The sequence below is a fragment of the Coturnix japonica genome, chromosome Z, assembly GCF_054131305.1.
Source record: "Coturnix japonica strain WE chromosome Z, WE-NBRP24, whole genome shotgun sequence".
Lineage (NCBI taxonomy): Eukaryota > Metazoa > Chordata > Aves > Galliformes > Phasianidae > Coturnix > Coturnix japonica.
In genome coordinates, this window is record NC_140702.1 from 20,849,752 (window position 1) to 20,921,204 (window position 71,453).

The 71,453-nt window shown below is 46.4% G+C and overlaps 5 protein-coding genes across 5 annotated transcripts in view; all 5 read right to left on the reverse strand.

The window, feature by feature from the left end:
* Window positions 1–421, reverse strand: part of LOC146753797 (uncharacterized) — a 2,566-nt gene extending 2,145 nt beyond the window's left edge. The window contains exon 1 of the mRNA XM_085528870.1: window positions 1–421. This exon is cut by the window's left edge and continues 2,145 nt beyond it. The gene's annotated coding sequence lies outside the window, so the exon portion shown is untranslated.
* A 2,591-nt stretch (window positions 422–3,012) lies between these two features.
* LOC146753798 (uncharacterized) lies at window positions 3,013–5,171 on the reverse strand. Its single transcript, XM_085528638.1, has one exon. It carries the CDS (start codon window positions 4,064–4,066, stop codon window positions 3,056–3,058), a length of 1,011 nt encoding a protein of 336 aa, XP_085384764.1. The 5' UTR covers window positions 4,067–5,171; the 3' UTR covers window positions 3,013–3,055.
* Window positions 5,172–13,369: 8,198 nt separating this feature from the next.
* On the reverse strand, window positions 13,370–15,618 carry LOC146753799 (uncharacterized). Its single transcript, XM_085528785.1, has one exon. The coding sequence runs from the start codon at window positions 14,378–14,380 to the stop codon at window positions 13,370–13,372; it is 1,011 nt and encodes a 336-aa protein (XP_085384911.1). The 5' UTR covers window positions 14,381–15,618.
* Window positions 15,619–18,526: 2,908 nt separating this feature from the next.
* LOC146753800 (uncharacterized) lies at window positions 18,527–20,353 on the reverse strand. Its single transcript, XM_085528835.1, has one exon. The coding sequence runs from the start codon at window positions 19,535–19,537 to the stop codon at window positions 18,527–18,529; it is 1,011 nt and encodes a 336-aa protein (XP_085384961.1). The 5' UTR covers window positions 19,538–20,353.
* An 8,486-nt stretch (window positions 20,354–28,839) lies between these two features.
* LOC146753801 (uncharacterized) lies at window positions 28,840–31,362 on the reverse strand. The gene has a single exon (XM_085529156.1). The coding sequence runs from the start codon at window positions 29,848–29,850 to the stop codon at window positions 28,840–28,842; it is 1,011 nt and encodes a 336-aa protein (XP_085385282.1). The 5' UTR covers window positions 29,851–31,362.
* Between the last annotated feature and the right edge of the window lie 40,091 nt (window positions 31,363–71,453).

Below are 71,453 nucleotides of genomic sequence, written 5' to 3' on the forward strand. Positions count from 1 at the left end.
GTCTCACCTCCGTGCCTGGGAAGATTATGGAACAGATCCTCCTGGAGAACATGCTCGATCACATAAAGAATGAGCATGTGATCCGAGACAGCCAGCACGGCTTCACCAGGGGAAGGTCATGCTTAACTAATCTTGTGGCCTTCTATGATGGAGTCACGGCCTTGGTGGATGAAGGGAAGGTGACTGATGTAATTTACCTGGACCTGAGCAAGGCCTTTGACATGGGCCCCCATCACATCCTCATCTCCAAATTGGAGGGAGGTGGATTTGATGGGTGGACAACTCGATGGATAAGCAATTGGCTGAAAGGCCGCAAACAGAGCATGGTGGTCAATGGCTCTATGTCCAAATGGAGGCCAGTAACGAGCAGTGTCCCCCAATGGTCTGTCTTGGGACCGGTGCTCTTTAACATCTTTATTAATGACATCGATGAGGGAATTGAGTGCACCCTCAGCAAGTTTGCTGACGACACCAAGCTGAGTGGTGCAGTCGATACGGCGGAAGGAAGGGATGCCATTCAGAGGGACCTCGACAGGCTGGAAAGCTGGGCTCGGGTGAACCTAATGAGGTTCAACACGGCAAAGTGCAGGTTTTGCACTTGGGCTGGAAGAACCCCAGGCACCTGTACAGGCTGGGAGGAGTGGTCATTGAGAGCAGCTCAGCTGAGAAGGACCTGTGGGTCCTAATGGACGAAAGACTCAACATGAGCCAGCAGTGCACTCTGGCAGCCCGGAAAGCAAATGGGATCCTGGGCTCCATCAGGAGAGGGGTGGTCAGCAGGGATAGGGAGGTGATTGTCCCACTCTATTCGGCTCTTGAGAGGCCCCATCTGGAGTACTGTGTCCAGGTGTGGAGCCCTCAGTACAAAAAAGACATGGAGATTTTGGAAAGGGTCCAGAGGAGGGCCACGAAAATGATCAGGGGGCTGGAGCCCCTCCCCTGTTAGGACAGGCTGAGGGAGTTGGGCTTGTTCAGCCTAGAGAAGAGAAGGTTGAGGGGTGACCTCATTGCAGCCTTTCAGTACCTGAAGGGAACTTACTCTCAGGAGGGGAGTAAACTCCTCGAAAGTGCTGACAATAGCAGGACACGGGGAAATGGTTTTAAATTAAAAGAGGGAAGATTTAGGTTGGATGTTAGGGGGAAGTTCTTCTCTAGGAGAGTGGTTAGACCCTGGAACAGGCTGCCCAGGGAGGTTGTGGATGCCCCGTCCTTGGAGGTGTTCAAGACCAGGTTGGACGGGGCCCTGGGCAACCTGATCTCGTAAAGGCATATGTTTGGTGGCCCTGCCAGGCAGGGGGGTTGGAACTACATGATCCTTGAGGTCCCTTCCAACCCGGGTCATTCTGTGATTCTGTGATCCAGTAGTGTTGGGCCACTCAGAAGTATATCTATCTAAGCTATGCAGCTTTATGGGAAATCAAAGTAAATCCAGAGTTACTTAACAGCTTTTGGGAAGCCTTGCCTTAGCAACTTCAGGAGGAAAGAAAGAAAAACAGTTGGGTGAAGGCTGGGGGAGAGAATTCACCAGTTCTGGATCCAGCATCTGACCTGCCAGTGGGGGTGTCAGGTGTGGAGTGAAGGGGCCTCCCCTAGACTTGTGTGTACCCCTATTTATACGTCCCAGTGCCTGGACTTCTGGAGCCTTCTCTTGCCCCAGTTCCAGGACTGGGACACCTGTCAAATCAAGAGAAGTGACACCAGGTACTCTCCTGTGGCTTAAAAGTTTCTCAGGGTGTTATATAGACGCACAGTACACTTGGTCTAGTCCCTCACTCTGAGGTGACCAATTTTCACTGGCGTTCACCTGGGGAAACAAAGTGCCTCCCATCCTATGAAGATCAAGCATAAGGCCACTTTCAGAGCTTTGGACATATCCCCAAGACCTGAGAAGTTCCATCCCAGAGTCCATAAGGAATCAAAAGATGGAGTTGATAAGCCACTCTCTACCAGACTTAAAAAGCTGCCAAGAAGTCCCCACTGACAAGAAAATGGAACACTGCACCCATTTTTAAAAAGTTAATTAAGAAGGACAGTGACCGAGTCCTGACCCCTGGCAGTGTGTTTAGCATAGAATCATAGAACCATACAATCACAAGGTTGGAAAGGACCTACAAGATCAACCCAGTGATCCGGCTTATCCAGATCCCTCTGAAGGGCCTCCCTACCCTCAGGCAGATCAGAACTGCCTCCCAGCTTGGTGTCATCTGCAAACTTACTGAGGGTACACTCAGTCCCCTCATCTAGGTCATCAATGAAGATGTTAAACAAGATGGGCCCCAGTACTGATCCCCGGGGGACACCACTTGTAATGGGTCACCAGCTGGTCTTAACTCCATTAACCACTACCCACTGGGCACAGCCCTGTAGCCAATTCCTTGTCCAAAGAAAGGTAGACCTGTCCAGGTCATGGGCAGCCAGTTTCCCCAGGAGAACACCATGAGACACTGTGTCAAAGGCTTTGCTGAAATCTAGGTAGACTACACCAACAGCCTTCCCCTCATCTTCCAGTCTGGTCACCCAGTTGTCGAAGAGTGAGACATGAGAATGACGTAGATGACAGGGAATAAGGGGTGGACATTGGTTTTGACTGGGACAGAGTTAAACCACATCACTGTAGCTGGCGTGGTGCTGTGTTTTGGACATACTAGGAAAACAGTGTTCGTTACACACCAGTGTTTCAGTTGTTGCAGAGCAGTGCTTTACAGAGTCAAGCATGTTTCAGCTTCTCAGGCTGCCCAGTAAGTAAGGAGCTGGGGGTCCTGGGAAGAGACAGAACCAGGACAGCTGACCTAAAAAAAGCCAACGGGATATTCCATATCCTATGGGTATCAGTCAGTGGGTGGGGTGCCACACTTTTTTATTTTTTCCCTTTTCCTTTTCTTTCCTATTTTGCTGTTCTTATTTTAACCTAAGAGTTTTATCTCCTTTTCATCTTTTTCCCCTATTCTATTCCGTTCTTTCCCTCCCCTCCTCTCCTCTCCCCTCACGTGCAGACACTGGAACAACGCGTGCTTGTGTGTTTTTATCTTTTATTGTTAAGCCGTGTAAGCCCCATTTAGAGGCGCCGGTGGCGCCGCCTCTTGCAGGGCAGAGGAGCGCGCTGGGCGCTGCCGGCCCTCCTCTTGGTGGGGCGCCGGGATCCCCCAGCCGAGCGATTCCTGCCCCGGCCGCGAGAGGAGCCGCGGCTGCGGCCCTGCTCAGAGGGACCGGCTGCCTCGGAACCCGGCTCTCCGGGACCTCTGCCGAGGGCCCCGCTGGACGTGCCGGGGAGCTCCTCCGCGTCGGGACCCGCGGAGCTGCCGGAGGGAGAGGTGCTGGGGGCAACGGTCCCCTGAGGAGATGTGGAGGGACCAGACGGGGCTGGGGGGCCATCCTCGTGCTCCTGGGCAGCACTGGGCTCTTCGGGCCCGTCCTCGTGCTCCTGCTCCTGGGCAGCGCTGGCATCTTCGAGGCCCAGCAGCCTCCGGGCCTCCTGGCCGCACCGGCTCACGATGACTTCGATGAGCGCGTCCATGAATGCTGCCGTGATAGGTCCCAGGGTGGGCTGTGCGTGGTACACCAGGGCATCCCTGTTCAGCCCCACTCGGCACAGAAGAGCCAGGATCACGCTCTCCAGCCCACAGATCTGCCACCAGGGCAGCTCCTGGATCTGGGAGAAGATGTCCTGTATCCAGGGCTGCACTGGGAAGAGGAGGTCACGTCTCTCCCTGAAGAGTGCTGCCCACTCCTCGGGCAGGAGGCCACCCACTCTCGCTGCTCCCACATCCCTCTGCACAGCTGGCAATGGAGCAGATGCTGCAGCGCCTCTGCGGCCGGTGCTGGTGATGAAGCCGACGGGCACCGGCACTGCAGGTGGGGAGACGATGCAGTCCACGAACTGATTGTCTCCCCGCACGCAGACCCGGATGGTCCGCATGGCCGTCCTGCACAGCGGGCAGCTGTCCCTCATCTTCGCCCACCGATGGATGCAGCCCAGGCAAAACGTGTGATCACATGGAATCACACGGGCCATGTCCTGTCGCACATCGCGACAGATGGAACATGTCCACTCCTCTCCTGCAGACATGTTCCTCTCGCTGAAGCTGGCTGGGAGAACTGAGGATGACCAGTTGTTCTCCTTCACCAGAGCTGCAGCGGTGGTGTCTCACTGCAAGAGGAAGAGAGGCCACAGTCACTCGCTGTCCCAGGGTGTGAAAGTCCTCAGCAGGAAGCCCTGCCAAGCCCAGGACTGCCCTGAGGGACCCACATGTCCCCGCACCACTCACCTCCGCTGCTGCGGGTGCACTCAGTAGAGTCCCAGCTGCCTGCACTGGGCAGGGCCGGGGAAACAGAAGCGATGCTGTGGGTCAGGCACTGAGATGCTGCAAGCAGCCCCAGGCACGACCCAGCACAGCACAGCCAAAACCTTGCTCGAAGAACCTCCAAGCCTCGCAGAGCTGCTCAGCAGGGTCCAGGAACGAGCCAGACTGAGCCAGGCTCTGCCCGCACCCCACTATGAGCAGTGAGGGCTGAGCAGTCACAATCCGTCACCCGGTGATGTCACAGCCTGTTGCTCGGGGACATCACCATGGGCTGTCCGGCCTCACAGCACCCCAGTTTCAAGATGTTATTTTGTTTCCTGTTCCTAATTTGGTTCCTTTTCATTCCAGTCCACCTTTTATGCCTTACATTTGACATTGATACATAGAACTTTTATTTTCTTTGATTAAATCAACTGCTATTATATACATCCTCTGTTTCTTCACCAGTAAACTGTAGTGATTTTTCACTAGTGTGTTACACAGAAATTGGGTTTGGCATTCTCCTTGCTTCAGGAATGTTTGGTCCGTCTTTCCCATTCCTCTTCTGTAAGCATGATCCTGATGCTTTTCAGAAATATCGTCCATTCTGAATACATATTTCTTTCCGAGTGTCACACCCCACCTCTGGGATGGGGGAATTAGTCGAATTCATGAATCCCCTCAGACTGGATTGAGATGGAATAACATGGACCATGACTAACCATCAACTTTAAAGAGAAATCCTTATAGAGCCGTGATCCTGACGTGATCCTGTTGTGGCTGTCAGGTGAGGTCCAGGATGACTGGAGGAAGGGTCACGTCACTCCCATATACAAGAAGGGGAGCAGGGAGGACCCAGTGAACTACAGGCTGGTGAGTCTCACCTCCGTGCCTGGGAAGATTATGGAACAGATCCTCCTGGAGAACATGCTCGATCACATAAAGAATGTGCATGTGATCCGAGACAGCCAGCACGGCTTCACCAGGGGAAGGTCATGCTTAACTAATCTTGTGGCCTTCTATGATGGAGTCACGGCCTTGGTGGATGAAGGGAAGGTGACTGATGTAATTTACCTGGACCTGAGCAAGGCCTTTGACATGGGCCCCCATCACATCCTCATCTCCAAATTGGAGGGAGGTGGATTTGATGGGTGGACAACTCGATGGATAAGCAATTGGCTGAAAGGCCGCAAACAGAGCATGGTGGTCAATGGCTCTATGTCCAAATGGAGGCCAGTAACGAGCAGTGTCCCCCAATGGTCTGTCTTGGGACCGGTGCTCTTTAACATCTTTATTAATGACATCGATGAGGGAATTGAGTGCACCCTCAGCAAGTTTGCTGACGACACCAAGCTGAGTGGTGCAGTCGATATGGCGGAAGGAAGGGATGCCATTCAGAGGGACCTCGACAGGCTGGAAAGCTGGGCTCGGGTGAACCTAATGAGGTTCAACACGGCAAAGTGCAGGTTTTGCACTTGGGCTGGAAGAACCCCAGGCACCTGTACAGGCTGGGAGGAGTGGTCATTGAGAGCAGCTCAGCTGAGAAGGACCTGTGGGTCCTAATGGACGAAAGACTCAACATGAGCCAGCAGTGCACTCTGGCAGCCCGGAAAGCAAATGGGATCCTGGGCTCCATCAGGAGAGGGGTGGTCAGCAGGGATAGGGAGGTGATTGTCCCACTCTATTCGGCTCTTGAGAGGCCCCATCTGGAGTACTGTGTCCAGGTGTGGAGCCCTCAGTACAAAAAAGACATGGAGATTTTGGAAAGGGTCCAGAGGAGGGCCACGAAAATGATCAGGGGGCTGGAGCCCCTCCCCTGTTAGGACAGGCTGAGGGAGTTGGGTTTGTTCAGCCTAGAGAAGAGAAGGTTGAGGGGTGACCTCATTGCAGCCTTTCAGTACCTGAAGGGAACTTACTCTCAGGAGGGGAGTAAACTCCTCGAAAGTGCTGACAATAGCAGGACACGGGGAAATGGTTTTAAATTAAAAGAGGGAAGATTTAGGTTGGATGTTAGGGGGAAGTTCTTCTCTAGGAGAGTGGTTAGACCCTGGAACAGGCTGCCCAGGGAGGTTGTGGATGCCCCGTCCTTGGAGGTGTTCAAGACCAGGTTGGACGGGGCCCTGGGCAACCTGATCTCGTAAAGGCATATGTTTGGTGGCCCTGCCAGGCAGGGGGGTTGGAACTACATGATCCTTGAGGTCCCTTCCAACCCGGGTCATTCTGTGATTCTGTGATCCAGTAGTGTTGGGCCACTCAGAAGTATATCTATCTAAGCTATGCAGCTTTATGGGAAATCAAAGTAAATCCAGAGTTACTTAACAGCTTTTGGGAAGCCTTGCCTTAGCAACTTCAGGAGGAAAGAAAGAAAAACAGTTGGGTGAAGGCTGGGGGAGAGAATTCACCAGTTCTGGATCCAGCATCTGACCTGCCAGTGGGGGTGTCAGGTGTGGAGTGAAGGGGCCTCCCCTAGACTTGTGTGTACCCCTATTTATACGTCCCAGTGCCTGGACTTCTGGAGCCTTCTCTTGCCCCAGTTCCAGGACTGGGACACCTGTCAAATCAAGAGAAGTGACACCAGGCACTCTCCTGTGGCTTAAACGTTTCTCAGGGTGTTATATAGACGCACAGTACACTTGGTCTAGTCCCTCACTCTGAGGTGACCAATTTTCACTGGCGTTCACCTGGGGAAACAAAGTGCCTCCCATCCTATGAAGATCAAGCATAAGGCCACTTTCAGAGCTTTGGACATATCCCCAAGACCTGAGAAGTTCCATCCCAGAGTCCATAAGGAATCAAAAGATGGAGTTGATAAGCCACTCTCTACCAGACTTAAAAAGCTGCCAAGAAGTCCCCACTGACAAGAAAATGGAACACTGCACCCATTTTTAAAAAGTTAATTAAGAAGGACAGTGACCGAGTCCTGACCCCTGGCAGTGTGTTTAGCATAGAATCATAGAACCATACAATCACAAGGTTGGAAAGGACCTACAAGATCAACCCAGTGATCCGGCTTATCCAGATCCCTCTGAAGGGCCTCCCTACCCTCAGGCAGATCAGAACTGCCTCCCAGCTTGGTGTCATCTGCAAACTTACTGAGGGTACACTCAGGCCCCTCATCTAGGTCATCAATGAAGATGTTAAACAAGATGGGCCCCAGTACTGATCCCCGGGGGACACCACTTGTAATGGGTCACCAGCTGGTCTTAACTCCATTAACCACTACCCACTGGGCACAGCCCTGTAGCCAATTCCTTGTCCAAAGAAAGGTAGACCTGTCCAGGTCATGGGCAGCCAGTTTCCCTAGGAGAACACCATGAGACACTGTGTCAAAGGCTTTGCTGAAATCTAGGTAGACTACACCAACAGCCTTCCCCTCATCTTCCAGTCTGGTCACCCAGTTGTCGAAGAGTGAGACATGAGAATGACGTAGATGACAGGGAATAAGGGGTGGACATTGGTTTTGACTGGGACAGAGTTAAACCACATCACTGTAGCTGGCGTGGTGCTGTGTTTTGGACATACTAGGAAAACAGTGTTCGTTACACACCAGTGTTTCAGTTGTTGCAGAGCAGTGCTTTACAGAGTCAAGCATGTTTCAGCTTCTCAGGCTGCCCAGTAAGTAAGGAGCTGGGGGTCCTGGGAAGAGACAGAACCAGGACAGCTGACCTAAAAAAAGCCAACGGGATATTCCATATCCTATGGGTATCAGTCAGTGGGTGGGGTGCCACACTTTTTTATTTTTTCCCTTTTCCTTTTCTTTCCTATTTTGCTGTTCTTATTTTAACCTAAGAGTTTTATCTCCTTTTCATCTTTTTCCCCTATTCTATTCCGTTCTTTCCCTCCCCTCCTCTCCTCTCCCCTCACGTGCAGACACTGGAACAACGCGTGCTTGTGTGTTTTTATCTTTTATTGTTAAGCCGTGTAAGTCCCATTTAGAGGCGCCGGTGGCGCCGCCTCTTGCAGGGCAGAGGAGCGCGCTGGGCGCTGCCGGCCCTCCTCTTGGTGGGGCGCCGGGATCCCCCAGCCGAGCGATTCCTGCCCCGGCCGCGAGAGGAGCCGCGGCTGCAGCCCTGCTCAGAGGGACCGGCTGCCTCGGAACCCGGCTCTCCGGGACCTCTGCCGAGGGCCCCGCTGGACGTGCCGGGGAGCTCCTCCGCGTCGGGACCCGCGGAGCTGCCGGAGGGAGAGGTGCTGGGGGCAACGGTCCCCTGAGGAGATGTGGAGGGACCAGACGGGGCTGGGGGGCCATCCTCGTGCTCCTGGGCAGCACTGGGCTCTTCGGGCCCGTCCTCGTGCTCCTGCTCCTGGGCAGCGCTGGCATCTTCGAGGCCCAGCAGCCTCCGGGCCTCCTGGCCGCACCGGCTCACGATGACTTCAATGAGCGCGTCCATGAATGCTGCCGTGATAGGTCCCAGGGTGGGCTGTGCGTGGTACACCAGGGCATCCCTGTTCAGCCCCACTCGGCACAGAAGAGCCAGGATCACGCTCTCCAGCCCACAGATCTGCCACCAGGGCAGCTCCTGGATCTGGGAGAAGATGTCCTGTATCCAGGGCTGCACTGGGAAGAGGAGGTCACGTCTCTCCCTGAAGAGTGCTGCCCACTCCTCGGGCAGGAGGCCACCCACTCTCGCTGCTCCCACATCCCTCTGCACAGCTGGCAATGGAGCAGATGCTGCAGCGCCTCTGCGGCCGGTGCTGGTGATGAAGCCGACGGGCACCGGCACTGCAGGTGGGGAGACGATGCAGTCCACGAACTGATTGTCTCCCCGCACGCAGACCCGGATGGTCCGCATGGCCGTCCTGCACAGCGGGCAGCTGTCCCTCATCTTCGCCCACCGATGGATGCAGCCCAGGCAAAACGTGTGATCACATGGAATCACACGGGCCATGTCCTGTCGCACATCGCGACAGATGGAACATGTCCACTCCTCTCCTGCAGACATGTTCCTCTCGCTGAAGCTGGCTGGGAGAACTGAGGATGACCAGTTGTTCTCCTTCACCAGAGCTGCAGCGGTGGTGTCTCACTGCAAGAGGAAGAGAGGCCACAGTCACTCGCTGTCCCAGGGTGTGAAAGTCCTCAGCAGGAAGCCCTGCCAAGCCCAGGACTGCCCTGAGGGACCCACATGTCCCCGCACCACTCACCTCCGCTGCTGCGGGTGCACTCAGTAGAGTCCCAGCTGCCTGCACTGGGCAGGGCCGGGGAAACAGAAGCGATGCTGTGGGTCAGGCACTGAGATGCTGCAAGCAGCCCCAGGCACGACCCAGCACAGCACAGCCAAAACCTTGCTCGAAGAACCTCCAAGCCTCGCAGAGCTGCTCAGCAGGGTCCAGGAACGAGCCAGACTGAGCCAGGCTCTGCCCGCACCCCACTATGAGCAGTGAGGGCTGAGCAGTCACAATCCGTCACCCGGTGATGTCACAGCCTGTTGCTCGGGGACATCACCATGGGCTGTCCGGCCTCACAGCACCCCAGTTTCAAGATGTTATTTTGTTTCCTGTTCCTAATTTGGTTCCTTTTCATTCCAGTCCACCTTTTATGCCTTACATTTGACATTGATACATAGAACTTTTATTTTCTTTGATTAAATCAACTGCTATTATATACATCCTCTGTTTCTTCACCAGTAAACTGTAGTGATTTTTCACTAGTGTGTTACACAGAAATTGGGTTTGGCATTCTCCTTGCTTCAGGAATGTTTGGTCCGTCTTTCCCATTCCTCTTCTGTAAGCATGATCCTGATGCTTTTCAGAAATATCGTCCATTCTGAATATATATTTCTTTCCGAGTGTCACACCCCACCTCTGGGATGGGGGAATTAGTCGAATTCATGAATCCCCTCAGACTGGATTGAGATGGAATAACATGGACCATGACTAACCATCAACTTTAAAGAGAAATCCTTATAGAGCCGTGATCCTGACGTGATCCTGTTGTGGCTGTCAGGTGAGGTCCAGGATGACTGGAGGAAGGGTCACGTCACTCCCATATACAAGAAGGGGAGCAGGGAGGACCCAGTGAACTACAGGCTGGTGAGTCTCACCTCCGTGCCTGGGAAGATTATGGAACAGATCCTCCTGGAGAACATGCTCGATCACATAAAGAATGAGCATGTGATCCGAGACAGCCAGCACGGCTTCACCAGGGGAAGGTCATGCTTAACTAATCTTGTGGCCTTCTATGATGGAGTCACGGCCTTGGTGGATGAAGGGAAGGTGACTGATGTAATTTACCTGGACCTGAGCAAGGCCTTTGACATGGGCCCCCATCACATCCTCATCTCCAAATTGGAGGGAGGTGGATTTGATGGGTGGACAACTCGATGGATAAGCAATTGGCTGAAAGGCCGCAAACAGAGCATGGTGGTCAATGGCTCTATGTCCAAATGGAGGCCAGTAACGAGCAGTGTCCCCCAATGGTCTGTCTTGGGACCGGTGCTCTTTAACATCTTTATTAATGACATCGATGAGGGAATTGAGTGCACCCTCAGCAAGTTTGCTGACGACACCAAGCTGAGTGGTGCAGTCGATACGGCGGAAGGAAGGGATGCCATTCAGAGGGACCTCGACAGGCTGGAAAGCTGGGCTCGGGTGAACCTAATGAGGTTCAACACGGCAAAGTGCAGGTTTTGCACTTGGGCTGGAAGAACCCCAGGCACCTGTACAGGCTGGGAGGAGTGGTCATTGAGAGCAGCTCAGCTGAGAAGGACCTGTGGGTCCTAATGGACGAAAGACTCAACATGAGCCAGCAGTGCACTCTGGCAGCCCGGAAAGCAAATGGGATCCTGGGCTCCATCAGGAGAGGGGTGGTCAGCAGGGATAGGGAGGTGATTGTCCCACTCTATTCGGCTCTTGAGAGGCCCCATCTGGAGTACTGTGTCCAGGTGTGGAGCCCTCAGTACAAAAAAGACATGGAGATTTTGGAAAGGGTCCAGAGGAGGGCCACGAAAATGATCAGGGGGCTGGAGCCCCTCCCCTGTTAGGACAGGCTGAGGGAGTTGGGTTTGTTCAGCCTAGAGAAGAGAAGGTTGAGGGGTGACCTCATTGCAGCCTTTCAGTACCTGAAGGGAACTTACTCTCAGGAGGGGAGTAAACTCCTCGAAAGTGCTGACAATAGCAGGACACGGGGAAATGGTTTTAAATTAAAAGAGGGAAGATTTAGGTTGGATGTTAGGGGGAAGTTCTTCTCTAGGAGAGTGGTTAGACCCTGGAACAGGCTGCCCAGGGAGGTTGTGGATGCCCCGTCCTTGGAGGTGTTCAAGACCAGGTTGGACGGGGCCCTGGGCAACCTGATCTCGTAAAGGCATATGTTTGGTGGCCCTGCCAGGCAGGGGGATTGGAACTACATGATCCTTGAGGTCCCTTCCAACCCGGGTCATTCTGTGATTCTGTGATCCAGTAGTGTTGGGCCACTCAGAAGTATATCTATCTAAGCTATGCAGCTTTATGGGAAATCAAAGTAAATCCAGAGTTACTTAACAGCTTTTGGGAAGCCTTGCCTTAGCAACTTCAGGAGGAAAGAAAGAAAAACAGTTGGGTGAAGGCTGGGGGAGAGAATTCACCAGTTCTGGATCCAGCATCTGACCTGCCAGTGGGGGTGTCAGGTGTGGAGTGAAGGGGCCTCCCCTAGACTTGTGTGTACCCCTATTTATACGTCCCAGTGCCTGGACTTCTGGAGCCTTCTCTTGCCCCAGTTCCAGGACTGGGACACCTGTCAAATCAAGAGAAGTGACACCAGGTACTCTCCTGTGGCTTAAAAGTTTCTCAGGGTGTTATATAGACGCACAGTACACTTGGTCTAGTCCCTCACTCTGAGGTGACCAATTTTCACTGGCGTTCACCTGGGGAAACAAAGTGCCTCCCATCCTATGAAGATCAAGCATAAGGCCACTTTCAGAGCTTTGGACATATCCCCAAGACCTGAGAAGTTCCATCCCAGAGTCCATAAGGAATCAAAAGATGGAGTTGATAAGCCACTCTCTACCAGACTTAAAAAGCTGCCAAGAAGTCCCCACTGACAAGAAAATGGAACACTGCACCCATTTTTAAAAAGTTAATTAAGAAGGACAGTGACCGAGTCCTGACCCCTGGCAGTGTGTTTAGCATAGAATCATAGAACCATACAATCACAAGGTTGGAAAGGACCTACAAGATCAACCCAGTGATCCGGCTTATCCAGATCCCTCTGAAGGGCCTCCCTACCCTCAGGCAGATCAGAACTGCCTCCCAGCTTGGTGTCATCTGCAAACTTACTGAGGGTACACTCAGGCCCCTCATCTAGGTCATCAATGAAGATGTTAAACAAGATGGGCCCCAGTACTGATCCCCGGGGGACACCACTTGTAATGGGTCACCAGCTGGTCTTAACTCCATTAACCACTACCCACTGGGCACAGCCCTGTAGCCAATTCCTTGTCCAAAGAAAGGTAGACCTGTCCAGGTCATGGGCAGCCAGTTTCCCCAGGAGAACACCATGAGACACTGTGTCAAAGGCTTTGCTGAAATCTAGGTAGACTACACCAACAGCCTTCCCCTCATCTTCCAGTCTGGTCACCCAGTTGTCGAAGAGTGAGACATGAGAATGACGTAGATGACAGGGAATAAGGGGTGGACATTGGTTTTGACTGGGACAGAGTTAAACCACATCACTGTAGCTGGCGTGGTGCTGTGTTTTGGACATACTAGGAAAACAGTGTTCATTACACACCAGTGTTTCAGTTGTTGCAGAGCAGTGCTTTACAGAGTCAAGCATGTTTCAGCTTCTCAGGCTGCCCAGTAAGTAAGGAGCTGGGGGTCCTGGGAAGAGACAGAACCAGGACAGCTGACCTAAAAAAAGCCAACGGGATATTCCATATCCTATGGGTATCAGTCAGTGGGTGGGGTGCCACACTTTTTTATTTTTTCCCTTTTCCTTTTCTTTCCTATTTTGCTGTTCTTATTTTAACCTAAGAGTTTTATCTCCTTTTCATCTTTTTCCCCTATTCTATTCCGTTCTTTCCCTCCCCTCCTCTCCTCTCCCCTCACGTGCAGACACTGGAACAACGCGTGCTTGTGTGTTTTTATCTTTTATTGTTAAGCCGTGTAAGTCCCATTTAGAGGCGCCGGTGGCGCCGCCTCTTGCAGGGCAGAGGAGCGCGCTGGGCGCTGCCGGCCCTCCTCTTGGTGGGGCGCCGGGATCCCCCAGCCGAGCGATTCCTGCCCCGGCCGCGAGAGGAGCCGCGGCTGCGGCCCTGCTCAGAGGGACCGGCTGCCTCGGAACCCGGCTCTCCGGGACCTCTGCCGAGGGCCCCGCTGGACGTGCCGGGGAGCTCCTCCGCGTCGGGACCCGCGGAGCTGCCGGAGGGAGAGGTGCTGGGGGCAACGGTCCCCTGAGGAGATGTGGAGGGACCAGACGGGGCTGGGGGGCCATCCTCGTGCTCCTGGGCAGCACTGGGCTCTTCGGGCCCGTCCTCGTGCTCCTGCTCCTGGGCAGCGCTGGCATCTTCGAGGCCCAGCAGCCTCCGGGCCTCCTGGCCGCACCGGCTCACGATGACTTCAATGAGCGCGTCCATGAATGCTGCCGTGATAGGTCCCAGGGTGGGCTGTGCGTGGTACACCAGGGCATCCCTGTTCAGCCCCACTCGGCACAGAAGAGCCAGGATCACGCTCTCCAGCCCACAGATCTGCCACCAGGGCAGCTCCTGGATCTGGGAGAAGATGTCCTGTATCCAGGGCTGCACTGGGAAGAGGAGGTCACGTCTCTCCCTGAAGAGTGCTGCCCACTCCTCGGGCAGGAGGCCACCCACTCTCGCTGCTCCCACATCCCTCTGCACAGCTGGCAATGGAGCAGATGCTGCAGCGCCTCTGCGGCCGGTGCTGGTGATGAAGCCGACGGGCACCGGCACTGCAGGTGGGGAGACGATGCAGTCCACGAACTGATTGTCTCCCCGCACGCAGACCCGGATGGTCCGCATGGCCGTCCTGCACAGCGGGCAGCTGTCCCTCATCTTCGCCCACCGATGGATGCAGCCCAGGCAAAACGTGTGATCACATGGAATCACACGGGCCATGTCCTGTCGCACATCGCGACAGATGGAACATGTCCACTCCTCTCCTGCAGACATGTTCCTCTCGCTGAAGCTGGCTGGGAGAACTGAGGATGACCAGTTGTTCTCCTTCACCAGAGCTGCAGCGGTGGTGTCTCACTGCAAGAGGAAGAGAGGCCACAGTCACTCGCTGTCCCAGGGTGTGAAAGTCCTCAGCAGGAAGCCCTGCCAAGCCCAGGACTGCCCTGAGGGACCCACATGTCCCCGCACCACTCACCTCCGCTGCTGCGGGTGCACTCAGTAGAGTCCCAGCTGCCTGCACTGGGCAGGGCCGGGGAAACAGAAGCGATGCTGTGGGTCAGGCACTGAGATGCTGCAAGCAGCCCCAGGCACGACCCAGCACAGCACAGCCAAAACCTTGCTCGAAGAACCTCCAAGCCTCGCAGAGCTGCTCAGCAGGGTCCAGGAACGAGCCAGACTGAGCCAGGCTCTGCCCGCACCCCACTATGAGCAGTGAGGGCTGAGCAGTCACAATCCGTCACCCGGTGATGTCACAGCCTGTTGCTCGGGGACATCACCATGGGCTGTCCGGCCTCACAGCACCCCAGTTTCAAGATGTTATTTTGTTTCCTGTTCCTAATTTGGTTCCTTTTCATTCCAGTCCACCTTTTATGCCTTACATTTGACATTGATACATAGAACTTTTATTTTCTTTGATTAAATCAACTGCTATTATATACATCCTCTGTTTCTTCACCAGTAAACTGTAGTGATTTTTCACTAGTGTGTTACACAGAAATTGGGTTTGGCATTCTCCTTGCTTCAGGAATGTTTGGTCCGTCTTTCCCATTCCTCTTCTGTAAGCATGATCCTGATGCTTTTCAGAAATATCGTCCATTCTGAATATATATTTCTTTCCGAGTGTCACACCCCACCTCTGGGATGGGGGAATTAGTCGAATTCATGAATCCCCTCAGACTGGATTGAGATGGAATAACATGGACCATGACTAACCATCAACTTTAAAGAGAAATCCTTATAGAGCCGTGATCCTGACGTGATCCTGTTGTGGCTGTCAGGTGAGGTCCAGGATGACTGGAGGAAGGGTCACGTCACTCCCATATACAAGAAGGGGAGCAGGGAGGACCCAGTGAACTACAGGCTGGTGAGTCTCACCTCCGTGCCTGGGAAGATTATGGAACAGATCCTCCTGGAGAACATGCTCGATCACATAAAGAATGAGCATGTGATCCGAGACAGCCAGCACGGCTTCACCAGGGGAAGGTCATGCTTAACTAATCTTGTGGCCTTCTATGATGGAGTCACGGCCTTGGTGGATGAAGGGAAGGTGACTGATGTAATTTACGTGGACCTGAGCAAGGCCTTTGACATGGGCCCCCATCACATCCTCATCTCCAAATTGGAGGGAGGTGGATTTGATGGGTGGACAACTTGATGGATAAGCAATTGGCTGAAAGGCCGCAAACAGAGCATGGTGGTCAATGGCTCTATGTCCAAATGGAGGCCAGTAACGAGCAGTGTCCCCCAATGGTCTGTCTTGGGACCGGTGCTCTTTAACATCTTTATTAATGACATCGATGAGGGAATTGAGTGCACCCTCAGCAAGTTTGCTGACGACACCAAGCTGAGTGGTGCAGTCGATACGGCGGAAGGAAGGGATGCCATTCAGAGGGACCTCGACAGGCTGGAAAGCTGGGCTCGGGTGAACCTAATGAGGTTCAACACGGCAAAGTGCAGGTTTTGCACTTGGGCTGGAAGAACCCCAGGCACCTGTACAGGCTGGGAGGAGTGGTCATTGAGAGCAGCTCAGCTGAGAAGGACCTGTGGGTCCTAATGGACGAAAGACTCAACATGAGCCAGCAGTGCACTCTGGCAGCCCGGAAAGCAAATGGGATCCTGGGCTCCATCAGGAGAGGGGTGGTCAGCAGGGATAGGGAGGTGATTGTCCCACTCTATTCGGCTCTTGAGAGGCCCCATCTGGAGTACTGTGTCCAGGTGTGGAGCCCTCAGTACAAAAAAGACATGGAGATTTTGGAAAGGGTCCAGAGGAGGGCCACGAAAATGATCAGGGGGCTGGAGCCCCTCCCCTGTTAGGACAGGCTGAGGGAGTTGGGTTTGTTCAGCCTAGAGAAGAGAAGGTTGAGGGGTGACCTCATTGCAGCCTTTCAGTACCTGAAGGGAACTTACTCTCAGGAGGGGAGTAAACTCCTCGAAAGTGCTGACAATAGCAGGACACGGGGAAATGGTTTTAAATTAAAAGAGGGAAGATTTAGGTTGGATGTTAGGGGGAAGTTCTTCTCTAGGAGAGTGGTTAGACCCTGGAACAGGCTGCCCAGGGAGGTTGTGGATGCCCCGTCCTTGGAGGTGTTCAAGACCAGGTTGGACGGGGCCCTGGGCAACCTGATCTCGTAAAGGCATATGTTTGGTGGCCCTGCCAGGCAGGGGGGTTGGAACTACATGATCCTTGAGGTCCCTTCCAACCCGGGTCATTCTGTGATTCTGTGATCCAGTAGTGTTGGGCCACTCAGAAGTATATCTATCTAAGCTATGCAGCTTTATGGGAAATCAAAGTAAATCCAGAGTTACTTAACAGCTTTTGGGAAGCCTTGCCTTAGCAACTTCAGGAGGAAAGAAAGAAAAACAGTTGGGTGAAGGCTGGGGGAGAGAATTCACCAGTTCTGGATCCAGCATCTGACCTGCCAGTGGGGGTGTCAGGTGTGGAGTGAAGGGGCCTCCCCTAGACTTGTGTGTACCCCTATTTATACGTCCCAGTGCCTGGACTTCTGGAGCCTTCTCTTGCCCCAGTTCCAGGACTGGGACACCTGTCAAATCAAGAGAAGTGACACCAGGTACTCTCCTGTGGCTTAAAAGTTTCTCAGGGTGTTATATAGACGCACAGTACACTTGGTCTAGTCCCTCACTCTGAGGTGACCAATTTTCACTGGCGTTCACCTGGGGAAACAAAGTGCCTCCCATCCTATGAAGATCAAGCATAAGGCCACTTTCAGAGCTTTGGACATATCCCCAAGACCTGAGAAGTTCCATCCCAGAGTCCATAAGGAATCAAAAGATGGAGTTGATAAGCCACTCTCTACCAGACTTAAAAAGCTGCCAAGAAGTCCCCACTGACAAGAAAATGGAACACTGCACCCATTTTTAAAAAGTTAATTAAGAAGGACAGTGACCGAGTCCTGACCCCTGGCAGTGTGTTTAGCATAGAATCATAGAACCATACAATCACAAGGTTGGAAAGGACCTACAAGATCAACCCAGTGATCCGGCTTATCCAGATCCCTCTGAAGGGCCTCCCTACCCTCAGGCAGATCAGAACTGCCTCCCAGCTTGGTGTCATCTGCAAACTTACTGAGGGTACACTCAGTCCCCTCATCTAGGTCATCAATGAAGATGTTAAACAAGATGGGCCCCAGTACTGATCCCCGGGGGACACCACTTGTAATGGGTCACCAGCTGGTCTTAACTCCATTAACCACTACCCACTGGGCACAGCCCTGTAGCCAATTCCTTGTCCAAAGAAAGGTAGACCTGTCCAGGTCATGGGCAGCCAGTTTCCCCAGGAGAACACCATGAGACACTGTGTCAAAGGCTTTGCTGAAATCTAGGTAGACTACACCAACAGCCTTCCCCTCATCTTCCAGTCTGGTCACCCAGTTGTCGAAGAGTGAGACATGAGAATGACGTAGATGACAGGGAATAAGGGGTGGACATTGGTTTTGACTGGGACAGAGTTAAACCACATCACTGTAGCTGGCGTGGTGCTGTGTTTTGGACATACTAGGAAAACAGTGTTCGTTACACACCAGTGTTTCAGTTGTTGCAGAGCAGTGCTTTACAGAGTCAAGCATGTTTCAGCTTCTCAGGCTGCCCAGTAAGTAAGGAGCTGGGGGTCCTGGGAAGAGACAGAACCAGGACAGCTGACCTAAAAAAAGCCAACGGGATATTCCATATCCTATGGGTATCAGTCAGTGGGTGGGGTGCCACACTTTTTTATTTTTTCCCTTTTTCTTTTCTTTCCTATTTTGCTGTTCTTATTTTAACCTAAGAGTTTTATCTCCTTTTCATCTTTTTCCCCTATTCTATTCCGTTCTTTCCCTCCCCTCCTCTCCTCTCCCCTCACGTGCAGACACTGGAACAACGCGTGCTTGTGTGTTTTTATCTTTTATTGTTAAGCCGTGTAAGTCCCATTTAGAGGCGCCGGTGGCGCCGCCTCTTGCAGGGCAGAGGAGCGCGCTGGGCGCTGCCGGCCCTCCTCTTGGTGGGGCGCCGGGATCCCCCAGCCGAGCGATTCCTGCCCCGGCCGCGAGAGGAGCCGCGGCTGCGGCCCTGCTCAGAGGGACCGGCTGCCTCGGAACCCGGCTCTCCGGGACCTCTGCCGAGGGCCCCGCTGGACGTGCCGGGGAGCTCCTCCGCGTCGGGACCCGCGGAGCTGCCGGAGGGAGAGGTGCTGGGGGCAACGGTCCCCTGAGGAGATGTGGAGGGACCAGACGGGGCTGGGGGGCCATCCTCGTGCTCCTGGGCAGCACTGGGCTCTTCGGGCCCGTCCTCGTGCTCCTGCTCCTGGGCAGCGCTGGCATCTTCGAGGCCCAGCAGCCTCCGGGCCTCCTGGCCGCACCGGCTCACGATGACTTCAATGAGCGCGTCCATGAATGCTGCCGTGATAGGTCCCAGGGTGGGCTGTGCGTGGTACACCAGGGCATCCCTGTTCAGCCCCACTCGGCACAGAAGAGCCAGGATCACGCTCTCCAGCCCACAGATCTGCCACCAGGGCAGCTCCTGGATCTGGGAGAAGATGTCCTGTATCCAGGGCTGCACTGGGAAGAGGAGGTCACGTCTCTCCCTGAAGAGTGCTGCCCACTCCTCGGGCAGGAGGCCACCCACTCTCGCTGCTCCCACATCCCTCTGCACAGCTGGCAATGGAGCAGATGCTGCAGCGCCTCTGCGGCCGGTGCTGGTGATGAAGCCGACGGGCACCGGCACTGCAGGTGGGGAGACGATGCAGTCCACGAACTGATTGTCTCCCCGCACGCAGACCCGGATGGTCCGCATGGCCGTCCTGCACAGCGGGCAGCTGTCCCTCATCTTCGCCCACCGATGGATGCAGCCCAGGCAAAACGTGTGATCACATGGAATCACACGGGCCATGTCCTGTCGCACATCGCGACAGATGGAACATGTCCACTCCTCTCCTGCAGACATGTTCCTCTCGCTGAAGCTGGCTGGGAGAACTGAGGATGACCAGTTGTTCTCCTTCACCAGAGCTGCAGCGGTGGTGTCTCACTGCAAGAGGAAGAGAGGCCACAGTCACTCGCTGTCCCAGGGTGTGAAAGTCCTCAGCAGGAAGCCCTGCCAAGCCCAGGACTGCCCTGAGGGACCCACATGTCCCCGCACCACTCACCTCCGCTGCTGCGGGTGCACTCAGTAGAGTCCCAGCTGCCTGCACTGGGCAGGGCCGGGGAAACAGAAGCGATGCTGTGGGTCAGGCACTGAGATGCTGCAAGCAGCCCCAGGCACGACCCAGCACAGCACAGCCAAAACCTTGCTCGAAGAACCTCCAAGCCTCGCAGAGCTGCTCAGCAGGGTCCAGGAACGAGCCAGACTGAGCCAGGCTCTGCCCGCACCCCACTATGAGCAGTGAGGGCTGAGCAGTCACAATCCGTCACCCGGTGATGTCACAGCCTGTTGCTCGGGGACATCACCATGGGCTGTCCGGCCTCACAGCACCCCAGTTTCAAGATGTTATTTTGTTTCCTGTTCCTAATTTGGTTCCTTTTCATTCCAGTCCACCTTTTATGCCTTACATTTGACATTGATACATAGAACTTTTATTTTCTTTGATTAAATCAACTGCTATTATATACATCCTCTGTTTCTTCACCAGTAAACTGTAGTGATTTTTCACTAGTGTGTTACACAGAAATTGGGTTTGGCATTCTCCTTGCTTCAGGAATGTTTGGTCCGTCTTTCCCATTCCTCTTCTGTAAGCATGATCCTGATGCTTTTCAGAAATATCGTCCATTCTGAATACATATTTCTTTCCGAGTGTCACACCCCACCTCTGGGATGGGGGAATTAGTCGAATTCATGAATCCCCTCAGACTGGATTGAGATGGAATAACATGGACCATGACTAACCATCAACTTTAAAGAGAAATCCTTATAGAGCCGTGATCCTGATGTGATCCTGTTGTGGCTGTCAGGTGAGGTCCAGGATGACTGGAGGAAGGGTCACGTCACTCCCATATACAAGAAGGGGAGCAGGGAGGACCCAGTGAACTACAGGCTGGTGAGTCTCACCTCCGTGCCTGGGAAGATTATGGAACAGATCCTCCTGGAGAACATGCTCGATCACATAAAGAATGTGCATGTGATCCGAGACAGCCAGCACGGCTTCACCAGGGGAAGGTCATGCTTAACTAATCTTGTGGCCTTCTATGATGGAGTCACGGCCTTGGTGGATGAAGGGAAGGTGACTGATGTAATTTACCTGGACCTGAGCAAGGCCTTTGACATGGGCCCCCATCACATCCTCATCTCCAAATTGGAGGGAGGTGGATTTGATGGGTGGACAACTCGATGGATAAGCAATTGGCTGAAAGGCCGCAAACAGAGCATGGTGGTCAATGGCTCTATGTCCAAATGGAGGCCAGTAACGAGCAGTGTCCCCCAATGGTCTGTCTTGGGACCGGTGCTCTTTAACATCTTTATTAATGACATCGATGAGGGAATTGAGTGCACCCTCAGCAAGTTTGCTGACGACACCAAGCTGAGTGGTGCAGTCGATATGGCGGAAGGAAGGGATGCCATTCAGAGGGACCTCGACAGGCTGGAAAGCTGGGCTCGGGTGAACCTAATGAGGTTCAACACGGCAAAGTGCAGGTTTTGCACTTGGGCTGGAAGAACCCCAGGCACCTGTACAGGCTGGGAGGAGTGGTCATTGAGAGCAGCTCAGCTGAGAAGGACCTGTGGGTCCTGATGGACGAAAGACTCAACATGAGCCAGCAGTCCACTCTGGCAGCCCGGAAAGCAAATGGGATCCTGGGCTCCATCAGGAGAGGGGTGGTCAGCAGGGATAGGGAGGTGATTGTCCCACTCTATTCGGCTCTTGAGAGGCCCCATCTGGAGTACTGTGTCCAGGTGTGGAGCCCTCAGTACAAAAAAGACATGGAGATTTTGGAAAGGGTCCAGAGGAGGGCCACGAAAATGATCAGGGGGCTGGAGCCCCTCCCCTGTTAGGACAGGCTGAGGGAGTTGGGTTTGTTCAGCCTAGAGAAGAGAAGGTTGAGGGGTGACCTCATTGCAGCCTTTCAGTACCTGAAGGGAACTTACTCTCAGGAGGGGAGTAAACTCCTCGAAAGTGCTGACAATAGCAGGACACGGGGAAATGGTTTTAAATTAAAAGAGGGAAGATTTAGGTTGGATGTTAGGGGGAAGTTCTTCTCTAGGAGAGTGGTTAGACCCTGGAACAGGCTGCCCAGGGAGGTTGTGGATGCCCCGTCCTTGGAGGTGTTCAAGACCAGGTTGGACGGGGCCCTGGGCAACCTGATCTCGTAAAGGCATATGTTTGGTGGCCCTGCCAGGCAGGGGTTTGGAACTACATGATCCTTGAGGTCCCTTCCAACCCGGGTCATTCTGTGATTCTGTGATCCAGTAGTGTTGGGCCACTCAGAAGTATATCTATCTAAGCTATGCAGCTTTATGGGAAATCAAAGTAAATCCAGAGTTACTTAACAGCTTTTGGGAAGCCTTGCCTTAGCAACTTCAGGAGGAAAGAAAGAAAAACAGTTGGGTGAAGGCTGGGGGAGAGAATTCACCAGTTCTGGATCCAGCATCTGACCTGCCAGTGGGGGTGTCAGGTGTGGAGTGAAGGGGCCTCCCCTAGACTTGTGTGTACCCCTATTTATACGTCCCAGTGCCTGGACTTCTGGAGCCTTCTCTTGCCCCAGTTCCAGGACTGGGACACCTGTCAAATCAAGAGAAGTGACACCAGGCACTCTCCTGTGGCTTAAACGTTTCTCAGGGTGTTATATAGACGCACAGTACACTTGGTCTAGTCCCTCACTCTGAGGTGACCAATTTTCACTGGCGTTCACCTGGGGAAACAAAGTGCCTCCCATCCTATGAAGATCAAGCATAAGGCCACTTTCAGAGCTTTGGACATATCCCCAAGACCTGAGAAGTTCCATCCCAGAGTCCATAAGGAATCAAAAGATGGAGTTGATAAGCCACTCTCTACCAGACTTAAAAAGCTGCCAAGAAGTCCCCACTGACAAGAAAATGGAACACTGCACCCATTTTTAAAAAGTTAATTAAGAAGGACAGTGACCGAGTCCTGACCCCTGGCAGTGTGTTTAGCATAGAATCATAGAACCATACAATCACAAGGTTGGAAAGGACCTACAAGATCAACCCAGTGATCCGGCTTATCCAGATCCCTCTGAAGGGCCTCCCTACCCTCAGGCAGATCAGAACTGCCTCCCAGCTTGGTGTCATCTGCAAACTTACTGAGGGTACACTCAGTCCCCTCATCTAGGTCATCAATGAAGATGTTAAACAAGATGGGCCCCAGTACTGATCCCCGGGGGACACCACTTGTAATGGGTCACCAGCTGGTCTTAACTCCATTAACCACTACCCACTGGGCACAGCCCTGTAGCCAATTCCTTGTCCAAAGAAAGGTAGACCTGTCCAGGTCATGGGCAGCCAGTTTCCCTAGGAGAACACCATGAGACACTGTGTCAAAGGCTTTGCTGAAATCTAGGTAGACTACACCAACAGCCTTCCCCTCATCTTCCAGTCTGGTCACCCAGTTGTCGAAGAGTGAGACATGAGAATGACGTAGATGACAGGGAATAAGGGGTGGACATTGGTTTTGACTGGGACAGAGTTAAACCACATCACTGTAGCTGGCGTGGTGCTGTGTTTTGGACATACTAGGAAAACAGTGTTCGTTACACACCAGTGTTTCAGTTGTTGCAGAGCAGTGCTTTACAGAGTCAAGCATGTTTCAGCTTCTCAGGCTGCCCAGTAAGTAAGGAGCTGGGGGTCCTGGGAAGAGACAGAACCAGGACAGCTGACCTAAAAAAAGCCAACGGGATATTCCATATCCTATGGGTATCAGTCAGTGGGTGGGGTGCCACACTTTTTTATTTTTTCCCTTTTCCTTTTCTTTCCTATTTTGCTGTTCTTATTTTAACCTAAGAGTTTTATCTCCTTTTCATCTTTTTCCCCTATTCTATTCCGTTCTTTCCCTCCCCTCCTCTCCTCTCCCCTCACGTGCAGACACTGGAACAACGCGTGCTTGTGTGTTTTTATCTTTTATTGTTAAGCCGTGTAAGTCCCATTTAGAGGCGCCGGTGGCGCCGCCTCTTGCAGGGCAGAGGAGCGCGCTGGGCGCTGCCGGCCCTCCTCTTGGTGGGGCGCCGGGATCCCCCAGCCGAGCGATTCCTGCCCCGGCCGCGAGAGGAGCCGCGGCTGCAGCCCTGCTCAGAGGGACCGGCTGCCTCGGAACCCGGCTCTCCGGGACCTCTGCCGAGGGCCCCGCTGGACGTGCCGGGGAGCTCCTCCGCGTCGGGACCCGCGGAGCTGCCGGAGGGAGAGGTGCTGGGGGCAACGGTCCCCTGAGGAGATGTGGAGGGACCAGACGGGGCTGGGGGGCCATCCTCGTGCTCCTGGGCAGCACTGGGCTCTTCGGGCCCGTCCTCGTGCTCCTGCTCCTGGGCAGCGCTGGCATCTTCGAGGCCCAGCAGCCTCCGGGCCTCCTGGCCGCACCGGCTCACGATGACTTCAATGAGCGCGTCCATGAATGCTGCCGTGATAGGTCCCAGGGTGGGCTGTGCGTGGTACACCAGGGCATCCCTGTTCAGCCCCACTCGGCACAGAAGAGCCAGGATCACGCTCTCCAGCCCACAGATCTGCCACCAGGGCAGCTCCTGGATCTGGGAGAAGATGTCCTGTATCCAGGGCTGCACTGGGAAGAGGAGGTCACGTCTCTCCCTGAAGAGTGCTGCCCACTCCTCGGGCAGGAGGCCACCCACTCTCGCTGCTCCCACATCCCTCTGCACAGCTGGCAATGGAGCAGATGCTGCAGCGCCTCTGCGGCCGGTGCTGGTGATGAAGCCGACGGGCACCGGCACTGCAGGTGGGGAGACGATGCAGTCCACGAACTGATTGTCTCCCCGCACGCAGACCCGGATGGTCCGCATGGCCGTCCTGCACAGCGGGCAGCTGTCCCTCATCTTCGCCCACCGATGGATGCAGCCCAGGCAAAACGTGTGATCACATGGAATCACACGGGCCATGTCCTGTCGCACATCGCGACAGATGGAACATGTCCACTCCTCTCCTGCAGACATGTTCCTCTCGCTGAAGCTGGCTGGGAGAACTGAGGATGACCAGTTGTTCTCCTTCACCAGAGCTGCAGCGGTGGTGTCTCACTGCAAGAGGAAGAGAGGCCACAGTCACTCGCTGTCCCAGGGTGTGAAAGTCCTCAGCAGGAAGCCCTGCCAAGCCCAGGACTGCCCTGAGGGACCCACATGTCCCCGCACCACTCACCTCCGCTGCTGCGGGTGCACTCAGTAGAGTCCCAGCTGCCTGCACTGGGCAGGGCCGGGGAAACAGAAGCGATGCTGTGGGTCAGGCACTGAGATGCTGCAAGCAGCCCCAGGCACGACCCAGCACAGCACAGCCAAAACCTTGCTCGAAGAACCTCCAAGCCTCGCAGAGCTGCTCAGCAGGGTCCAGGAACGAGCCAGACTGAGCCAGGCTCTGCCCGCACCCCACTATGAGCAGTGAGGGCTGAGCAGTCACAATCCGTCACCCGGTGATGTCACAGCCTGTTGCTCGGGGACATCACCATGGGCTGTCCGGCCTCACAGCACCCCAGTTTCAAGATGTTATTTTGTTTCCTGTTCCTAATTTGGTTCCTTTTCATTCCAGTCCACCTTTTATGCCTTACATTTGACATTGATACATAGAACTTTTATTTTCTTTGATTAAATCAACTGCTATTATATACATCCTCTGTTTCTTCACCAGTAAACTGTAGTGATTTTTCACTAGTGTGTTACACAGAAATTGGGTTTGGCATTCTCCTTGCTTCAGGAATGTTTGGTCCGTCTTTCCCATTCCTCTTCTGTAAGCATGATCCTGATGCTTTTCAGAAATATCGTCCATTCTGAATATATATTTCTTTCCGAGTGTCACACCCCACCTCTGGGATGGGGGAATTAGTCGAATTCATGAATCCCCTCAGACTGGATTGAGATGGAATAACATGGACCATGACTAACCATCAACTTTAAAGAGAAATCCTTATAGAGCCGTGATCCTGACGTGATCCTGTTGTGGCTGTCAGGTGAGGTCCAGGATGACTGGAGGAAGGGTCACGTCACTCCCATATACAAGAAGGGGAGCAGGGAGGACCCAGTGAACTACAGGCTGGTGAGTCTCACCTCCGTGCCTGGGAAGATTATGGAACAGATCCTCCTGGAGAACATGCTCGATCACATAAAGAATGAGCATGTGATCCGAGACAGCCAGCACGGCTTCACCAGGGGAAGGTCATGCTTAACTAATCTTGTGGCCTTCTATGATGGAGTCACGGCCTTGGTGGATGAAGGGAAGGTGACTGATGTAATTTACCTGGACCTGAGCAAGGCCTTTGACATGGGCCCCCATCACATCCTCATCTCCAAATTGGAGGGAGGTGGATTTGATGGGTGGACAACTCGATGGATAAGCAATTGGCTGAAAGGCCGCAAACAGAGCATGGTGGTCAATGGCTCTATGTCCAAATGGAGGCCAGTAACGAGCAGTGTCCCCCAATGGTCTGTCTTGGGACCGGTGCTCTTTAACATCTTTATTAATGACATCGATGAGGGAATTGAGTGCACCCTCAGCAAGTTTGCTGACGACACCAAGCTGAGTGGTGCAGTCGATACGGCGGAAGGAAGGGATGCCATTCAGAGGGACCTCGACAGGCTGGAAAGCTGGGCTCGGGTGAACCTAATGAGGTTCAACACGGCAAAGTGCAGGTTTTGCACTTGGGCTGGAAGAACCCCAGGCACCTGTACAGGCTGGGAGGAGTGGTCATTGAGAGCAGCTCAGCTGAGAAGGACCTGTGGGTCCTAATGGACGAAAGACTCAACATGAGCCAGCAGTGCACTCTGGCAGCCCGGAAAGCAAATGGGATCCTGGGCTCCATCAGGAGAGGGGTGGTCAGCAGGGATAGGGAGGTGATTGTCCCACTCTATTCGGCTCTTGAGAGGCCCCATCTGGAGTACTGTGTCCAGGTGTGGAGCCCTCAGTACAAAAAAGACATGGAGATTTTGGAAAGGGTCCAGAGGAGGGCCACGAAAATGATCAGGGGGCTGGAGCCCCTCCCCTGTTAGGACAGGCTGAGGGAGTTGGGTTTGTTCAGCCTAGAGAAGAGAAGGTTGAGGGGTGACCTCATTGCAGCCTTTCAGTACCTGAAGGGAACTTACTCTCAGGAGGGGAGTAAACTCCTCGAAAGTGCTGACAATAGCAGGACACGGGGAAATGGTTTTAAATTAAAAGAGGGAAGATTTAGGTTGGATGTTAGGGGGAAGTTCTTCTCTAGGAGAGTGGTTAGACCCTGGAACAGGCTGCCCAGGGAGGTTGTGGATGCCCCGTCCTTGGAGGTGTTCAAGACCAGGTTGGACGGGGCCCTGGGCAACCTGATCTCGTAAAGGCATATGTTTGGTGGCCCTGCCAGGCAGGGGGGTTGGAACTACATGATCCTTGAGGTCCCTTCCAACCCAGGTCATTCTGTGATTCTGTGATCCAGTAGTGTTGGGCCACTCAGAAGTATATCTATCTAAGCTATGCAGCTTTATGGGAAATCAAAGTAAATCCAGAGTTACTTAACAGCTTTTGGGAAGCCTTGCCTTAGCAACTTCAGGAGGAAAGAAAGAAAAACAGTTGGGTGAAGGCTGGGGGAGAGAATTCACCAGTTCTGGATCCAGCATCTGACCTGCCAGTGGGGGTGTCAGGTGTGGAGTGAAGGGGCCTCCCCTAGACTTGTGTGTACCCCTATTTATACGTCCCAGTGCCTGGACTTCTGGAGCCTTCTCTTGCCCCAGTTCCAGGACTGGGACACCTGTCAAATCAAGAGAAGTGACACCAGGTACTCTCCTGTGGCTTAAAAGTTTCTCAGGGTGTTATATAGACGCACAGTACACTTGGTCTAGTCCCTCACTCTGAGGTGACCAATTTTCACTGGCGTTCACCTGGGGAAACAAAGTGCCTCCCATCCTATGAAGATCAAGCATAAGGCCACTTTCAGAGCTTTGGACATATCCCCAAGACCTGAGAAGTTCCATCCCAGAGTCCATAAGGAATCAAAAGATGGAGTTGATAAGCCACTCTCTACCAGACTTAAAAAGCTGCCAAGAAGTCCCCACTGACAAGAAAATGGAACACTGCACCCATTTTTAAAAAGTTAATTAAGAAGGACAGTGACCGAGTCCTGACCCCTGGCAGTGTGTTTAGCATAGAATCATAGAACCATACAATCACAAGGTTGGAAAGGACCTACAAGATCAACCCAGTGATCCAGCTTATCCAGATCCCTCTGAAGGGCCTCCCTACCCTCAGGCAGATCAGAACTGCCTCCCAGCTTGGTGTCATCTGCAAACTTACTGAGGGTACACTCAGTCCCCTCATCTAGGTCATCAATGAAGATGTTAAACAAGATGGGCCCCAGTACTGATCCCCGGGGGACACCACTTGTAATGGGTCACCAGCTGGTCTTAACTCCATTAACCACTACCCACTGGGCACAGCCCTGTAGCCAATTCCTTGTCCAAAGAAAGGTAGACCTGTCCAGGTCATGGGCAGCCAGTTTCCCCAGGAGAACACCATGAGACACTGTGTCAAAGGCTTTGCTGAAATCTAGGTAGACTACACCAACAGCCTTCCCCTCATCTTCCAGTCTGGTCACCCAGTTGTCGAAGAGTGAGACATGAGAATGACGTAGATGACAGGGAATAAGGGGTGGACATTGGTTTTGACTGGGACAGAGTTAAACCACATCACTGTAGCTGGCGTGGTGCTGTGTTTTGGACATACTAGGAAAACAGTGTTCGTTACACACCAGTGTTTCAGTTGTTGCAGAGCAGTGCTTTACAGAGTCAAGCATGTTTCAGCTTCTCAGGCTGCCCAGTAAGTAAGGAGCTGGGGGTCCTGGGAAGAGACAGAACCAGGACAGCTGACCTAAAAAAAGCCAACGGGATATTCCATATCCTATGGGTATCAGTCAGTGGGTGGGGTGCCACACTTTTTTATTTTTTCCCTTTTCCTTTTCTTTCCTATTTTGCTGTTCTTATTTTAACCTAAGAGTTTTATCTCCTTTTCATCTTTTTCCCCTATTCTATTCCGTTCTTTCCCTCCCCTCCTCTCCTCTCCCCTCACGTGCAGACACTGGAACAACGCGTGCTTGTGTGTTTTTATCTTTTATTGTTAAGCCGTGTAAGTCCCATTTAGAGGCGCCGGTGGCGCCGCCTCTTGCAGGGCAGAGGAGCGCGCTGGGCGCTGCCGGCCCTCCTCTTGGTGGGGCGCCGGGATCCCCCAGCCGAGCGATTCCTGCCCCGGCCGCGAGAGGAGCCGCGGCTGCGGCCCTGCTCAGAGGGACCGGCTGCCTCGGAACCCGGCTCTCCGGGACCTCTGCCGAGGGCCCCGCTGGACGTGCCGGGGAGCTCCTCCGCGTCGGGACCCGCGGAGCTGCCGGAGGGAGAGGTGCTGGGGGCAACGGTCCCCTGAGGAGATGTGGAGGGACCAGACGGGGCTGGGGGGCCATCCTCGTGCTCCTGGGCAGCACTGGGCTCTTCGGGCCCGTCCTCGTGCTCCTGCTCCTGGGCAGCGCTGGCATCTTCGAGGCCCAGCAGCCTCCGGGCCTCCTGGCCGCACCGGCTCACGATGACTTCAATGAGCGCGTCCATGAATGCTGCCGTGATAGGTCCCAGGGTGGGCTGTGCGTGGTACACCAGGGCATCCCTGTTCAGCCCCACTCGGCACAGAAGAGCCAGGATCACGCTCTCCAGCCCACAGATCTGCCACCAGGGCAGCTCCTGGATCTGGGAGAAGATGTCCTGTATCCAGGGCTGCACTGGGAAGAGGAGGTCACGTCTCTCCCTGAAGAGTGCTGCCCACTCCTCGGGCAGGAGGCCACCCACTCTCGCTGCTCCCACATCCCTCTGCACAGCTGGCAATGGAGCAGATGCTGCAGCGCCTCTGCGGCCGGTGCTGGTGATGAAGCCGACGGGCACCGGCACTGCAGGTGGGGAGACGATGCAGTCCACGAACTGATTGTCTCCCCGCACGCAGACCCGGATGGTCCGCATGGCCGTCCTGCACAGCGGGCAGCTGTCCCTCATCTTCGCCCACCGATGGATGCAGCCCAGGCAAAACGTGTGATCACATGGAATCACACGGGCCATGTCCTGTCGCACATCGCGACAGATGGAACATGTCCACTCCTCTCCTGCAGACATGTTCCTCTCGCTGAAGCTGGCTGGGAGAACTGAGGATGACCAGTTGTTCTCCTTCACCAGAGCTGCAGCGGTGGTGTCTCACTGCAAGAGGAAGAGAGGCCACAGTCACTCGCTGTCCCAGGGTGTGAAAGTCCTCAGCAGGAAGCCCTGCCAAGCCCAGGACTGCCCTGAGGGACCCACATGTCCCCGCACCACTCACCTCCGCTGCTGCGGGTGCACTCAGTAGAGTCCCAGCTGCCTGCACTGGGCAGGGCCGGGGAAACAGAAGCGATGCTGTGGGTCAGGCACTGAGATGCTGCAAGCAGCCCCAGGCACGACCCAGCACAGCACAGCCAAAACCTTGCTCGAAGAACCTCCAAGCCTCGCAGAGCTGCTCAGCAGGGTCCAGGAACGAGCCAGACTGAGCCAGGCTCTGCCCGCACCCCACTATGAGCAGTGAGGGCTGAGCAGTCACAATCCGTCACCCGGTGATGTCACAGCCTGTTGCTCGGGGACATCACCATGGGCTGTCCGGCCTCACAGCACCCCAGTTTCAAGATGTTATTTTGTTTCCTGTTCCTAATTTGGTTCCTTTTCATTCCAGTCCACCTTTTATGCCTTACATTTGACATTGATACATAGAACTTTTATTTTCTTTGATTAAATCAACTGCTATTATATACATCCTCTGTTTCTTCACCAGTAAACTGTAGTGATTTTTCACTAGTGTGTTACACAGAAATTGGGTTTGGCATTCTCCTTGCTTCAGGAATGTTTGGTCCGTCTTTCCCATTCCTCTTCTGTAAGCATGATCCTGATGCTTTTCAGAAATATCGTCCATTCTGAATATATATTTCTTTCCGAGTGTCACACCCCACCTCTGGGATGGGGGAATTAGTCGAATTCATGAATCCCCTCAGACTGGATTGAGATGGAATAACATGGACCATGACTAACCATCAACTTTAAAGAGAAATCCTTATAGAGCCGTGATCCTGACGTGATCCTGTTGTGGCTGTCAGGTGAGGTCCAGGATGACTGGAGGAAGGGTCACGTCACTCCCATATACAAGAAGGGGAGCAGGGAGGACCCAGTGAACTACAGGCTGGTGAGTCTCACCTCCGTGCCTGGGAAGATTATGGAACAGATCCTCCTGGAGAACATGCTCGATCACATAAAGAATGAGCATGTGATCCGAGACAGCCAGCACGGCTTCACCAGGGGAAGGTCATGCTTAACTAATCTTGTGGCCTTCTATGATGGAGTCACGGCCTTGGTGGATGAAGGGAAGGTGACTGATGTAATTTACCTGGACCTGAGCAAGGCCTTTGACATGGGCCCCCATCACATCCTCATCTCCAAATTGGAGGGAGGTGGATTTGATGGGTGGACAACTCGATGGATAAGCAATTGGCTGAAAGGCCGCAAACAGAGCATGGTGGTCAATGGCTCTATGTCCAAATGGAGGCCAGTAACGAGCAGTGTCCCCCAATGGTCTGTCTTGGGACCGGTGCTCTTTAACATCTTTATTAATGACATCGATGAGGGAATTGAGTGCACCCTCAGCAAGTTTGCTGACGACACCAAGCTGAGTGGTGCAGTCGATACGGCGGAAGGAAGGGATGCCATTCAGAGGGACCTCGACAGGCTGGAAAGCTGGGCTCGGGTGAACCTAATGAGGTTCAACACGGCAAAGTGCAGGTTTTGCACTTGGGCTGGAAGAACCCCAGGCACCTGTACAGGCTGGGAGGAGTGGTCATTGAGAGCAGCTCAGCTGAGAAGGACCTGTGGGTCCTAATGGACGAAAGACTCAACATGAGCCAGCAGTGCACTCTGGCAGCCCGGAAAGCAAATGGGATCCTGGGCTCCATCAGGAGAGGGGTGGTCAGCAGGGATAGGGAGGTGATTGTCCCACTCTATTCGGCTCTTGAGAGGCCCCATCTGGAGTACTGTGTCCAGGTGTGGAGCCCTCAGTACAAAAAAGACATGGAGATTTTGGAAAGGGTCCAGAGGAGGGCCACGAAAATGATCAGGGGGCTGGAGCCCCTCCCCTGTTAGGACAGGCTGAGGGAGTTGGGTTTGTTCAGCCTAGAGAAGAGAAGGTTGAGGGGTGACCTCATTGCAGCCTTTCAGTACCTGAAGGGAACTTACTCTCAGGAGGGGAGTAAACTCCTCGAAAGTGCTGACAATAGCAGGACACGGGGAAATGGTTTTAAATTAAAAGAGGGAAGATTTAGGTTGGATGTTAGGGGGAAGTTCTTCTCTAGGAGAGTGGTTAGACCCTGGAACAGGCTGCCCAGGGAGGTTGTGGATGCCCCGTCCTTGGAGGTGTTCAAGACCAGGTTGGACGGGGCCCTGGGCAACCTGATCTCGTAAAGGCATATGTTTGGTGGCCCTGCCAGGCAGGGGGATTGGAACTACATGATCCTTGAGGTCCCTTCCAACCCGGGTCATTCTGTGATTCTGTGATCCAGTAGTGTTGGGCCACTCAGAAGTATATCTATCTAAGCTATGCAGCTTTATGGGAAATCAAAGTAAATCCAGAGTTACTTAACAGCTTTTGGGAAGCCTTGCCTTAGCAACTTCAGGAGGAAAGAAAGAAAAACAGTTGGGTGAAGGCTGGGGGAGAGAATTCACCAGTTCTGGATCCAGCATCTGACCTGCCAGTGGGGGTGTCAGGTGTGGAGTGAAGGGGCCTCCCCTAGACTTGTGTGTACCCCTATTTATACGTCCCAGTGCCTGGACTTCTGGAGCCTTCTCTTGCCCCAGTTCCAGGACTGGGACACCTGTCAAATCAAGAGAAGTGACACCAGGTACTCTCCTGTGGCTTAAAAGTTTCTCAGGGTGTTATATAGACGCACAGTACACTTGGTCTAGTCCCTCACTCTGAGGTGACCAATTTTCACTGGCGTTCACCTGGGGAAACAAAGTGCCTCCCATCCTATGAAGATCAAGCATAAGGCCACTTTCAGAGCTTTGGACATATCCCCAAGACCTGAGAAGTTCCATCCCAGAGTCCATAAGGAATCAAAAGATGGAGTTGATAAGCCACTCTCTACCAGACTTAAAAAGCTGCCAAGAAGTCCCCACTGACAAGAAAATGGAACACTGCACCCATTTTTAAAAAGTTAATTAAGAAGGACAGTGACCGAGTCCTGACCCCTGGCAGTGTGTTTAGCATAGAATCATAGAACCATACAATCACAAGGTTGGAAAGGACCTACAAGATCAACCCAGTGATCCGGCTTATCCAGATCCCTCTGAAGGGCCTCCCTACCCTCAGGCAGATCAGAACTGCCTCCCAGCTTGGTGTCATCTGCAAACTTACTGAGGGTACACTCAGGCCCCTCATCTAGGTCATCAATGAAGATGTTAAACAAGATGGGCCCCAGTACTGATCCCCGGGGGACACCACTTGTAATGGGTCACCAGCTGGTCTTAACTCCATTAACCACTACCCACTGGGCACAGCCCTGTAGCCAATTCCTTGTCCAAAGAAAGGTAGACCTGTCCAGGTCATGGGCAGCCAGTTTCCCCAGGAGAACACCATGAGACACTGTGTCAAAGGCTTTGCTGAAATCTAGGTAGACTACACCAACAGCCTTCCCCTCATCTTCCAGTCTGGTCACCCAGTTGTCGAAGAGTGAGACATGAGAATGACGTAGATGACAGGGAATAAGGGGTGGACATTGGTTTTGACTGGGACAGAGTTAAACCACATCACTGTAGCTGGCGTGGTGCTGTGTTTTGGACATACTAGGAAAACAGTGTTCGTTACACACCAGTGTTTCAGTTGTTGCAGAGCAGTGCTTTACAGAGTCAAGCATGTTTCAGCTTCTCAGGCTGCCCAGTAAGTAAGGAGCTGGGGGTCCTGGGAAGAGACAGAACCAGGACAGCTGACCTAAAAAAAGCCAACGGGATATTCCATATCCTATGGGTATCAGTCAGTGGGTGGGGTGCCACACTTTTTTATTTTTTCCCTTTTCCTTTTCTTTCCTATTTTGCTGTTCTTATTTTAACCTAAGAGTTTTATCTCCTTTTCATCTTTTTCCCCTATTCTATTCCGTTCTTTCCCTCCCCTCCTCTCCTCTCCCCTCACGTGCAGACACTGGAACAACGCGTGCTTGTGTGTTTTTATCTTTTATTGTTAAGCCGTGTAAGTCCCATTTAGAGGCGCCGGTGGCGCCGCCTCTTGCAGGGCAGAGGAGCGCGCTGGGCGCTGCCGGCCCTCCTCTTGGTGGGGCGCCGGGATCCCCCAGCCGAGCGATTCCTGCCCCGGCCGCGAGAGGAGCCGCGGCTGCAGCCCTGCTCAGAGGGACCGGCTGCCTCGGAACCCGGCTCTCCGGGACCTCTGCCGAGGGCCCCGCTGGACGTGCCGGGGAGCTCCTCCGCGTCGGGACCCGCGGAGCTGCCGGAGGGAGAGGTGCTGGGGGCAACGGTCCCCTGAGGAGATGTGGAGGGACCAGACGGGGCTGGGGGGCCATCCTCGTGCTCCTGGGCAGCACTGGGCTCTTCGGGCCCGTCCTCGTGCTCCTGCTCCTGGGCAGCGCTGGCATCTTCGAGGCCCAGCAGCCTCCGGGCCTCCTGGCCGCACCGGCTCACGATGACTTCAATGAGCGCGTCCATGAATGCTGCCGTGATAGGTCCCAGGGTGGGCTGTGCGTGGTACACCAGGGCATCCCTGTTCAGCCCCACTCGGCACAGAAGAGCCAGGATCACGCTCTCCAGCCCACAGATCTGCCACCAGGGCAGCTCCTGGATCTGGGAGAAGATGTCCTGTATCCAGGGCTGCACTGGGAAGAGGAGGTCACGTCTCTCCCTGAAGAGTGCTGCCCACTCCTCGGGCAGGAGGCCACCCACTCTCGCTGCTCCCACATCCCTCTGCACAGCTGGCAATGGAGCAGATGCTGCAGCGCCTCTGCGGCCGGTGCTGGTGATGAAGCCGACGGGCACCGGCACTGCAGGTGGGGAGACGATGCAGTCCACGAACTGATTGTCTCCCCGCACGCAGACCCGGATGGTCCGCATGGCCGTCCTGCACAGCGGGCAGCTGTCCCTCATCTTCGCCCACCGATGGATGCAGCCCAGGCAAAACGTGTGATCACATGGAATCACACGGGCCATGTCCTGTCGCACATCGCGACAGATGGAACATGTCCACTCCTCTCCTGCAGACATGTTCCTCTCGCTGAAGCTGGCTGGGAGAACTGAGGATGACCAGTTGTTCTCCTTCACCAGAGCTGCAGCGGTGGTGTCTCACTGCAAGAGGAAGAGAGGCCACAGTCACTCGCTGTCCCAGGGTGTGAAAGTCCTCAGCAGGAAGCCCTGCCAAGCCCAGGACTGCCCTGAGGGACCCACATGTCCCCGCACCACTCACCTCCGCTGCTGCGGGTGCACTCAGTAGAGTCCCAGCTGCCTGCACTGGGCAGGGCCGGGGAAACAGAAGCGATGCTGTGGGTCAGGCACTGAGATGCTGCAAGCAGCCCCAGGCACGACCCAGCACAGCACAGCCAAAACCTTGCTCGAAGAACCTCCAAGCCTCGCAGAGCTGCTCAGCAGGGTCCAGGAACGAGCCAGACTGAGCCAGGCTCTGCCCGCACCCCACTATGAGCAGTGAGGGCTGAGCAGTCACAATCCGTCACCCGGTGATGTCACAGCCTGTTGCTCGGGGACATCACCATGGGCTGTCCGGCCTCACAGCACCCCAGTTTCAAGATGTTATTTTGTTTCCTGTTCCTAATTTGGTTCCTTTTCATTCCAGTCCACCTTTTATGCCTTACATTTGACATTGATACATAGAACTTTTATTTTCTTTGATTAAATCAACTGCTATTATATACATCCTCTGTTTCTTCACCAGTAAACTGTAGTGATTTTTCACTAGTGTGTTACACAGAAATTGGGTTTGGCATTCTCCTTGCTTCAGGAATGTTTGGTCCGTCTTTCCCATTCCTCTTCTGTAAGCATGATCCTGATGCTTTTCAGAAATATCGTCCATTCTGAATATATATTTCTTTCCGAGTGTCACACCCCACCTCTGGGATGGGGGAATTAGTCGAATTCATGAATCCCCTCAGACTGGATTGAGATGGAATAACATGGACCATGACTAACCATCAACTTTAAAGAGAAATCCTTATAGAGCCGTGATCCTGACGTGATCCTGTTGTGGCTGTCAGGTGAGGTCCAGGATGACTGGAGGAAGGGTCACGTCACTCCCATATACAAGAAGGGGAGCAGGGAGGACCCAGTGAACTACAGGCTGGTGAGTCTCACCTCCGTGCCTGGGAAGATTATGGAACAGATCCTCCTGGAGAACATGCTCGATCACATAAAGAATGAGCATGTGATCCGAGACAGCCAGCACGGCTTCACCAGGGGAAGGTCATGCTTAACTAATCTTGTGGCCTTCTATGATGGAGTCACGGCCTTGGTGGATGAAGGGAAGGTGACTGATGTAATTTACCTGGACCTGAGCAAGGCCTTTGACATGGGCCCCCATCACATCCTCATCTCCAAATTGGAGGGAGGTGGATTTGATGGGTGGACAACTCGATGGATAAGCAATTGGCTGAAAGGCCGCAAACAGAGCATGGTGGTCAATGGCTCTATGTCCAAATGGAGGCCAGTAACGAGCAGTGTCCCCCAATGGTCTGTCTTGGGACCGGTGCTCTTTAACATCTTTATTAATGACATCGATGAGGGAATTGAGTGCACCCTCAGCAAGTTTGCTGACGACACCAAGCTGAGTGGTGCAGTCGATACGGCGGAAGGAAGGGATGCCATTCAGAGGGACCTCGACAGGCTGGAAAGCTGGGCTCGGGTGAACCTAATGAGGTTCAACACGGCAAAGTGCAGGTTTTGCACTTGGGCTGGAAGAACCCCAGGCACCTGTACAGGCTGGGAGGAGTGGTCATTGAGAGCAGCTCAGCTGAGAAGGACCTGTGGGTCCTGATGGACGAAAGACTCAACATGAGCCAGCAGTCCACTCTGGCAGCCTGGAAAGCAAATGGGATCCTGGGCTCCATCAGGAGAGGGGTGGTCAGCAGGGATAGGGAGGTGATTGTCCCACTCTATTCGGCTCTTGAGAGGCCCCATCTGGAGTACTGTGTCCAGGTGTGGAGCCCTCAGTACAAAAAAGACATGGAGATTTTGGAAAGGGTCCAGAGGAGGGCCACGAAAATGATCAGGGGGCTGGAGCCCCTCCCCTGTTAGGACAGGCTGAGGGAGTTGGGCTTGTTCAGCCTAGAGAAGAGAAGGTTGAGGGGTGACCTCATTGCAGCCTTTCAGTACCTGAAGGGAACTTACTCTCAGGAGGGGAGTAAACTCCTCGAAAGTGCTGACAATAGCAGGACACGGGGAAATGGTTTTAAATTAAAAGAGGGAAGATTTAGGTTGGATGTTAGGGGGAAGTTCTTCACTAGGAGAGTGGTTAGGCCCTGGAACAGGCTTCCCAGGGAGGTTGTGGATGCCCCGTCCTTGGAGGTGTTCAAGACCAGGTTGGACGGGGCCCTGGGCAACCTGATCTCGTAAAGGTGTATGTTTGGTGGCCCTGCCAGGCAGGGGGGTTGGAACTACATGATCCTTGAGGTCCATTCCAACCCGGGTCATTCTGTGATTCTGTGATTCTGTGATTCTGTGATTCTGTGATTCTGTGATTCTGTGATTCTGTGGATGAAGTCATAAAAATAATTTGGAGATTGAGGAAAGTAAGTATGTAGTTTTCTGATTAATGTACATGTATGGCAGAATTTTTTTATAACAATGAAATAAAGATAGCTTGCTACTGGAGAGGGGCAAGAAAGAAGAATCTGCTTTATCCCGACAGATTATTCCTCTACTTATCATTAACCTAATTGTTATATTAACATTTGTTTTTTTACCCTAGGCTTTCAGAGAGGCTTTCTTCTAAGAAAAAATAAATTACAGCATTTAATGTTTCAAGTTGTAGTACAAACATAGGGCAAAAACATCTATGAAAACCATTCAGATGCACAAAACACAGAAGCAATGGGACTAGGAAAATGTAAAATTAGGTCTTGATCTTACAGCATCACTTTGAACATTCATGTCCAGAAATAAATCACCTAATATATCCAAACCATATTAAAACTAGGGCACAGTGCAAAACAAATCCAAACAGTGACTGAGGTTAATGATCTTAATCATTAAATACTTTTATTTCATTTCTGATAGGGCATAGTAAAACTGAAGCTGATGCTGATAATGAACACTGATGTGAAAACCACAGGTAAATTATTCAAGTAGTTAGACACACAGACAGCATAGCTAGTAGAAATAGCTCTGAGCAGTTATTCAAAGCATAAAGCTCCATGTAATTGCTGCCCTACTGTCCAACTCACACTCAAAGATCTTTTGGTAGTCGGATGGTCTGATTATCTATTACAGATATGACGATAGAGGAGAAGAGACATTTCTAAGGAAGGAGAATGACCCTATTTGGTAAAAAATTATTTTGTTGGAGCCTTCAAGTTTCCACATTTGGAATTTTCTCATGTTGTTTTGTGGCTTTAAAGTACTCTAAGTCAGTGGGATTGGAGATGAGCACTGTTCTGGAGAGGGAGCCAAGAAAAATTTTGTTGCTGTAAGGAGTAAGGGTAGCAGAACATTTTTTTCTTATGATTTTGTTTTTAATGCTAAAATCTAGTGGTAGGGAAGGACATATGGTATTAGAAGTTTCGTCTTACACATGGCATCTAAATCTAAGGTCTTAACCACAGGTGGTTACCAAATGACTTACATATCTTTATGCAGGAGCTGAAATATTAAACTGTCTTGATCTATTCCATTCACAAATAATTAAAAAGCACCAAATCCTTGATGTTGTACTTCTTTGCCTCTTCTGTTAAAGAATACTTGAACAATTCCTGCCATGACCCAGCACACACCCTGGAGCTGTGTTAGCAGAGCAAGATGCCCTGTAGGCTCAGCCATAGTGCATGACCATGGCCTCAGTCCATCACAAGCATAGCATACGTGGGCTGTCACATTCCTTACTCAGGTAGCCTATTGGTACTTGAGGTAGCCCATTGCCTAGCTGTGGGACATTTTAGACTGTGATAAGTCAAGCAGGCTTCTGTGTAAACCCTGACACAGGACCTCTCCTTGTTGATGTTTCATGAAGATCTCTGTGAGAACTTCTCATTCCTCAGTAATGATTTTCAATTCTCTCAATATATGTTTTTTTTTTGTTGTTTTTTTTTTTAATAACCATAATTGGAAAACAGTGAAGAAGGGGGGAAAAAAAGCATCAACTTGGAAAATACATGGTAAATCTGAATGTAACATTCTGAAACCATAGACACATGTAAAAGCATTTACACAATGCCCATGAACCTTTGATGACAATGTCCATGATATATGGCATCTACATTACATGTTTATTCCCAGTTTGCATTTTACTCACATCCTTGAGTAGGAGCAAGTGGAAGCTCCATGCCTCAGGGTCCTCTGAGTACAGCTGGTGGGAAGGAGATTCCCCAGGCTGCAGCAAAGAGCAGCACAGAACCCATTTCCAACAGCTCAGAGGATGGAGACTGCTGGGAGCAGAGGAAGCAGACCAGTGAGGCTTCAGTGGGATGGAGAGTCCTAGAGGCCAACAGCAATTTCTTGGAGTGCCATGGATCTGGCTAGGAGACGAGGCTTGCCTATAGACTGAGAGTAACGGCAGCTTTATTTGCAAACACTTTTGCTTCTGTGCTGTCTTCCCCATCTTGTTTAAATTGCTTGAGAGGTAGGTTTTAACATTTTTTTCCTCTTTCTTTTTACATTAAAATAAACTTTGTCTTCTTGTACTTAGAAGTCTTTTTAAAGGAGCTTAATACAAGGGAATGTCCTAAGGAAAGCCATCTCAAACCAGAGATACAATTGTCATATGGCACCAAGCAAGGAACAAAGAATCTTAAATCTAACTCAAAGTGGATTGAAATTAGTTAAAAAAAAAAAAAAGTCCCTCTTTTTATTTGATCTGATTAAATCTATGGCTCAAGGAAATAAAAAAAAAAGAAATCTGTTCATAAAACATTATAAATAGGAGTTGCATATAGCTTCACTCATAATATGAGTCAGTAGCTAGAACACTTAGACAAAATAATGAAACATGAACCTTCTCCTTTCACAGTCCCTTGCTGACCAATCCATGCCCATATCATTCAATTTGTTTGACATCTCTTCATTATGCTAATAGTCTTGGACTGCAGCTCCTCTGGTTTCTTAAAATCCAGCTTAAACTGAAAAATCTTTAGATCTTTTCCAGTTTGAAGAATCTATTTTTGCTATGGAAAGAATTCAGAACAGACATTTGATTACTTTAGTATAAACATTTCCACTTTTACATCTTTCCTTTTTGCTTCTTGTATGAATACTCACAGCTGTAGTCCAGGGTTGCAATTGTGTGGTTATGATGAGAACACTTTGATCCCACTCAGGCATCTCTAAAGTAACAGTTTTCACTGGGAGATAAGTACTTAAAGTCTGTGTCTGTAGGACAACTGCAATAGGGTGTCCACTCAGGCGGTACGGGCCAGTTGGTTATTGGATTTTGAGCCACACAAGAATGGAGATCCTGACATGAGAACTTAAGTCCTTCAGGTGACTTGTCAGATCATCTCAATCCTTCCCCAAGCATTATTTCACAACTCTGAATTAAAGTCCTCTTGAGTGATGTCAATGGATTTATATGCATATTCTGAAAAAATAAAGTCTTACTGTGCTGGGAGTGGAGTCGAAAAGAAATTAAAAAACTGCTTACAGAATTTTCCAAAATAATAATGAGAGGTAGAATAGGAGGTAGCACAATTCTGGGAGAGAACTTTGGACTCCCCAGCAGTTTTCTCAATATCAGTGGTGAACGTAGAATAAGTCGTTAGCCTGCGCCAGAGAAGGACCCTAACTTCAGGCCTGCAAACCTTCACTCCCTTTTTGCCCCAACATGCATCGTGTGCAGTCAGTCACAGTTACCAAAATGTTTCAGTCCCATTCTGCATATTCACGTTTCTAAAGCCCTTGACTTTGTGTTTTCTGATCTCCAGCCCAGGACTGCAAAATATAGTAAGTTATGCCAGGATTCACCTTATTTGTCATTCATAAATAACACTCCCGGACTGACTGATGCAATGTTCATATTTAGATATTTACATTATTTCACCTTCAAGAGGGAGCTAATGAAGGAAGTTTTCTCATCCTCATTCACAAGCATGCTCTATTTGGATGAGGAAACAAGACCTGAACACTGCATTATCCCAGCTCACTCTGAACAGCCAATGGTAATTGCGCACTACATGATGTTGCAAGTAAGTTAGCTTGTGCAAATATGAGATTTCAGGAGCTCGAGTAGTTTTACCTCAAGATACGTATTTAAAGAACAATAACAACAAGAGTATAACATAAATCACATCAACCAAATTCCAGTCTCTGGGCTGATATTTATGAATGGGGACATGTTCCTGAATTAGGTATTAATTAGACACCAAGAGACAGCACAGATTTGCTAAGGGCTGAATAACAGTACAGGTTAAACAACTACTATGAGCTGTATTCAAGAAAAGGTACCTCCCAGCAATACCAGACTATAGTAATAAATGACTTGGAAGACTAAAGCAGGTTACAAGAACCACTCAGTAAGTATTTCCCAGACCACTGAAGTTGTTATAAGTGAAAGTTTCTTGACACTAGAAGTTTAACCTAAGGAAAGAACAGATCTATTGGAGCAGATTCATGAGATGACCCATTCTGTAGAGAGCTGTTGGGCAATGACTATGCACAGAGATAAGAAGACATAAAAAAGAAATGTTGGAGAAGAAATTGTAATGCTGGGGTATAAAGATGATATCAACCAGACATTTAGCATTGGAGCTCACTCCTCAACCTCTGGTAATGCATCTACAACTCTTGTAGGGTGTCACCAGAACAGCAATTAGTGTTTCACAATCAGTTGTGCTGTACACATGCATTGGCACACAGATCTATCTCCACTATTCCTTGCTTCCTTGAAAGAAAACACAGTTAGTCACAATAAAGCAAATAGAAGAAATCACTGTCAGTCACATAAGCTATCTGACTATATCAGCTCTGTAGTCACTGATGAATTTCTTAAGCTGATTGCTTACATTACCTTCAATCTGCACCAATAACAGGGCTCATAATTCCATTGTCTGCCACTGAGGAAATATAATCTGGCTAAGAAAGTACCAAAAGATTCTCAACTTTTCAAAGCAATTGTAATTGTTGCATAAAGGAGATAAGGTACTTTGAGTATCAATAGGCAGAACAAGTTGAATGGGACGCTTTTTGGAATTAAATTTGGAGCAGAATTATATCAGTGCTGCCAGAAGAGACTTCACAGACTCATCAGTCAGTAGCATCTTGTGGCTGAGGTGTGAAATTGGCATAACTGAGCTCCCACACATCCCAGTCTGTCTGAAGGGTGTAGAAAAAGAAACAAACATTTAGTGAAAACAAATTAGTGTTAAAAAATGTTGGCTACATAAGGGTACTCCAGCAGTGAATTTTTGAGGACACTCACTTTTGGGCATTGCCTATGGATATATAAAGCAGGCTAATGAGGAAGATGAGAAAAAAAATCAACAGGCAGAAACTAGTAGATTAGTGTGAACTTTGCTCTCTTGAATCTCATGAAAGGATAGTGTCATGCGTCTCCTTTTCCTTTAGGTCTTGCTTTCCTATTGCTGCAGGGCAGGAGTTCCCTTTGCCCTTTGGAGTGGTACAGTGGAGAATGAGCATCCGAAGGAAAAGGAAGTAGTCAGTATAAGAAACAACAGGCAGGACAACTTGTTATTAAGCAAAATTTCCTCTTATTTTCCTATAGAGTGGCAACTATTTGTATCAGCTAGAGTGGAGTTTTCATTCTCAGCAAGAATAGAGGGGTTACTGAGACCAAGTCCAAGACCAGTGAAAAGATTAATCCTAAAGCAGGACTCTAAAACAAAATGAACAACAAGATAAATACAAATGAATAGGTTTGGGGTTTTGTTTTGTTTTGACTTGTTCTCAGTGGAAAAAACACAATAGTGTCTCCTAATGAAACACTGATGTTTTTCCTCCCTGACTGTGTTTCAGGATCCTGGGGTATTCTGGCTTAAGACAAATCTCTGCATTAGAGGGTGAACTGTAGATCAAGTTTGCAATCAAAGCACACCTACAGTCATTCCATACTCTGTTTTTTCTTATGAAGACCAGGCATCTTCATAAGACCAGGCTTCTTCATAGAAACAGCAGAAGTACTCCCAGAGGACTACTCTACAGGGCCACCACTTCTGCCACAGAGCTCATTTGTGTAACATCATGAACTATGGATGTGCAGCTGATTCTCTCTTCTTTGGACAAATACTTCTACTGCTCACTATTTAGGCTTTTCCAGACAGAGTGGCTCAATTTCAAGGACCAACTCAACACCAAGCCGCAGTGGTTGCTCTTCTTTCTCCAGCAGATGCCTTTGGCCATTTGTTGGTGCTGCTAGAGTGTAGCACACATGGGAGGCAGACTTGGACCTCTGCCACCCGAGCCAGACCACACGTTGTGCACCAATGAGAATGGCACATGCAGCACAGCCAGCGTCACACACGAGTGCTCCCGCCTCAGCAACAGCAGTAAATCATTTTGCTGAGCCCCCAGTTCAAAGCAAGTGTCTGTCCCTGCCACTCTTGTGATTTTAATTGCTTTGGTGAAGAAAAGATTTTATTTTTTTTTTTCTGACTGGGACATGCAATTGAAACAAAGCAACAAAAAGCTGGGAAGTGGGGTATTAATTGTGTCACAGCAACTGAAAGAAAGCAGAGGAGCAATGAGAGCAGGATGGTTTTAGAGCTTTATGCCTCTGTCTCTGGCTTTGGCCACTCTGTCACACAGTGACCCTGGCTTTTGGTCAGGCTTTCCAAAATAAATAAAATCAGTGCTGGCATTGTAGCCAGAGCTGATGATTTAGAAGCTGTTAATGATTTTGATTCTTCCCACCTGCTACCTGTGTCCCACAGAGTCCCACCTAGATGGAACTGCCCCTCACACTAAGTTGCATATGAAGCCTCTGCTGCCTTCGCTTTGGTGTGCATCAAGGCTCTGACATGCTGGCCTGGCTGCGCAGGAAACATGTGGTTAATGTACAGTATGTGGTACCTGTCCTGTGAGCAAGGTAAAGAGATAAATAGCCTGTCATTGTAGCCTAGCATTGTACACATAAATCTAACTCAAAGTGGAAATCACAAAGTCACAGAATCACATGATTGAAGGGATTGGAACAATCTCTCATGATCATCCTGTCCAACTCCCCAAAATACAAAGAAGAGTGAATACTCCAACCATTACTCTAACCTACCAACTTTCCATCTCTGATCACAAAGGTTATCTCCACAGGCAGATTTTGCAAAGAGCAGGGTAAGATCTTTGCAGTTTACAGCTAAGCTATTGCAAAGCTCTGATGATTAACACCTGCCTATCCATTTGGGCAGGTTATAGAGGTAACATAGAGGGGGAAAGTGACTTCTCATACTGGAAGAAGAAACATCATGAGATAGATCAAGTCAGTAGGATCTCCTGTGGGACTGCCAGTTCTGGCAGTGGGTTTTATTGTATAGATCACTGCACTTGGAGCTGGACCAGGACCAAACAGATACAGATGGAAATGCCTTTTTTTTCCGTCATGGACTTGTTCCAAACCAGAGCTCAAGGTCCCAATATATATCCTCTTACCAGCAGGTTCCCAAAGAAGAAGAATGGCTTACAACTGTTTTATAAAACCCAGCTGTTCAGAAAAATCAGATAATTCACCCTACTCCCCATATCTAGGGATAACTGCTCAAATCTCTTTTTGTTTCCAGTACAGTCTCAAGACATAGCAGTCAGAGATACCCAGGAATATGCAGAGTGGCTTGAAAACTAAATTCTAAACCTGATTCTCTACTTTGTTGTACAAAATAAACACAGCTTTTACAACCCAGTGTTATCTGATATTATTATTCCAATGACAACTAGCATCAGAGGGCAGATAAACAGATGTTTTTTCATAAGAAAAGTCTTACATGAAACAACAATAAACTTTAACTCCTTGGCTGCACACTGAAGCTCTTTCCCAACAAATGGGGGAAATGTTACCAGCAAGTGGAATCCAGAAAACGATTATGGTTTGGATTTTTTCATTTTTAACCTTTGACTTTTATTTTGGAGAACTTACCTACTTTTCTGTTAGTCTCATGTGCTTATTTGAAACTCCTACTACCTGCAGGATAATAAATATATTCAAGGTGATAAGTATTAAGAGAGAAGAGCAGACTAATTCCACAAGATGATAACCTCACAATTAAATGAGGTTTTTCTATGTCAGTAAAAGTCAGGATTGAGACTTTTTACACAGCCCACCAAATAATGATTAAATTGAAGAAAGATAGCAAGAAAATGATGGATTTGCCAGTGCCTTGACAAGAAGCTGATTGGACTTGCAGAACAGATATGAAGCTGAAAGGCTCATTAAACACATTTCTCCAGAGAAAACTGCAAATATGTTACAAGCATTGGAGTTCCAAGATAATTAATGTCTTTTTTTTTTTTTTTCCTCTCGAATCTCAGTTTAATATTTAAATGCTCAGTAAGTGCACAGTACAGCATGCTTCCATGGCTCTTTCAACAGTGACTGGAAAGCACCAGCTATCACCCAGCTGCATGTGTTCTCTTGTGTACTGTGAAAAAGGTTTAATGAGCCACAAAGTGTATTTTGCTCTCTTCATGGATCACAGAAGCAGAAGTCCTGAGGGTAAGATGGCTTGTGTTTTTTCTGCTCTTGTGAATTAGGCCCTCAGGGATTCATTCTCAGAGCAATGCATGCAGATTTGGTTGCTTGACTCACATTGATAGTGATGGGACTCAAGCAGCTAAAGCCCCAGGAAGTGCATGAAAATGTGTCTACTGGTGTCTGTGAAACACTATTATCTTTTCAAACAAAATCAACCAAACCAGTCTGATGGTGGTGGTCCTTTTCTGAAAGATCTGCTGAACTTCTGCAGATTTGCAAGAAGTGTGGAAATGCATGAAGATTCATGTCATATCATAACTCCTTCTCCATACATGTTTTTCAAGAACTGAATTGATAAGGATTTTGTATCAACATAGTAACAAGCAGCACAAGAAATGCCAGGGGTGATCATCTTCCAAGTTCCTCCATATAGTCCAAATTCCTGTGTTTGGTCAGTAGAAGTGTGGCTCACAGTGGGTATGGCATGTATTTGTGTCACTCCAAAGAACCATAAAAGATAAGATGAGATATAACATTACCACATTTTACTACAAACAATGGCAAAAACTTTTTCCTCTGCAACAGCATCAGTACAACTGAAATGACTATCAGTAACCTGAATTTGAGATACCCTGTTCTATTTATATTCCCAAAATGTTTTCCCTATTAGTTTTCTTGACTTAGGAATTAAAGGCCAACTCTTTGGCAGCTTTCCAGTTTTTCATGATGCCATCTAATATCCCAGAAATTAGATGGGTAAGGAATATTTCAGTGCTGATTGTGTGTGTTCCTCCAAAGGACAGACTCTTTAAGAGAATAGAGGAAGTTATAAGCCTTGTCATATGCTCCCAGATTTGTAAGCTGTGCTTTAGATAAGTGTAAGTTTCACTCAGTGCTACAGAATTTCACAAAATCACAGAATCACAGAATGGTTTGTGTTGGAAGAGAACTTTAAGATCATGTAGTTCCAACCCTGCTGCTATAGGCAGGGACACCTCCCTCCAGACCAGGTGGCTCACAGCCCCATCCAGCCTGGCCTTGAATGTCTCCAGGGAGGGGTATCCACAGTCTCCTTGGGCAACATGTACCAGTGTCTCACCGCACTCATAGTAAAGCAGTAAAGAATTTAAGTGAGGAAGAGAGGCAATAATGTGAGTATTGGGGATACTGTCTTTCAATCTGCACAGTTGTCAAAGTAAATTGCACGGAAATAGACACGCAGGGTACACACAGTATGGAAATGGCTGCTTAGCCTGCTGTGAAACAATTCGTTGGTAAACCACCATCTCCAATGGTTATGATGGGTGGTGCCTGAACCCACTGGAGTAATATATTACATATTAAAGATAGAAGAGACTTCTGGATAAGTATGGGTACCTGAAAGAGAAATATCTTAGGCTGATTAGGGGTCAAAGGTGGGGATCCTGGTCCCTTGTGTTATTGAAGAAGGAGAAGAAAAAGGAAAATGTGGTAGAGGAGAAAGGCTGAGGAACTGGAAAACACACAGAGGTTTCATCTCAGTTTCAAATTCCACACAGAACCTTGAGAGATTTTCTAGCATCCTCCTTTTGCTTTCTTCACTTTTATCTTAACTGGACACAGAAGTTTAAGCTCAAACTGGACCCAAGAGTTTAAGCTCTAATTTCCAGCAAGGAAAACTCTGGCAAGCTCTAGTTTCTAGCAAGGCTCAGAGGACGTGTAACTTGTCATTCAGAATGAGTGAAAACCCAATTCCTGTCTAGACAGAAATATACGCTTTCGTTTTAGAATGCAGTTGTTTAACTTCAGCTCTTAGTAAGTGCTGTATTATACAGTCCAGTTCTACCTAAATCATCTGTGTGCTCTGATTTAGCCAGGTCTTTGCTCTTCAGCTGTTTTTGTTGTAGTCAATAGGTTGATCTTTTTATACTTTTCACTTTAAATCAGGTCACACGTCCCTCAAATAGGTCATGAGTGATGCTCAGGTATGCACAGAGCACATTGCAGAGCTCACCAAATGCACTAAACAATAACAAACAGAATTAGACACAAAAGCACATGCAAGATTGCTTTGCTTTTCCCGGGCTAATCCATTCTGACTCTTGGCAGTACATTCAGGCACAGATTTCTACTTTTTCCTGTTTTTTTTATTCTCACCAGCTCAGGTAGCTGCAGCTTTACAAACTAACAAATGTCATAGAAACACTGATTGTCACCTGATGAAAAGTAAGGAATATTAAAAAAAAATGTATCTTGTGTAAAAAGCAAATACTTCTTTCTAAACAAAGAGTGTGGCAGAGCAATTTTAAGAACACTCATTTAGTTTCTCAAAATTTGAGAAATGTGCTAACAGCACATGTAACACTGTAAAAAATAATTTGCTCACAAAGGATAGAATTTGCTTGTGTGCATTAATGCATTAGGCTACATGCAATAAGAGAGTAGTAGCAGATTACACACGTGGGTCTGATTCTCCACAAATCTGCAATGTTTTCAAAAGGTAAAAGGGTCTTCAAAGGAGTAGTCAACTAAACTGCACCCATTTTAATGACCTTTTTTAGATCCATTGCAATGGAAAGATAGTGCAGTGGAGGTCAGAGTTTAACTCAAATGTCTGCCGAAATTTGTAAAACTATTCTTTTGTAAAATAATATACTGCAGACTCTCTCATAACTAAAGGCACTTTTAATCTGCAAATAAGCTTTACATCCAGACTTCTCTAGCTCTAAGTGGATAACTGTACGATTTTATCACTGTGTGAAATAGAGTTTCCATTTCAGATTTACAAATAAGCTAGCCAGTTCATCTAGTATGAAAACTATTGCTATCTTTTCCTGTTTGTGGCTCTAAAAAAACTGATTTCCATGGAGGACCTATGCTCATTTATTTTGTCTGGGATCTGCCCCATAAAATTATTTCTGTAAAAGGAAAGATTATTTCCACATAACACAAATGATTTCACTCTATACACTGCAGAGCTTAAAACACACTAACTTTAAGTAGCTAAGTATGTATGTAGGTAGGTAGATAGGTAAAAAGTAAAGATGAAAGAAATACCAGCCTGTTCTCAGTGGTAATCCACATGATGGCTCCCTGAGTGAAAATGACCTAACTATGGAAATCTGATTCCCACAAACATTTTATATTTTTAAAAAACATTTTAAAGAAATCTTTGTTTGTACACTTGGACTGGTTAATTGTGTCTTAATTTGCTAATTGAAGACAGATATCCAGTATCTTAGCTTCTCTACAAGAACATTAAATACTATGCAAAAAGGGATGTACTCCTAAGCTTCAAATGTAGGTCTCAGGGAATTCTCCAATTATTTCTCTGAAAGATGCTTAATTTAGATAATGTAAATTAATATTTGTCCTAAAAAACAAACAAACAAACAAACAAAAACAACAACAAAACTCATTTATGCAGCTGTGGCAATACCAATTCTTCAGGTATTTCTTAATGAAATCAGTCACTGCTTGACTTTAGTTAGAAACTTGAGGCTCAGAGTAACAAAGCCAAAATTTAGCCAGAGGTCCAAAACCCTTGCAATTTACTTGAGTGAAATCTGTGGTGAGCTGCAGAGTTGCAGAAAATTCATTCAGTATTTATATTTTGCTGTGGTGTCAGCAAAAAATGTGTACCAAACTGAGGAATTTCAAACAGATTTGCATTTGCTTACATCTAAATTGAAGGGCATACATAGGACTAAATCCAAGGAGAAAGTCTTATACAGAGTCTTGTTAAATGAAACTTTCAAGTGTGGCTTTTCTGACATAAGTTTGGAATACATCCCCGTGTCTGATTTCCACCCCACCACCCCACACCCAGATAAAGTACATGGACTATAGCTCAGAGGCTTTTGTTTGTTTATTTAAAACATTAAGGAGGAAGACAGAATGCAACCAAGATTTACTTTTGAAAAATACAAACCAAAATAAATTATTTTTCAAAGAGCCAGACAGTGGTGATATGACCCAATGGTGAAGCACATGGTGCATGAGTGGAATAGGATTTCTTCTGCACTACTGAAGCTGTTGTTTTGAAGGAAAGGATACTGCACTAGTGGAATGCTTCCTACAGTCATGAATATTTCACCTCTGAAAAGAAAAATGTGAGTCTTCCTCCTCTCTGACAGGGAACCTAGTCAGAGATTAAGGCTGAGAAGATTACCAGAGGAGTAGACCATTCTCACATCCTTCCCAGAATAAGGAGTTATAATCTCCTCAACACCTTCCTTTCCTATGCCTCAATCCAGCTCCAAATAAAGACTACAGTAAAAAGTAACTCACTGTGACATGTGTTTTGTAAACAGATTATTTATCTGTGGTTCTACCCGCCTACCAGTATGGACAAAACAGTTTCATCAAGCTGGCACTTCCTGTTTTTACTTCTATTTCTTCCAAAATTTTACAAGCTCTTACAGAGTTACTAAAACACTTGGAAAACTTGTGAGACTCTTCTGGAATTGGTAAAATGACACTATTATTCTTGGGCTGTCACAGTAGTCCTACTGTTTGTTTTTCCTCCACAAAAGTGAGAGAATTAAGTCTACATCCCAAAAGTTCATCTTCCAGCCCAGTCCAGAACTTTGTAGATGGGACTCCTTCAGTCATTATAAAAGCTGCAGAAATTTCCCACTGGGTATTTATAGCCATAAAAGACATGTTTTTTCTCCTACCTTGGATAATAGATTTGTTGTTGTAAGATCTTGACTGTAACTGGGAAGTTAAAGTTTCCATAAAGTGTCCATATTTGGAACATATTTTTTTGCCTTACTGCTTCATGAGTTGTCATATATATGCAGTCAGCAGTTGCTCCGGCTCCTGTCCTAGGATGCATTCATGCTCTGCCACTGTTCTTCAGGATGCTTAGAAACAGTAGATATAATATTTTCCAGATTTTCACTTCCAGATCAGAAAATATGATTGAAGCAATTTACTGAATGAAAAAACAGGAAAAATATGAGTTCTACACAAACCATACACCTCCAAATGAAATACAACTGTTTTATGGGAGAGAGAAATATTCTGTGGATAGTGTTTTTTACTATGAATCTCATTAGTCTTACCTTTTTCTCTTTTTTTTTTCTTTTTGTATCAGCTTTTTAAAAAAAGTATACAAAGCTATTTAACAAATTATTAGTTTTTTCTTTGTCAATTGACCATCAAGTTCAAGACGATTATAAAAGTTCATTCTGACCATTAAATCTCCAGTGTCTTCATGTCTTCACACTCTTTAGTCCTGATTTGTGAGAAATACTGTACATTTTAAAAACCCTGGCTCACAATTCATGCCTTTAATCAAAACTTTAAACAGCCATGTTTTATCCAATGACAGATTTGACTAAACCTTCCATCTCCTGTCAAAAGCAGCTCTCTAGGGATGCACATCCTGGATCTTCCAGCACCCTGACTTTACGGGTCATATTATTTCAGCATTACTGCTAGAAGTGACTCTTTCTGAAGACAGAATGGTCTGTGACCATAGGATTAATTTCATAATTAATTCAAAAAATATTAAAAATATGTCCACAATATGCATTTTCATGCCACTTTCATGCTCCTAAAATTATCTGAGGATGGAGGAAGGAGCCCCTTTTCTTCCTCCCTCCCTCCTATGGAGGAAGGAGCCCCTTTTCTTCCTCCCTCCTTCCTTCCTTCCTTCCTTCCTTCCTTCCTTCCTTCCTTCCTTCCTTCCTTCCTTCCTTCCTTCCTTCCTTCCTTCCTTCCTTCCTTCCTTCCTTCCTTCCTTCCTTCCTTCCTTCCTCCCTTCCTCCCTTCCTCCCTTCCTCCCTTCCTCCCTTCCTCCCTTCCTCCCTTCCTCCCTTCCTCCCTTCCTCCCTTCCTCCCTTCCTCCCTTCCTCCCTTCCTCCCTTCCTCCCTTCCTCCCTTCCTCCCTTCCTCCCTTCCTCCCTTCCTCCCTTCCTCCCTTCCTCCCTTCCTCCCTTCCTCCCTTCCTCCCTTCCTCCCTTCCTCCCTTCCTCCCTTCCTCCCTTCCTCCCTTCCTCCCTTCCTCCCTTCCTCCCTTCCTCCCTTCCTCCCTTCCTCCCTTCCTCCCTTCCTCCCTTCCTCCCTTCCTCCCTTCCTCCCTTCCTCCCTTCCTCCCTTCCTCCCTTCCTCCCTTCCTTCCTTCCTTCCTTCCTTCCTTCCTTCCTTCCTTCCTTCCTTCCTTCCTTCCTTCCTTCCTTCCTTCCTTCCTTCCTTTCTTCCTTCCTTCCTTCCTTCCTTCCTTCCTTCCTTCCTTCCTCTTTTCTTTCTTCCATTTCTTTTCTATCTTCTTTAGTGAAATTTATAGCATACATTTTCTGAATAAAATGTTAATGATTCTTCTGAAGCTTTGTGAAAGGACTCTTTCTACCACCTCCCTTGGATCTTTTTCAGTGAATACACACAGGAGAGAAGAACAGTATTTTTTTTCTCAAACAGTGTACACAGAAGAACTTGTGATCAAGGTACAGTCTCAGTGGCTTTCTCCATGTGCCTCTCTGGAAAAAATATGTTTGTACCTGATTTTTTAATTTTTTTTTTATTTTTTTTCCCCTGATTAATGATAGTTACAATGCCTACTATCACCCTTTTGGTAACTGAGATGTAAAGCAGATGAACAGAAAGTCCAGACCTTGACTTCTATGCACCTCACTATTTGGATTTGTGTGGTTCATCTCAAGCTCTGAGAACCTTATACACAGAATAAGAAAAAAGCTGGGCATGGAGCAGCTATAGAAGTCTCCAGTGTGTTCAGTCATTAGCTTTGTCTTTATTTCTCTGTTCCAACAAATCCAAAATTGTTAGGCCTGCAGCTTTCCAGCTCATTGTGGGTGGTTGTAGCTACACAAATCTCATTTGTTTCAAGTGTAAGAGTGGAAACAATACTCAGTAGGCTTTGTAGGGAAGTGCAACACCACACAATGAAAAGCCTAGTCAACTATATAAGAGAGGAGACGTGAAAGGGATTTGTTTGTGATAGGACATCTTTTTGTTTGCTTTTGTAAGTTCTTTCAGTGCCACGATGGAAGAAAGCTGTACTATGGTTGCTCCCAAGGCCAGCTCCCATTGGATTCACTTTCTAACAGCCATGGGGACTCCTCTATCAAAGCAGATAAAAGGCTATGTTATTATGGGTGTGTCAGTTACGAAATATAGATAATTGCACACTGACACATACAAGACAGCAGATACTTCACTTCCCTGCTCGTCTGAGAGACAAAGTTCATCAAGCATAACATGGGTCATTTCATGTAGTCAGTAAAGATTTAAAGATAAACTTCATTTGAAATCCAAAACTTTGTGAGTTAGTCCAGCATGGACAACTCTGGAGAGCCTTTGCACTGTAACATGTCTTTCTCATTTCCCATGTCCATTCCGAGGAGAAATGATAACATACCTGGTACCAGCACAATACACATGGCAAATCTAAGACTACCTAGCCAAAAAACCCTCTTCTACTTGAATGTAACTGAGCCCTGAAATCAAATAACCACACCTCATGCTAACAGACTTAGCCTGAATTATTGTCTACAGCAAGAGCCCTATTTCTATGCAGACAATGTGCTGCAACTTCATTTTACCTCTTCTCATTGCCTCCAGGGTCTGTTCTGGCCACTGTTCTTGTATTGTTCTCTGTACAGCTTCTTACATAACCATGGACAGTCAGTGCAGCCAGGAACAGATCATTTTTATTCTTAACAAAAATATATGATACCTGAGTCACTTTTTCAGTGATACAGTTCTAGATCTTAGAGCAGTCATCCCTCCAGAAATGAAGAACCTCAGTTCTACCCCATGGTATAAACATCCAGGCTTTAGCTCAGACCTGGGTCTGCTCCTATGGGGGCTTTCCATGGGCTTATCTGTGTCTGGGTCTGATCTGGGAGTAGTGTGTCTCTTTCGATCTGCAGGAGCTAGATCTGATCTGACCTGGGGGAGTTCCCTGGCTCTTCACGATTGTTAGCCACTCCTGCATCCCACCTCCTACTGGAACCTTGCCTTATAAACTCAAAACAAATGATCCACAGGAGAATTTCTTGATGAGCTTGTATGATCCTGTCTCAATGACCAGGTAATCCAGCAATGATGATATCCTGTACCATGGGCTCTGAAACCAGGCTGCAGCATTAGTGAGGAACTCAGCATTCTTGTGATAGGAAGGTGTGCAAAAAGTCTTCTGCCAGTCATAATGTTGATGTTCCATTCCTACAGAAACTCTATCCAAAAGGACAAAGTTTTACATACATATTCCTTGTGTAGGAGTCAGAATGTGAAGCTTGCAGTTACACAATTGTGTTGAAGGGCAGAGTACTCAGACCTGCACACAAATACATTCTGAATTTGTTCTCTTTGAGATCACAAGTGTTTGGTATCTTCAGTTTACCTCTCATTTTTCTTTTTGCACTCTTAAATGACGCATGGAGGAGACAGAAAATCTCAAGTTCAATTTCTTCAGTCATTTCTTGGATTTTTTGTCCCATCAAGTTAAATTGTCTTGAGCAATGCCTCCTGTGAATGGTTATTTTCAGTCTATCCAACTCATTAGGAAGACTTTTTTGTTGATATCCATCCCAGAACCTTCATTTCCTAATTTAATCCCATTATGTCTGCTTAACTCCTTACGTAAGCGACTTTTTTCTAATTTTGCATCTCAAATCCATGTGCCCATTTACCATTCTCAAGTATAAAAGTACATATTCCATACATTTTTTGTCTTTTAAGGAAATCTTTCTAACCACAGATTGCTTATGGTAATTTTACTGGAATAAGGAAGTACAAAAATTGTTCTAAACCTACCAGACCTCAGCCACAACAAACCAAAGGTTCTGCAGCAGTTACTGCAAACTTAGAAAAAATCAGTCAGGGCCCTTCAATTACATTAAAAGGAATAAGAGAAACATGTGTAATTTACTTAGAAATTATCTGCAGCTTTGTTTAATTACTAACCTATTCAAGTAAATAGCATTATTATCCTCACAAATTTCTGACAGATATGCAGTGACCCGAGAAAAAAAGTTTTCCTCACCTCTGTGATATTTCTTGATGCAGCTAGAAAAAAAATCTACAAAAGGAAACACTCTACCATACGTAAAGTTAGAAGTTTTCATCAGTTGACCTATTCACACTGCTTTCCATAGTAGATAAGCTATGTCCCTTGAAAACTATTTGTATACATTTCAGCTTCCGCTCACCCATGACCCAGCTGATGGAAAGCATCACTAAAGTTTTCTGAAGCAACACCTGTAATTTGAGTCCAATGCATTGTAACATAAAAATCCATTAAATGAATTTTACAAATCAAATGCTAAGCCTGGGTGGTTATGATGTGCACACACTTTGTCAATAGGCTGATTTCCACTATTCTACAGCCATAATTTCAAATTAAACCCTCTAACGTTTTAGAATAAGCCATTGTAGAAAACATTTGATAAATATTACAGTAAAGTCCAAAAAATGTCATACATTTTTTAGGTAAATGAAACAAAATTTTCTTGCCTTAGGTAAATGAAACAAACAAACTCACTATTCATCATCAGAAGGAAGTAAAAAGATTCTGTATTTCTTTAATGCATTTGCTTATGATAAATTCTTCCATTAACACTGTGCAAGATTACTCCCCATTTTCTGCAAAATACTAACCTGAATCTTAGTGAGCTTTCTTTTGCAGAGTTGCTTTCGGAAAGAATGAAACCACTTCAAACTTCTGGCAGCTTTACCTTGTTTCATTTAGAGGTCTAGAGTAAAACAGTGTGGAGGTTTGATTTTCCCTTGGTCAAGTCAAATTTACACTGATGTCACCTGGAACACATCAGCAGTGGACTGAAGAAAATATGTCCTAAAAGCTGTAAATATTTACAATCATGTCGGGCAGGCAATCATTAGAACAAGTGGAAAACATCTACTTCAGTACTCATCAGTAAGGTCCTTTCAGTCTAAAACTTACACAGGGAAGAAAGAAGACCTAACACCATGGTTTTATAATTCAGTGTTGTGAGAAAGTTCATCATCAAAACATCACCTGTCTCTCTTCAGCTTCTGTTGCTTTTGAAAGCCCTCTCCAACCTGTCAACTCCCTCTTCAGCCAAGTTAAAAGGACACTTTAGGAATTTAAGAAAAACTGATGTCATCCTTTCTAAAGTGGCCCTTTCTCCTATGGCTGCTTGTGGTTTAAACGAGAATAACCACCCCGCTCAGATACATTAATTACAGAAAGAGCAGCTGTCCTTGAAGCTGAACGCTCCCAAAAAGTGGGTCCATGTACTCTTTCCTCCACCCTAAATTTAGGGTTGTCTGTAAATCAAGAAAGAAATAAGCCAGATCTCCCCAGCCTTTCACTATCAGTACTGCAGATAATCCCATTTTGGTTACAAACCATATGGGTAATAATCAATCAAAGAGAGGGGATTAACAACAGTAAGAAAAGTCACTGCAGCAAAAGATTTTCCCTTGTACCCTGGCTCCTGATCAGAAAATTGTCAGAACAAGCACCTTCTTAAGCTAATTGCTGACAAATGTAAGATAAACACCCTGTTATCATAACCACCTCCCCGTGCTTTTGAGAGAGGGAATGCAATTAAGGCCTTAAGTATAACACAGAATGTGACATCCGTTTATTGTTCTTGTTACACACAAATGGTGATTTATCTTATTCATAGAAGAAAATGCTATTACGAAAGGCCCACCTTTGGAGCAGAGGCAAGCATAGTCAATCTCTGGATAAAGAAGTCATGGGAAGGCTACAGGGAAAAGATTTGCCTCTGCCTCCACTTGCAAGCTGGCAAATGCAGGGCCTGGCTGGAACAAGAGTCATGGGAAAGGAGATGTCCGAGGCCAGGATGGGATCTGTGGTTCACAGTTCCTGCAGACCACTACATACAACCAGTAGGATTTACCCCCAAATGCTTCAGGATGAAATACGCAGCTGAGAAGAAATGAGTCAGGAGACAGGTAGTACTGTGTGGGATGAGAACAAATGCCCAGGCACCTGTCCTCCTTCTGTCACTGTTCACAGAAAATTCTGATGGTGAAAGCATGAGGTGCAACATGCCTAAGAGAATGCTTCTCCATGTCACTACATATGCCACTATTTTACCATCACTCCTCTTTATTTCCAAGAGGACAAACTATTCAAACTCACTTCAGACTTCTTCCCTACACTGAACAAGCCCAGTTCCCTCAGCTTTTCTTCACAGGATTGATGCTCCAGCCCTCTGATCCTCTCTGCGGCCTTCCTCTAGACTCTGAGTCTTTTTTTGTGTAAAAGAAATGCAAGCAATGAAAGCTTACATGCTGTAGCTCTGATTTGCTGTCAAACGTGTTGCCTGATAAATTTTGACATCCTGATTGTTTTTTTTAACTGCCTCGCAACATCAAGGTCATATTTTCGCAAAAGTATCCACTGTGATCTCAGTATCCCTTTTCTGAACAATAGAAGGCAATGAGAGACCATAGCTTTGCTTGTGCACATAATGGTACATACACTGAAGGACATTTTATCCAGTTGGCATTACACTCTGATAAAAAGAGGAATTATGCTAACTAAGAAGGTTTTGAAGGGTGACATTCAGATGCCAATTACCTGAGTAAAGATTTGGAATAACCTACAAGAGCTAGATATTCACTGGCCAGCAGGTAGCAGGTAGCTGGCCAGTCCTCATTGCCCTGTCATTTCCTGTGCATTTACATTCAAGCACACAAATTCTGAGATCATCAGATGAACACGGTGTGGTGAAAATTTCTAGCCAATTGCAGCTGTCCACTCTCTAAACTACCAGCACCGCTATTACACTGCGTGTTGTGAACAGATGCATGAGCAACCAGACTGAACTAATGAAATCTCAGCACTTTGCTAACCACCGTACAAAGCTTCAGGGTTTTGCAGTTAGGTCTCCTATGCCAGAAAGTCAGACAGACAAGTAAGAAATCATACACTTGTGTACAGATCTCTTGTGAATGGATCACCAGAATAATTTGAATAACTCAGAAGAGCAAAGTGGGAAATATTTTACAACTGCTTCAGTGGCTTTTAAAACAAGCAGAATGCTCTTGTGACTCAGAAGAAATTCATTTGAAGTTACATCTGTATTTCTAACAGTGGGACATATTTTTACCCTTTATTTCACATTTTACTAAATAAGACATTCCAAAACATGGTGTCTTTGTTTTTTCCCTCTGCTTTCACAATTTCCATTTTCAGAACAGCTTCAGTACAGAGAGAGATAATTACACTAGAAAACTAATTACACTTGAAGAATCTATGAAATAGGAATAACATGACGATTTTAATGCCATTTGCCAATTTCTCTTTTCTGCTTTTCTTCCTCCAGTGCCATTATGGAAGCTCCTCAGCTTAGAGGGGATAGGCTTCACCCCTTTTAGTAGGGTTGGAGCTGAGTGGGCTTTAATGTACCCTTCAACAAAGGCCATAATATGATTTTATGTTAGTACTGAAACTGCTTCATGTATTGTGAATGAAACCATGTATGGGAGAGAGAGATCATGTATGCATAACTGACTCATTCAGCTCTTTAAAAAAACCTCAAAAATACAGTAGTAAACAAGAAGGATAATATGAAAGATATATCCAGTACAACTTTTCTTCCTATTCCAGACCTCAGTCTCAGAATGAATGATGTAGTTCCAGTTAATTACTTTTCTCAATGACATTTGCACAAAGGAGAGAGAAACATGGCAAAAGCTGAAGAGATTAGTAGGAACTAGGACAGAACAGTCTATCATCATAACCTTGCTTCTATCAGTAGTTATTACATTGACTTAACTATGTGCCAGATGGACAGAAGTGTCCTTGCTAAGGGAAATAGTTGGTTTTGCTGTAAACTTTTAACCTAAAAGAGATCCTCCCAACACTTGGGAAGTAATTTCAGTAACTGTTAATGGAATTAGTGTTCTTCTTTCCTTTTTACATGCTAAGATCAAATGTGTTAGAAGCTTACGTAACAAAACATCTAAGTTGTATAATGTTATTTTGATAAATATACACAAAGATTCACAACTGAGAGCATCAGACAATCCCTAAGGCTGACTATCAAATATCTAAAGATACGTAGTTTTACTCTTTATGATTTTGTTTTACAACCAGTGTGACTAACTATGAAGTCATCATGCTAATGGGAGGTCTCTGTCATGCACTCATCTCCTTTGCAGGTCTGTGTTTTCTATGAAAAACAGATTTTACCTTCTCATTGTTGTACAACAAAACAGATACAGGGACTTAAATTTATCTCAAGTGCAGCCGGGTGTGGTGTCTACCTTGTGAAAGCAATGCACATCTGGACTAGACTCCTGTGAGTCACCATACATTAGCAGATGTGGATAAAACTGACAGTGAAATACCATGATATTTTCAAATGTAAACATTTTTAATGTGTTTTTATTTTTCCCCTTTTTCTTTAGTACCCTTCCCTCTTAATGACTCTTTTAGGACTTTTATTCAGTTTAGCAGGTTTTGTTCTGGGTCTGATGATCTTTCAGCCTTCAACAGGAAGGAGTTACTGAAGTGAAAGAGCAATGATCTTACATAGATCACGCTTCGTCCTGTTGACTGCAAATAACCATGCATTAGGCATGTATGTTGTCTCCCTTCTCTGCAGGCTGGGCCCACAGCAAGGCAATGGTCTGTGGAGATAAGTATTTTCCCTTTCTGTGACAAGCAGTTTCTCTTCCCCCCACTTCCCTCACTCAAGACTTTCATAAATCCTTTGTTCAAACATAGCCTCACCTCCCCGTGCTCAGGGCAAAAATCAGACATATGATGCTATCTCCAGCCAGAGTCCTAAAATGAAGCATTATTATGGAAAAAATATATTTTACAGCTATGTGATTTAACTAATCCTGAAAACTCCTTGGATAACACTGTTTCCAATTTAGTGAAAGAATTTCTTCCAGCTTTCATTTATTTATTTTTAACAAAGACAATAGCTCTCTTTGCACCTCCTGCTGTCAGCATGTAGTTCCAGCCTGTCCCAAGCTAACCTGCTTTCTCCTGTACCAACCTCTATAAAAATTATGCACAGATGTCCCTGTGTACATATTTGACTCAAAAAAATAAAATTAAATAAATAAATTTTTAAAAAAGTGGGGGGGAGGTAGTTCTTTAAAAAGGTTTTTTGCTTCTTTTGGGGCAAAGGCTTTAAAAACAAATCTGGACCAAGTTTTAGGATGTTATAAAAAGAAAATAAACAAATAACCAAGAAATGCTGCAAGGCTTGCTGCAGATTGCTGGGAGCAGCACTTAATTTTTCATTACAGGGGGTGGTTGGTAACTTTATTTTTCTTGGCCTTGAGAAAGACCAAGCATTCCAAAATTATGTAAATATCCAGCTACATCTCACTTAGTACAAGATGAGCACATACATTAGTGGCTTTTCATCAGACATTTGCTAGCAGCTTAGACTTAGATTTGGAGGAGCGTGGGGGCAGGAGTAGAAAAAGTAACAAAGTTCATGAGAATGTCTCCAGTCCCTTCCCGGAGAGGTTCTTGTGAAACTCTGTTAGCAAGGTATTCATGATGCCTTCAGAGTAAAACATTAGGATGGTTTATGAGCACAGAAACTGCTGCCACATCTCATGTTTTGTCACCAAGTGTGGCCAATATGGTGCACTTCAAAGAACGATATGCTTACCCAGGCCACACACCAAGAAAGTTTACCCTAATTCTTTCTGGTTAGGGATGGGTCCAGGGCCTGAAACACTGGGAATTTCCCCTTGGAGGCCAAAAGTCTACTCACCTTACTCATGGCAATGGTCCCATCAGACAGAAACGACAAGCAGATTGAGCAAGCAGGATGTGACCTCAAACCATTATTTCAGAAAACAGTTGCAAATAAGGCATTGAAAACACATGCTGCACTTACAAACCAGAGAGCTGTCATTGTTAAATGATATCACAGCTGGTGAAGAGGAATTCTTCTCTGGTGGGCAGAAATGCCCTTCCTGACTACTTTTGTGGATGCACTCCCCCTCACTGTCATTCACTGTCAGAACTGACTTAAGCTGTCTTTCCAGGTTGTGGAGCAACCTTCAGATTTCTACTTCCTCTACAAAGTGTATAAAACAAGTGAAAAAGTAATAACGGTCAGCAATACCGCACTCTTGACTAATACTCTGTATACATAAAGTGTTCTTGTTTAAAAGAACTTGAGAACATTTTTTTCTGAGGATTCCAAGTTGATGCTCTTTCTGTTTTTCTGGGGAAAAAAGTGCCTGCATTATTTAAAGATCCCTGAAAATCTCAGATTTTACTTAGATGCAATTGTAAAATCAAAGTGCTTTGCAATTCTTCTTGTTATACCAAGAAAAATCTTATCTGAATGTGGGATCAGGAGTCAGAACACATGGTTGAGAGTCTATACCCAAATTTTACCAAGTAGAGAAACTTCTAACATTTTCACTGAACTTATTCAAATTATATAAATCATACAAAACAATGTATCATTTCTCCCACTTTTTTTTTTCCTGCATTATATTGTTTAGTTCAGCAAAGAAATTATTTGTGCTGCATTTGTTGTGCTTTTGTCCAGGAACACAGTTTTTAAGGTGAACAACATAGGAAATTCTAAGTAGACCTGAGACAGAATAAGGTTCTTTCAATTAAAAATAATAATAATAAATTAATTTAAATTTTTTAAAAAATGAAAAATGAGGCAGCCACTGTGCTCAGGTGGTTATGTTTCACTGGTTTAGAGAACAATACTCAAAAAAAAAAATTACATTTTGAAACAAGCTGCACCTTTCATTTAAGTCTCAATGAGGTTCTCATTTTACTTATTGCCTTTTCCATTTTCCTAACTTTCTCAGTTTTAAAAGAGAGAATGTAAAGATCCTTAGATTTTAAAAAAGAACAGGATGTTTTGGCAGCTAGAAAGATATTTTACCTTCTTTTCAAATTCTCAAAATTAGCCTCTGCATTCAATAAATCTATATGCTGTATTTGAACACAAACCCATCCCCTGGAAATCCTCTTTTGGCTTACAGTTGGCTAGGAGATTTTTTTTTTCCCCACAAGCACAGAGACCACAGGACTTTTTATGTAAGCAAATAGTTATAAGACAGGGGAGAGTGGTTTTAAACTAAAAGAGGTAAGACTTAGGTTAGATATTAGGAGGAAATTTTTACTCAGGGAGTAGTGAGGCCCTGGCACAGCTGCCCAGAGGAGCTGTGGGTGCTCCATCCCTGGAGGTGATCAGGACTATGTTAGATAGGGCTCTGGGCAGCCTGAGCTGGAGGGGGCAACCTGCCTGTGGCAGGGGGTTGGAACTGGGTACGCTTTAATGCCCCTTCCTACCTAAGCCATTCTATGAGTCTGTGATTCTATGACAACTTGATAACTCTACCCAGAGTCTGACTGGTGCCCTGTCAGGAGATGATCCATGTGACATGCCTGGAATAGCGAGCAGGCTCTCATACACTGTGCATGAGGCTCAGTAGGGCTAAAAGCCACAGTCCTCCCTTCAGAAATGAAGTGCAGTTCCTGTCCGTGCACACACTGATTGAGTCATGGGTGGCTGCAGAGAGCTCCTGGTAGCAGGGCTGGCTACAGCAAGGTCTTACACTGAGACTGAGAAGTGCCAGTCCCCAAGCAGTGCAAAAAGGCATTTTGCTTGAAGTGAGCCTAAAAAATAAAAATAAAAAAAATAATCCCCAGCATGACAAGAAAGAAGGGAGAATAATCTAAATGTACTACTTGTTGGGATTTCTGCAATCCTGCCCCAGAAGTTTCTTTACAAATCAAACTATTTCATCATGCCTTGATGTGAATTCAGCATCCTTGTGACTACTGCCGCAAGAAAACTTATTTTGAGTGACTAACACAAAGAAAAAAATTGCTATTACCAAATTCTTTGCCTTTTCCCAACAATAATTCCACTCACCTATGCATGGAGCCATACATATTAAGCTGCTAAGTGACTGGGAAAAGTACAAGATGAGAATCTTTCATAAAGAAGAGATAAAGAGAAACATCACAAGATGCAAGAAGCAAAGGGGAGGATCCACATCTGAAATGACAGTACCAACAGCAGGAACCATTTAACAGCATTGACAATGTAATATCAATAGTAGTAAAATAAATATTAGCGCTGCATTCCCATTTCCCTTTCCCAACTGTAAAGCTCTTACTCTGCCTTGGCATTTGATAGCTGGACTGTTTTGTTAGTAATCAGTAGAATGGTGAGAACTTAAACAAACCTGCTTAGCAAGAAAGTTCACTTGAAAAAGAGAAAGAGAAAAAAAAAAAAAGAAAAAAAAAAAAGAAAACAAAGCAGCTTACCAAGCAGAGAGAGGAAGAGAGGCAGAAAAAGAAAAAGAGAATAACTGAAGACTCCAAGGAAAGGAAGAAAAAAAAAGAAAAAGAAAGAGAGGGAGGGAGGGAAGGAGGGAAGGAAGGACAGATGGAAACAGGAGAGGAATGGAGAAAAAAGAAAAAAAAATGAAAGAGAAGGAAAGGGAAAGGAAGGGAAGGGAAAAAAGACTTAATTATGCAATGTGTTGGGCTTTTTTTTTTTTTTTCCCCTAGCATTTTTCTTGACTTGGCACAACTGGGAGATTGCAAACTTACTGCCAAAATATCAAATTTACTACATGTGGGCTTGGCACTCCTAAAATTCTGTGTGTATTTTCTCTCACTTTGTGTGATTGCACACTAAGATAAAATAATGGACATGTCCATATAAGTACTGGCAGCTGTCCAGATTTTCAGTCTTGTGTGCAGGGTCTCTGTGAGGAACCACAAGAGACTTTTTCCAAATAACTTGCAAACAATAAGCAGCAACTTCTGAAATGAGCTCCTTCTTAAATACATCATAGAGACTTTCCAGGTCCACTTCTCATTTTGAAGTGACAAATCATCATTGTGAGAATCTGCTTCTACTGAAGGATGTGCAACAGTGTTCAAAATGGGTTTGTTTTATGAACTAATAGGCATCTCCTTGTAGCTCACAATGAACTTTATGTATAGTCAGCTCTCTAATAGGACTGTAAAAGGATTTGAAATTTAGAACAGAAATAAGCCCCAGGCTATGTGGTACAATTCATCCATAAAGATATGCGTCTCATTCATGCTAACATTAAATAGGATTCACAATTTAAAATCAGAAATGGACACTATCTTTGAAGAAAAATGGAGAACTATATATGACAAATAGATCTAAGACAGTATTTTGCTGCCCAATTAGTGAATATTTCATCAGCAAGATCTTCATTCTGTCTCAGATGCAACTTCATTTTGCTTGTGACTTCATTTCCTTATTGCTAAGCTCTCTCTGATTATGACAGTGAGTCTTTTAGACTGTCACAGTTAAAAGTAAAAATAAAAATCCTCCTATATATATATATTTAGACTTGCAAAGATACTCATATATCACTGTGACACTATGATATAAATAAAAGTACAATTTCTAGCTAGTAAAAACTAACATTTCCCTTATCATATCAACACAGGTCTTAACATGATGGAATGCTTCAGGGATATGCAAACCAGTCCTAGGTACCTTATAAGTAGTCCTTTGATGTCTTGAGGCAGTTTTCCTATCAAAGAGATGTGGCACTGTCTTTGTAGAATGTTGGAGACTTTGTAGTCTGAAGACTAGTGAGAAAGTTACCCTCCTGTGTTTTTAATTGACTCCCTCAACACCATCAGATTATTTTCATACGTGATGGTTATGAGAGTTTAACATTCAGTCAACAGAAAATTCCTTTGCCATTTTGCTCTTCAATGATTTCAATGGCATGCCAAAGTAGTCACCATGCAAATATGTCTGCTACCTGTTTGCCAAGACAATGGGCTCTCAGTGGTCTGATTTCTAAAACCTTGCTCTGGCTTCTGATGCAAACTAGAAGGGCTGAGGACGTCTTGTGTCCATCACCCAAAAAAAGCCAACACTTTTTCTATGAGAGATGTAATGCAGAAATTATGAAGGAGAGCACTGCCCCAGCAGTGAGGTCTTCTCATGGGCTATGATGCTGGGATCAGGGAGAACACATCAGTCCAGGTGATTTTACTTTTGGCAGACTTGAAAAAAATATGCTACAATGACTGCGGCAGCGCAGGTTGGCAAGGCTGCTTTAAACATAGCTTTGGGCACAAATATGAATCATGCTTGAGTAAATTAAGAAGATTGCTCAGCACTACCAAAATGCTCTTTGAGGCACAACACATGGTCTGCTTCCTCCCTCTGCTAACATTTTTATAGTCTTTGCTTTTAATTGGCTGGATGAATTGTGTATGCACTATTGGTAAACATTCCAAATCATCTGAAAGGCTGGTCAGAGAGCTTTTCCCCTCAATTAATAATGTCTTTGGTAATTACATTAGTTCTTGAAGTCCTTTATAGAAGAGTTTCCCACCATTATTTGTGACTCTTCTTTATCCTCTATCATGTGATTGTTTTATTGCAGGAGCATGGGATTACCCTATTATGCATAGCACCTCCCACCAACACTTGGCTGTAGATGGTTATTTTGTTCATATTTTCCTTTTATGTTTCACAGTCTTCTCTGACTTTTTTCCCTTGAGCTCTGGGAACAATGATGGAACTGAAATGTGGAGAAACCTAATGAAATATGAAATCTGGTGACAGGATAAGATGTGATAAAAAACAGTTTTAAAACTTTCAATAATGTGTTCTTTTAAAACTTCACAATTCCCAGACTTTGAAATGGGACACAACATGGATCAGGCAAAATATATTAGTCAAAACAGCTTTTAGCTTGCTTTTGATCCCACACAGTTCAAAATAGATGAGATAATTTACAGCCTTGCCTGTGTATGTTCTGCAGTAAAACATGCATTGGTATCACTTTATATGTTAAATGTAGAGTTACAAGTTCTTCATGGGCTCTTGGAGAACTTCATGAGAAAGAATATACACATGGTCAGGCAGAAAATAGTAAAGGTGCTTTAACTAGTACACATGAAGCTCTTAGGTTATAAACAAGACATGTTTTGCAGGGAAGACCAGTATCACTGTTTAAAATAGCTTTCATAGCCACCTAACTTCTGCACTCAAAAACCTGGCTGATTTTCTGACTGAAACAGTAGCTATAACATTCTCATAAACCTGCTGTATATTTAAATTAATCTCAGTCAATAAAAAAATTCACAGAAGAATAGCAAAACAACTTTTTTCAGTACTGTCAATTTTTTGTGTCTCACATCTAAACAACTTTATTAAGACAGAAATAGCCATTCCGTACACATAAATGAAGTAGAGTTGGTCTTCTTTCCCTAAAATATGCTGGTACAGGAGAAGCACAATGCAAGATGGAGGGAAAATACACAAACATTTCCCACTTTTGACAAAGCTTCAAATAATTCCTCTAGAAGGCTTCTTCTACAAGCCTTGTATCCCAGTATAAGAAATGATGTGAAGGTGGCAAAAAAGACTTTTCCGACTTTAACAAGTCTAAAATTATCTAGACTTGGAAGATGCTGAAAGCTTTACAACCAGAATATTACAGAGGTTAGGACCTTGGGAAGCTCCCATGATGAAGGTATTTGTAAAGTAGGAGATAAAAAATTCAGGAAGCGCTCATTCGAGTCTATTTCAATAATAATATTAAATAATAATAATAACACAAAAAAACCCACCAAGCCCGGCAAGAATAGTTTTCCAACACTAAATACACTTTGCATCTATCTGTCTAGCGCTGTCGATACCAGGCACTGACGTATGACACTCTTAGACTCTGCCTGGAAGCATAATGGAGAGACAACAATGAATCTCGCATTTCACAGATTTTAATTAAAAATTTAAGTGTTGGTGAAGAGTTCCAGAAAAGAGACAAAGGACTTGGGCAGTTACACAGGCTGCATCCTCATGTTTTTGTTTGCTTGGGTCACGTTGGTAGGAACTTCTTGAAGCACTTATCCTGTGCAGGGTTGCTGGAGAGGATTCTGGACTACGTTGCCAAAGCACAAGAGTGGTGAGGTCCAGAGTTTCTAGACAAGTACTGTCTTACTGTGGGTGAAACCTGACTCCTGGCTCCATTGTAGTTAATGGGATTCTTGCCACTGGCTTTAATGGGCCAGGATTTGGCCCACAGTGTTTTCACAGTTCCCAGCACAGTGGTGTTCCCAACTCAGGTGTGTCCTTCAGACAGTAATTTAACACAGAACAGTTCATTTTAGCAGAACTGCATAGGGCCCTGTGTTAAAACTTCAGTGCTTAAAATAAAAATTTCAGTCACTATGGAAACCATATAACATAAAGGAAACTAAAACAAGATTTCTTCTGAAAAACAGGAGAGAACACGATTTCTGTCTCTCTTTCTGGTAAATGTTATATATCATTTTGAAAAGAAATGGTACTTTCATGGTCATTCTTTGCATATAGTAAGCGTAATTAAGACAACCAGGATACAATAAAATCTACTTTTATATAATGGTGTATAAAAATGTAAAAATACATTATTACCAATACTGACAACTGTGGCTCTGGAATGAAAGGTTTGTTTGTGTTTGTTGTTTCCTGAGGAAAAATGATATTTCCACTCTGTCACAGACAATAGTAAAAGAATATATTGTCATCTATAAAATTTTAAGTATAAAACATGGCTCAGTATTCAAAATAACACCATTCCAAGTCTTTAGAATTTTGACAGATCTTATTTGTTATAAATTTTGACAACAAAATGTCCACTGTTCCTTTTAGGAGAAAATAATAAATGCAGTTTCACTTCATATTTTAAAATGTATTTGTTTTGAAACCAGTACTTTTCACTAAAAACCATTCTTTCATTAAACACTGCAGACAGATCTATCCACTCAGCCAAGATCATTTCATTATCATTAACCTCTTTTTAACAGAAGGACTGATGCTCAGAGAGATTGAGAGTTAATTATCCTCAGGATAATTATATTTCTGATCCTTACCAGTGACAATTCAAAGAGGCCTGGGTCACTGCTGACACATCACGTAGAAAGTGCACAAATTGCTTTGCTTAGTCTGTGCTTGAAATTTCATGTTGCTAAATTTATAAAAAGCAGAAGTTCAATTTAGTGTTGGTTCTTGCTAATCAAATCACACTATATGTGGCGTTATTACATGTGTGTGTAAGCACATGGAGTGCTGTGGTGTCCACACGCTGGTTGCTCAGATGAAGCACTGGCGTCATCTTTAGAAGGAGGTCTCACTAGACTTCCTCACTTGCTGCCCACCTCCCACACAATCAGAAAATGTGGAGATAAGCTTTAATAAAACCATCAAACACACTCTTTCCAACAATCACTCATACTCTATGTTACACATCTGTTGGGACAAGACTTTACCCTGAGATTCTCTTTTTTGTATGTTTTAGTGAGAATGAGTAATTTACTTATTTTTTTTTTTTAAGATCAAAGCTATCACTTTCCAGACTAACTGCTGAATCAATCAATATTTCAGCAAACATGGACAGTCAGCTGTTATGCTTTAGCCTTGAATTAACTTCTGTCCTGAAGAAAATCATCCATATAAGTAAAAAAACACATCTTATTTATATTATTATTATTATTATTATTATTATTATTATATTTTATATTTTATTTACATTATTATTAATAGTATTATTATTGTTGTTGTTATATTAATTATATTATTCATATTTTATTTTATATTTATTCTATTTCAGCAGCTTGCTTCAAATCATTCAGTTCATAGTTCATACTAATTTTGGAAAATATGGACCAAACTTACAATCCAACACCAAGGATGTTATCTAATTGTCCTACATGGAAATATTCACTAAAAAAGTATGAATAACAGAAATTAACTTTGTAAAATAAGTGTTTTGTAAACATATACATTTTAAGGAATGAAGTTAAAAGGCATGTGGTTCGACTTCGTGAGTAATTTTGACATTAAAGATGTAGTTTTATTGTTACAGAAAAATCCAACTCTAGGTGGAGAGATGAATGTAATAGTAATAGTAATAGTAATAGTAATAGTATAATAGTAATAGTAATAGTAATAGTATAATAGTAATAGTAATAGTAATAGTAATAGTAATAGTAATAGTAATAGTATAATAGTATAATAGTATAATAGTAATAGTAATAGTAATAGTAATAGTAATAGTAATAGTAATAGTAATAGTAATAGTAATAGTAATAGTAATAGTCTCGTGCGGGTTGGAAGGGACCTTAGAGATCATCGAGTCCAACTCCCGGGATTTGAGCCTCTGTGCTGCAGAGCGGCACTTCTACCACTTGCACCACAGGGGGGATTCAGACTCCAGGCCCTGGTGTTGCAAGGCGGCATTCCTACCACTTGCACCACCGGGGCACACAATGTACAGGTGTATAACTTGTGTGCATTAAATTCTCTGAATTAGAGACATCATGAACAACTGTATTCATATCAAGAAGAAAGAAAGAAAACTTACAAAATTGATTAAGCCTACAAGAACTGAATTCAATTAGACCTATTCACAACAACCCTATTCATGCATTTGTTTCCTTATTACTTTCACTTCTTTGTGAGAGAGGGAATTTGACTCAATATTCTAAACTCTTGCAGAGTATATTTTGGTGAAATCCACACATGTTCTTAGACTAGTGACAATTTGGAAAACTAATCCAAAAATAACTTCATAACATGAAATACAGGGGATAAAATATAGATAACACGATTTGCACTACACTGTTATCAGTTATATGTATATGCTATTTACTAAATGTTATATTGTACGTAACTTGAGCTTGTTCAGCATAACATATTCTCACAAACTCTCTTATGTTCCATTGCAGTAATTAATATATTCAATTCAGCAACACAAGGATGAGATAAACTCTCATTAAAAAAGGCAAGTTAAGCACATTCCTAAATGTTTCGAGAGGAATTTTACCTTTAATTATGAATGTCTTTTTTTACAGAAGAATTTCAGTTTGATTCAAAAATGACATAACAAAGTTATGTAAATCTTGGATGGAAAATTGGAATTTTTTTACTCTTTCATCTCTTTGTTTCCTTAGCCAGGAAGAACAATGTCCATTTGCCTTATCTTTCTCTAGGTCAGCACACTTCTGTTAAGATTGTGATATGTGTTATCTATCATCACCAGAAATTATGTTATAAAAGCATGCTATATCACATAGAGGAATCAGTACAGCAAATCTGCTTGGTTTTCAAACACAAAACAAACAGAACAAAACAAAAGAAAACAGCAACACAAGGTCAGGCAAAGACTGAAAGTTTCAAGAAAACTCCCTTCAGTTACTTTCTCTCAGACAGAGAGCACAATCCTACTGTACTGAAGGTGTTTTGGCTTGGCAGACACTCATCCAAAATTCTGTTTATCCTGGAAACTCAGGATTTATTCTACTCAAAAGGAAAAATCTTAAGAAGTTAAACAAAAAGAGTAATGATTCCTTTCATTTTATTCAATTCCTCACTACTGTGTAAGAGAAGACAACGTAGTTCATTGCACTTCTCAGAATATGGGCACTTAATAGCCTTTAAACAAGTTTATTAATATTGGTTTCCACCATGTAAACTGTTATGTTTTTACATGCAAAAAGTGAAAAGGATGTTGGTACTCTGGTTACATTGAGTAAAGCTAGGAAATTCTGCAATGCAAATAGTAAGAAATCAGGTAATACACTTTGAAACAACTACTACTACTGCTTTAACTACTACTACTACTGTTACTACTGCTACTACTACTACTAACAATAATAACACCAATAATAATACAGAGCAGTTCTATACTGACCAAAGATCAGACAGGTTCAATACTTTATACTAGGGATAAACTTGGCCTCAAATGGCCTGGAAGAAGTCCATAAGTGAAAGGCACTTATGAATTGGCAGTGTGGTGAGAAATATTCTGTAAGACCAAGGAATGAGTAAAATCACTTAATACAACTCCTACACAGTTAATGCATGCTGTTTTCAAAATATACTTAAAGCATACCATTAACAAGCTTAAAATTTCCTTGGTTTCTTGAGGTGTATGTTTAATCTGAGTGATAAGTAATAAGAAGTGAAGACTATAATTGAGAGCTAACAAAAACACATATATCAATCAAAACCCAACTCTGTGCCTCTTGTGTGAACTTCTACAGGACTAATTAATTCACTCCTATATTTCATCCCAGTCAACAGCCCTGTGCCAGAGCTGTTTCACTCTGAACAGAGTACTTCAATGAATACTCACACAGAGGAAAGCGATCAAATCATGGCATCAGGAATGACTTTAGGATGGTTCAGTGGGTTCTGCAGAACTGAGGAACTATCAGCAGTTCCTTGCAGAGGAAGGATATGATGCCTTGGCTCTGCAGCCCCCCAGTCTGAACATTTACCTGCATCTTTCTGCTCCAGTGCACAGTCAAACCAGAAGTAAGCAAGATTCCAGAGTTAGGGAATCTTGCAGAATCAGCTCATTCACAGCACAAGTAGCATGTTCTGCACATTTTGAATCTGTAGAATTAAATCACCTGTAGTTGCCACTAGATCATGTGGGAGCCAGATGTAAATTTACCCAAGCATACAGTAGGGGAGTTAAACAGGTCTTCTAAGCAACAGAATGAATTTCAGTCATCAGTGTGAACCCTTCCAGCTCCCTCAGAGGGGTAGCAGGCCAATGAAGAGGCAAGACCATGAATCAGAGCAGGACAAGAGTGCAGGCAGAGTGCACTGATTCCTCTGAAGGAGATGAGCTGTGGGGAAAGGGGAGCTGATACACCATGAGAGCAGCATGGACAGAGCAGGGTTGCACATAGCTGTGACTCATCTCTGCTTCCCAACACAGCTCTTTATTGTGTGCAACAGAAAATAAAGCTTCCGAATGAAAGCAAAAAGTATTATTTGTGAAGTTGCCTAATTTCTGTTAAAGGTTTTAGGCACAGAATGAGGAATTCTTACTATTAAATCATATTTCTGAGTAAAATTGCAAACTTAAT

Coding starts and splice junctions, on each gene's coding strand:
- LOC146753798 (XM_085528638.1), bottom strand. CDS start 4,066: ATGTCTGCAGGAGAGGAGTGGACATGTTCCATCTGTCGCGATGTGCGA.
- LOC146753799 (XM_085528785.1), bottom strand. CDS start 14,380: ATGTCTGCAGGAGAGGAGTGGACATGTTCCATCTGTCGCGATGTGCGA.
- LOC146753800 (XM_085528835.1), bottom strand. CDS start 19,537: ATGTCTGCAGGAGAGGAGTGGACATGTTCCATCTGTCGCGATGTGCGA.
- LOC146753801 (XM_085529156.1), bottom strand. CDS start 29,850: ATGTCTGCAGGAGAGGAGTGGACATGTTCCATCTGTCGCGATGTGCGA.